We start from the raw sequence: 72089 nt of genomic DNA, 5'->3' as shown, positions 1-72089 counted from the left end.
CCTTACCCTAATCTCTGGTAATGCAAACTAGTTATATGAGTTAATCGCTCTAGGTACCCCTAACGCACCATAATCCATCAGGTGGCGACTCTTCAAATACCCAATTCCCAAAAGGAAACGAGTCATTACACCCCGTGGAATGTCGAAACTCGGACTCCTCTCCGCGAAGGGAAAAAAGGGGGCGCGGCACTCGGTTACGGGATAGCTCACAACATTTCAATGAAACATGCCTTAAAGTGCATCCAGATGAAGGCTCATGTTGCTCTTCTCTTATGGCTCAAAATCAAAATATTAGTTCTGTCAAAGGTTTTGTTGTTTTATACGATGCCCAATCGCTAAAATTTATGTGTCGGTCATCATTTTCTACTTTACTAATAGAACAATCAACAACTTTGTATGTGTAACGACCCAGCCGATCGTTTCATGAGTTACATCTCTATTTTCCCCGTTTCTGCTTTCTTCTGTGTTTTTCAGCTGTGTTTTATTGTATCATGTTGGTTGATTTGGGTTTGGAGTTTTGGAGTGGAATGAGGCACTTAGCCTCCTATTTAGAAGCTTAAGTTGGGAAAAGTCAACCGGATGTTGACTTATGTGTAGACAGTCTCGGAATGGAATTCCGAGAGTTGGAGTAGCTTCGTAGGGCCATTTGCGACCTGTGTACAAAATTTGAGAATATTCAGACGAGGTTTGATTAGTTTCGGAGTCATTTGTGGAATTTATGAGTTTGGAGTTCTTAGGCTTGAATCCGAGATTTTGATTCGATGTTGGTGTTGTTTTGAGTGATTCGTAGATTCAACTAAGTTTGAATGATGTTATGAGATATGTTAGTATATTTGGTTGAGGTCCCGAGGTCCTCGGATGTATTTCAGATAGTTATCGGAGGAGATTAGCTGCTGAAACATGTGTTGGGTTGCTAAGAGAAGTTGTTGGTGTTTCAGGGGGTTCTCTGAAGTTGAGAACGTGGACCGCTCCAAAAATTCGCGGTTAGCGATGTGTCTTTGCGGGGACGGCAGAATTCCGTGCTTAGCAGAGGAGGCTGGCACGGACAGCAGAATTTGGAGGCGCGACTGTAGGAGATGGCAGTTTTCGCGGCCATGGCGGAAAATTCGCGGACAGCGGAGTAAGTGGAGCGGGGAAGTTTCTTTTTGCACGGTCATCGGATTTGGGATCCGGGAAGTGCACTATAAATACGAGATTCAGGGTTTTGTTTTCATATTTTGACCTAGAAAGCTCGAGCTTTGGCGATTTTTTGAAGGTTTTTCAAGAAATTCATCGGGGTAAGTGATTCTAACTCGGTTTAGGCTAAAATACATGAATATATCATGGAATCCATCATTTGATTAGAGTATTGGGGTGAAAATTGGGGAAAATTTGTGGAACTTCATAAAATGAACTTTTGAGATTCGAAAGCCGATTCGAAGACGGAATTGAGTGAAACTAGTATGGTTAGTCTCGTAATCGAGTGGGTTGTCGGATTTTGTGACTTTGGTTGGATTTCGAGACGTGGGCCCGGGGTCCATCTTTTGAATTGACTTTTGACTTTTGGCCTTAAGCTTAGTAATTTCTTATGGGTTTGATTCCTTTAGCTCGTGTTGATTGTATCGAATTATTTATGGCTACATTCGGAGCGTCCGGAGGTTGATTTGAGGGGCAAGGGCATCGCGAAGTAGGATTTTGGCTCGTTTGAGGTAAGTAACGCTTCCAAACTTGGTTCTGAGGGTTCAAAACCCCGAACTATGTGCTATATGATTGTATTGAGGTGACGCACATGCCAAGTGACTAGCGTGTGGGCGTGCACCATGAGAATTGTGGCTTGGTTCATTCCATGGCACCGCGTAGTGACTCTTCCTTGCGGATACCATTATTTCTATCATGTGACTAATTAAATGTGCTGCAAATCATGCTAGTTACCCTGTTAGGGCTTTACGCCGATACTGATGAGACCCGGGTAGTTGTTTCATGCTGTCATATCACTAGATTCATTGATGTTATGTATTAAGTCTTACTCATGCATATCATATCATGTCTTAGTCTTAGTTGTTATTATTTGGCGCATCATATCATTGTTTCGGGCTAGTTTTCATGGCATTGTGAGCCCTTGAGTGATACTGGAGAGTGATGACTGAGAGAGGCCAAGAGCCTGAATGATGAGTGACAGTTATGGGTCGGGTTGCACGCCGCAACGGATTATTGATTATGCCTTTGTTGGCTTGTTATATCACTTGGGATGTAGGGTCCCCTCTGAAGTTTGCACACCCACAGTGGGCGCGGATGATATTATTGAGGGATGAATTTCCCTGGATATGGATTTGTCCGAAGTATTGATGTATGAAGATGAATTTTTTCATAGGGATGGATTTCCCTTTTTTCTCGGTACCAGGTGACTTATAGTCAGTGATGAGTATGTTCCGGGATGGATTTCCTTGGGTCGAATGGCCGTATGCGGTACCGAGTGGTTGAGTATTTATATATATGTACCTGGAGATGGATTTCTCCTCAGAGTTGGATTACCCTTGTTTCCTCGGTACTAGATGACTTGCAGTCAGCATTGTATATGTTCTAGGATGGATTTTTCTGGGTCGGATGGCTATATGCAGTACCGAGTGGTTGAGTACTTGAGAGTGGGAGCACATGGTGCATTTCACACATTCTATGCATCGGCATGTAGAGTTAGCCGAGCTTTATATTTTACATCGTTCACATTTGTAGTTATTTCACTGTTGAGCTGTATTCCTGAAAGATTAGCATGCCTACTTTACTGCACACTTATTTCTATTTTCTGTTGAGGCTACGTTCGTCACTACCTATCAGTCCAAAGGTTGGACTTGTTACTTACTGAGTTGGTGTACTCACGTTACCCCCTGCACCTTGTGTGCAAATCCACGTTACCACTGATCGAGGTTGCAGGCTTGGGAGGTTGTCGAGGTATCTACATGGTGTTTGCAGATCTTGATCCTCCTTCTCTATTCTAGTTGTGTTTCAGTTGTATTCAGTAAACATTATAGTAGACTATGTTATTTCTCTAGACGCTCACGTACTCCGTGACACCCTAGTTTTGGGCTGGTTGTTTTGTATTAGAAATAATGCCTTATGTTTTTTTTTAATAGTTTACTCAAATGATAAGTGCGTTTTTTCGCAAATGTTCTAAGTTCTAGTATTGTGGTTTGGATTACGTTGAGTTAAGATTGGCCTAGTTCCATGATAGGCGCCACTACGATGGGATGAGTTTGGGTCGTGACAGTATGACTCTGATGTATTCTTTTTATAGTACCGGTGGATCAAATGAAGAGTATCAGGTGTGTCGATGGAGGAGATGTGCAGGTGACGGAGAAACAAAAAAAAAGAAGGAAAGAAAATTAAAAGGAAGTGGGACCCACAAATAAAAATTATCTCTAAATTAAGAATATTTAGTACTCCGTTTCAGTTTACGTGAATCTATTTTCTTTTGGTCCGTTCCAAAAAGAATGACCCCTTTCTAAATTTGAAAATAATTTAGCTTAAACTTCTAATTCTACCTTTAATGAGAAGTTTTTATAACCACACAAATACTCTAGACCCCTTTTTGACTTGTTTTGGACCATATATTTCAAAAGTATTTATTTTTTTAAACTGTGTGCCTAGTTAAATAGGTTCACATAAATTGGAATGAAAAAAGTAATATAATGTTCAATAAGGAATGACACGTGTATAATTTTGAGGGTGTGGAATGCCTAAGTGAACGACCACTCAAAGCATTTTTGCTCATTTTGTTAACGGCATTTCATTTAAACAAAAACTATAACAAAGGATAAATGTAGACTATTTAATAAAGTACACGGATAAATCCAACATTTTTCTCCATTAATAACTGTGGAATAGTTTAAGAAATACTCTTTTCGTTTCAATTTATGTGAACTTATTTAATTGTGTATGAAATTTAAAAAACAAAGAAGATTTTTAAATTTGTAATGTAAAATAAGCTACATATATTTTATGTAATTATAAATTATTACATAAAAATAAATTATTTTTAAATAAAGAAAGTGATCATTCTTTTATTGCTCGGACAAAACAAATAGGTTAGGATCTTAAAAGTTTATGATTCACCCTTATTTATATGTTGCTTGGGCTAGGTCAGCCGTCAGCTCTGAAGCTCAGTTCCCTTCTTTCCCTATTCCTATCATGTGTGGTACTCCATTTTATATGCGGATGTTTCAGCATTCTTTGATAAGGGATCCGAGAGACCCAGTATACAAGAGCGTTATCGGTAAGATTGACCAAAATTCCTCTTTCCTTGTCCAGCCATTCCAACAGTTGATAACATTTAAGATTTGCGAATCTTTGTTTCTTTGTCCTCCTATCTCAAACCCACTATTTTCTCATACATCATCACTATGAACTAAGATTTTGTATGTATTGAGAAATGGTGTTTTTGATGAAGTGATGGTAAGATAGGAAGATGAGTAATCAAAGTATGGTCAAATCTTGATGTTAAATTAAACTGGTGGGATGCTTGGGCCAGGAAAGACGACTTAGGTCAAAAAAAGAATATGATAAATATGCTCGCAATTCCAATCTACTCGGTTTGTTTAATGATGATGAATGTTGTATGCTATTTATTAAAGAAGATGCTCTTCAATGAAGAAATTGTTCCACTTGGCTTAAAAAATCTGTCTCTAAATTAACAAAAAGTTAGTTTTGCTTGTAGCAGGTGTTAACAATTGCTGAGGATAAGTGGTAAAAAATTTAGAGTAACGGATTTATAGGTCCTCCAAGGATGTAATGCTCTTAAAGGGCACCCAGTGCACAAAGTATCTTGCATTCACGTAAGGTCTGGGAAGGATCGCACCTCAAGGGGTGTAATATAGACAACCTACCATAATGCATGCGTTAGTGGTTGCTTCTACGGCTCGAACTAGTGACCTACAGTCATATAGAAGCAACTTTACCGTTGTTCGAAGGCTACTCTAACGCATGCATTTTAGTTGAGAATTTACCATGCCATTCTGTATTTGGAGGATGTTTACTAAACAAAGAGAGTTTCAAAGTTTACAGAAGGATTTTAAATAATCACTTGGAGAAGGGCTAGGAGGACATAGCAGAACATTAGTTAGAGATGATGTTTTTGGATTTTAGTTCAGTTGACGTTTGAGAATTAGTTTGGTAGTATTTTGCTGCAACAGAAGCATTTTATGGCTTTCTCTTTCATGAATAATTAATGGGTGATTGTCCATCTGCCGGTGCTTTTGTCTTTGTGTATGGTTCGAGAGTGGGAGACTTATGTCTTAATTTGCCATAAAAGACGAATTCTTTAGCACTAGAATATTGAAAATATGAAATGTGCCAGAAAATAGTAGAATAGATACTGAGCATTCATATATTTGATTCAAGTTTGGGATTAAGGCAAAGTTGATTGAATGCACTGGTTTCACTTAATTGAAGCCAACTAATATTATTTGAACGTTTGTTAATGGATTGTAACAGTAGTGTTATGTAGAGAACAGAATAATCAGAGCAGTAAAAGATATGACTTTGTTTGAAGTACGGTGCTGAGTTTTTAAAATCTACGTCGGTTACTTACTACTACTGTGACCTGCATTTGTCGGAATGTCCATCTTCTCCCTCTTTGTGGAGAAATGGAGTTTTATCCGATCTCACCCTGTAGGTGGTTAATCATAGGCAGTATTTGGTATGGATGGATATTTCATATGCTCCTTCTGTGGATTTTTGAGAATGGAGTCTTACAATTCTGAGAGAACTTTAAGCTGGAACTGTTGTATTGAAGAAGTCTTGTTTGGATAACCACATCTATCAAAAGATCCTCAAGAAGCACTTTATCATATTACTCTGATCGAGCTGCAAGCTTTTTCATGTTCATAATCAAGGTCAATTTTTGGTGCAGTTTGTGATGTTTGGATATCTGTAGTTTCAACACACTTGCAGAGATATGTGCATCTGCATTTGATTTTATCTTCACTGCTAACTTAGCATTAAGATAAATTCCAGGGCTGCAATGGCGAGAAATGCTCGGGGTACAAAAGGACTAGGACTTCTATATCCATTTTTATTGTAGCTGGTCTATGCTGTTTCTTCTATTTGCTTGGGAGTATGGAAAAGAAGTGGCTTTGGGTAAGGAGATAGTGTAGCTCTATCTGTCACCAAGATTACTGAGAGCTGCAATATCCTACCAAATCTCAATTTGAGACTGGTCATGGTAGCCAAACTTCTAATATTGATGAGTCAGCAACGGAATTCAAAGAATTTAAGCCAAGTGATCCTAAATACACCGATTATACACCCTGTCAAGAACAAAGGCGTTCTATGACCTTACCTGGGTATGATCTACCATGAAAGGCATTATCCAACTCATGCAAGGAAGTTACAGTGCCTTATTCCAACGCCTATGGGAATGTTACCCCATTTCCATGGCAAAAAGCCGCGATTATGTTCCCTATGCCAATTCTCCTATGACAGTTAAGAATGCAATCAGAATTGGATTCAGTATGAAGGTGTTTTATTTTGGTTCCCTGAAGGAGGATCACAGTTTCTACAAGGGACAGATGAATATATATATCAGTTTGCTTTAGTAATCCCAACTCGAGTTGCGAGTGTATGTACTGCTTTGGATGCTGATTTTTTGGGGTATGTTCTTTTTACTGAGTAAACCTTTCTTATTGTAAAAGAGATCCCTCTTCTTTTCTTCCTATACATGAAAAGTTTCCCCTGTTATTCTTCTGGCTGTTCTGGCTAACAATGGGGTTTATTTATTTATTTATTTATTTTGGTGGGTGGGGGGTGGGGTGGGGAGATTATAGGTGTTCCTGCTGTTATTGGTGTCCTAGGAACAATCAAAATGTCATATCCATGTAAGGCCTTTCATTGTTCTCATTGTCTAATCACATGGGATGGAAACTGCTGTATGAATATTTGTGTTATTATTGAGAAAGCATAGTTGATAACAAATTAGATTTGGAAAGAGTTTCTTGGTTAAAATTCCAGAAGAGATTGTGACTCGCCTCCTTTTTTACATGTTTCCCTTATGTTTTGTAGAATCATTTACTTGTCTGGTAGCATCTCTTTGACTGTATATTTTATTCTTTCTTCATGCATATGGAATCTTCGATATATGGTGATATTATTAGAGCGCACACTACAATTATTCTGAACTCTAGTAAGCCTCCCCTTTCTGCAGAAGCTATAATAAAGGATTGACTGGAGTTCTTTTGTTGCACTTGGCATGTTATTATAAGTTATATTCAATGATGTATGCATTATGGTTGAAATGGATTTCTTTGCATATTTGATGTCACTTCTTGCTGACTTAGTTACCTTTACTATCAGTATGCCTAGTTCCAAACACCTTCAATATCATTGGCTTGTTGCATTCAAGGGTGTGACATAGTGGTTAATGAAGCAGACCGAGAATCACGATGTCTCACATTTAAATCTCAATGGAAGCACAAAATACTAGGTAATTTCTTCCTATCTACTTAAGCCTTGGTGCATGGTCAGAGTTACTTGGTATCTATGCTGGTGGAAGGTAGCAGGTACTCGGAGAAATAATTGCGGTGAGTACAAGCTGATCTGCCTGATCACCACCTCATCAAAAAAAAAAACAAAAAAAAAATTCATTAACTTCTTGTCATTTGTCTCTGTTTGACAGTTATGGCAGCCTAAATCCTAAATACTCTCGTTTATTAACAGATGGGCAATCTAGGTCAGTACTAAACTCTGTTCAAATGGTGCTCAATGGTTGTGGAACATATAATCATATGACAGCATGAATACCCCAGTCTGAAGCTAATTGCATAATGAGAACCTATGACAACCAGATGCAATATGAAGTTGCTTCTTGTCCAAAATTGAGTTCTTAATAAAATGTGGTGCAATGATTTGTAGCTGCTCACTGCTCAGCATACTTTCTCAAAATAAAATAAAATTATGTAGCTACTCAGTGCTGGGATTTCCAGAGAACTTAAAATCTTATGTCGTTTATTTAGTGCATTCCCTTACGACTATGATGTTTCCTCAGGAATTGCTAAATGGACTATTTTCTGGAGTTTCTGCTGAGGCATTTCTGGAAGACAGCAAGAAATGGAAGAAACATGCAAGTGCTTATAAAAATATCAACAAACTCATTGACACCACAGTGTTATGGACATGAACGCACGACTTAGGAGGTTTTGTTGTTGCACCACTGTCTCCAAAGTTGTGTAAAGTTATGTCAACAATAGCCAAGAAAAAATTGGGAGTTATCTGTGAATGAGGGACTGATCAGTATCTATCATGACTGATATGGTCTTCTTTCATATGTTCTATCATAGTGTTATCTAGGATGCTTGTGGTGTTAATTTCTTTCCGATGCTTCTAGATTGTTTTTTATGAATACTAGTTGTATCTTGCTTTCCTTGAGTCGGGATTTATTGGAAACAACCTCTCTACCCCCACAAGGATAGGGACAAGCAGACTAATTTATACTCAAAGTTATCAATGACTGGTAGGACTTTTAAGAATTGATTCCGGATGTTGGATTTGGGAATTAGAAGGCAGTTTGGTCCCTTTTACTTTCAGCAATTGGGATATTCCCAATGTTATGTGTTGTCTCACGAAATAAGAACTTACTCGCAGGTTGAGCTGAATTTGAGCTGGTTAAGATGGGCTGAATCATTAAGTAGGTCATTGTCCAATCATGTTCAAAGTCCACTTGGGCTAAATGGATTGGGTCAAGATGGGCTAAACAATGGTTCATAGCGCAACTCGCCCAATTTGACCCATCTTTTATACATTTTGGGAATCTAAATATATCAATATACGCTTGTGTGACTGCAAACACTCTCGCATATGTTTTGAAAATCAAATCTAAATACTTTTTGGATATAAAAGAAAAACTCAATTGCAGATTGTTTGACTCAAAAGATATTGAAACCTTTTTTATTAAATCAATTAAAGAAGATGAACATGTAAATCTTAGTCAAACATAATAAATTCCAGATCTATAAGCTAATCAGAAAATAATGCATAAGACGAAACAGTGAAGATCAATCTTATTGATGTTTTTTATTTCTCGTCCCATTAATCGGTGGAGATAACTATTTTACATCTTTCATGGAAGACTTCCTAGTTCTCTGTTTGCTTAGAAGATTACGGTGGAGAGAGAAGAGAAAGAGATCCAGCCCCCCTTCTAAGAAGGTTTCCCCCCTTTTATATAGTTATGGAATCTTTGATATGTGCTTGGTTCGATACACTTTCATACTACGTCCGCTTTCGTCGTCCCCTGAACCTTGCTTTTTGACTAGGTGGGTATTGTACGGGATTTGGAGTAAACCATGTCATCTTCCACTGTCTCGCCGCTTGGACGGGGTTTCGGTTGGATCGACAGTAGCGGTCAGATTTTGATCAATACAGTTAGTCCCTCCGTCTGCTGGGGTCGTCCCTTGTCGGGCCTGGCAGATGGACTATGATTGTTGCATATATGAGAAAAATCTGACTACCTACCCCTTGGGTATGATCCTTAGGCTCAAGTAAGGTAACGACGCCCTTTCGATATCGTTGGACCGTTGCGGCTGTTTCGGAACTGAAACGTTGTTTGGCTTGAAACGTTGTTCGTGGTTGCCGCAATCATGACACACGTTCCCAGGGAATTGAAACGTTTCGTGCCCTATCAAATTCGATTGGCGACTCTTGGGTTTCGTGCTTGGGGGATTTATGTTTCTTATAAATAGAAGGAATACATCCTTCGATTGACACACTTCTTTGCCCTTTACTTGAAAGAACTTTGCGAATATTCTTTCCTCCTGATACTTCGGATTTTCAATTTTTACCAGTTAGCCGAAAACTTTCATCTTTCCTTTTCTTTATCCCTTTGCTTTACCAAATTGGCACAAATGGCTGGTGATTCTTTTCGCGCTGACCTCCTTGTCACAATTCCGGTGCCAGAAAGCGATATTCTGGCCACTGGAGGAGCAGAAGTGGTAGAGGATGAGGAGGTCCCGTTGGTGGCCGAGATCTTGCCTCACCCTGGGAAAGCATGAACTGACTTCTACAGTCCCGCCGGGGAGGAGCCGGAACCTGCTCCCTCTGTTATAAACGAAGAGGGGATCGCAGAATTGAAGGCTAGGTGGGAAATTCCTCGCTACGTCGAAATATTACCAGTAGTAGGGGACGATATAGTCCATTTTGACCGCCTAGGGTATTGCGTGTTCTACGCCTACCCCTTTCTTGTTGGATACATGCTTCCTCTCCCTCTCTTGGTGGTAGATTTTTGTCGTTTTTACGAGGTATGCCCTGCTCAACTTTCGTCGTACCTGTATAAACTGTTCTTTATGCTGCTCAAGTTTGCGGAGCTCGCCGGTCGTGAGATCACTTTGGGGCACATGCTAAATATCTTCGCCCCTCAACTCATTCGCCGCACGATGATTCACATGCGCCATCGAGGGTCGAAGAGTCTGGTGGTGAAGATGGACGACAGGGCTAACCCTCGCTTCTACGAGAATTAGTTCTATGTGCGGACCAAGCACCTTGTGGCGGATCCTACGGGGTTCCCTGAGAAGTGGAACTTCGCACGTGAGTTTCTATACTTTTAGTCGGAGAGATGTCCGACCGCTTTCCGTTGGGTAGTACTAAACTGTTTTATGTTTTTACAGCTGCGAAACTACCCCCTGCACCTGTTGAAGGTATCCACGAGTGGGTGAGTGCCATCCTTCATCATACTGCGGGGGTCCGCACATGGTCGACCTTCTATGAGAAATATGGACGCAAGCCCCTTACAGGTGAGTGATATCGTTTTTGTTCGCTATTCTTTCCCTTTCCCTTTTTACTTAGTTTCTTATGTGATGTTCGTCGATGTCAGGGAGAGTGTGTAGAGCGAGGGCTCCTCCACTAGATTTTCGCCAGCTTGCATCGTCTGCTCGCCCTGCTGCAGTGTCTACTACTCGACCTTCATCGAGGGCTGCTTCAGTCGAGTCTACGGCTGTGGTCATACCTACGGAGGCCACCCATCAAACTGAGACCCCGACCCATGCCGCCTATCCAGCTGGTGAATCTTCCCGTGCCGAGAAAGGAGAGGGGCCGTCCAAGAGGCGACGAGTAGAGTCCGGGACAACACCTCCGGCTGTGATACATCTGGGGAAGACTCTCCCTTGACGGGATCTAGGGCGGGGGTTGATACCATTCCGCTTGTAAAGACGAAGCCAGCCGTTGTATCTGCCCCATCGACGAAGATTCCTGTCACTATAGTTGATCAGCAACCTACCGTGACGGGGGGCCAGACTTCTGAGTCAGATTTCTGAGGCCGCTGTTGTTGTTTCTGACGGGCCTTCGTCCCCAATACCTGGTCGTGCTTCCTCCTCGGTCGCTGGAAGGGGAAATGGTGTCGTGGTTGATGACTACGAATCTGAGTCCAACCTCGATCCCGATGATGTTAGGATGTTTGAAGAGAGTTTTACCCGTTTGGTAGTTCATGCGGGAGGCCCGTCTCGTATTCTTGAGATCTCATCGGATATTAATCTTCTGGGGGACACGGAGGACCTGGTGCCGTAGTTCGACATTTTATGTTCTGCTGCCGAGAACGAGGCTCTTCGAAACGTTCCTAATATTGATCTGATGCACGAAGTGGCTGCTATGGGCTTGAGAGTACGTTTCGCCTTTCTTTCCTGTTCCTTTTATTTTTCTAGATGATATGGTCTTGACCTATCTTTTCGTTTTTCAGACGTACATGGTGGAAATTGAGAGTGCTCGTACGGCCGACATTCGGGCCAAGATTTTCCTGAAGATGTTGGATAAGTATCGGTGCTATCGCAAATAAGTGCCATGAGATGCACGAGCGACTGAAGGCGAACCCTGGTGCTCGATCCCTCGGCGAGGAACTAGAGAAGAGGGACCAGCAATTGATGGAGGCTATTCGCAGAAGTAGCGTGCTCGAGGAGCAACTTCGTGCGAAGGAAGAAAAGCTTGAGTTAGGTAAAGGGGTTGTTGTAGAGTGTGAATACCTTCAGGAGAAGCTGAGGTCGATGCAGTATGAGATGGATCAGAATCTTATCAGGGTCGAGGCAATGAGCGCAGAGTGGATAGGAAAATTGGCAGAGTTGGAGAGAAAGGTTGTCGGGTTGGAGAGTATCGAGAGTGCCTGGTCGTCAGCTTCGGCAAGGGCGGCAGCTCTGGAAAACACTATCCGCGTCCTCCAATCTGAGCAGGAGTCGGAGAGGGAGACGACCACACTAAGGGAGGCATGGCTCGAGGAGCGCATTGGAGAGATCGATCGAGAGCCTTAGGGGACTGGGTTGCTGCTCTCGAGGCCGAAAAGGAACAACTGTTGGCTCAAGTCGAATCTTCCTCCGCCGCTGTTCCCCATCATTTGCACGAGCTTTGGGTTCATGCTGAAGCCCAGTGGGACATCTATAAGAGTTTGTGGGAGGCAGGAAATGTTACCGAGGCCGCATATGAAGGAGCACAGGCGAAGGCACGAGAGGCTCGTGTTAACTACTGGTATGACTCTGCAACGTCGGAAGCTGATGAGGGCGCGGTCAATGAGGGGGGATCTCCCGGAGATGGTGCCGAATGAAAGAATTGCTATCTTTGTTTTTTTTGTTGTTGTTTATTATTTTTTTCTTGGACTCTGTTGGTTTTAGTTGTAGCTAATCTGCGGCTTTTTGCGCAGTAGCTCTGTATATAGAGGAATTTTCCATTGTTATATGCCTTTTGTACTTCTTTTCTTGTTCTGTTCTTCATAATTTTGATGCAAAGTAGATTTCCGCGTGATGATTTACCGCCTCTCATGGAATTTTAATGTCACACGGGTTGAGTAGAGCCTTGATGACGGCTTTGGCTGATAGGACGCTGCTTTTCACCTTGCGCCCAGGTGCTAGCCTATCGTAATCCGAATGGTGCCAAATTCTTTTCCTAATAATGACCTTAGCCGTAGGGATGTTACTTTCGAGCTTATATCGAAGTATTATCCCATAAGTCCCAGTTTTCTTCGGCGATGGCCTTCGGCCTTAAGGGTGTTATTTCGAACTTTCGTCGAAATATTAACCCGTCGTTATTTGATCGAGGTTGAACTCTTCTTTATGGTGAAGGCTGTCACACCTCTTTTTTCACCTACACCCCCGGAGAGGGTGTGTAAAGGAGTTTTTTTCCAATTTAAAGTGACAATCGAAACAGGATCATTTTATTAAAAATTCAGAGTCGCCACTTGGGATAATTTATGGTGTCCCAAATTACCGGTTTAGAATCCCGAATCGAGGAAAAGATTGACTCTGTATTACAATCTACGAATCAGAAATCCGAGTAAGGAATTCTTTAACCCGGGAGAAGGTGTTAGGCATTCCCGAGTTCCGTGGTTCTAGCACGGTCGCTCAAATGTTATTTTTGGCTCAATTATTTGATTTTAAAACACTTTTAGACCTATGTGCGTTTTAACTTTAACCGTTTTTATTCATTTTTTAGAGAAAATTGCAACGCTATTAAAACACGTCTCAAACCATGTCACATAAATGCACCCGTGGTCTTTGACATATTTTAACATCGTTGAGATTTGGATTTAGGTCACATAAATGCGCACCCGAGTTTAGGAAGGTAATGTTATTTAATGACGCACCTAAAGCAGCTACGCATTTTTAACTTTGCGAGTGCCATGGAAATTTGCTAAATGGCACGCCTCGAATTCTAGGGATTTCAAAATAAACAATTAAGTGAGAGCCACGCATTTGAGATTTTATTTGGCGCGGCACACCTCAATTCCATTTTTAAAAGGGTTCCTACTTAATTATATTTGGAGGGCCATAAATTACTTGTGTCACTAATATGGCTCACCTCCAAAGAGTCGGGCTAATTAATTAGATTCAAAGAATTCAGAGGCCTTTTATGCCAAAGTTTGCACTTAATCACGGAATCAATAAATGGGCATCTGTTTTTATTTCAGATGTTGGGCCCTAAAGGAAAGCCCATCACGTTGTTGCAAATGCTGAGCTACTGATTTTAAAAGTGGCTTAGAAGAAACACCAAAAGAGACCCATTTTGGAAAGCATGACAAACGAAACACTAGCTCAGGATCTAGTCCTTGTGAGCGCAATCCAGTTCCAAATCACTACGCCCACTCAAATTACCCATCAACTGGTACCAAGCTGGAAGTATTGAAATTTATGTAGCAAAAGGAAATTCTGATCTTTATGCAGTCAGACACCTACGTAATTCTGATTTAACCAGTCATTCACTTAAAAATTCAAAATCAATTTTCAGGCTTATACAGACCATCTAAATTCACAAGCAAACCTGAAAAAAACTAACCATCTAGATGGTTTTTCTGATTAGATATAACAATACAAATCCCAACTGCAAAGTGGACAATGCTTCACCATGACAACTCCTAATTTCAAGTTACAAAAAAACCAATTAATATACCCAAGCGATCTATCCTTATAGCATGTTTAACCGTCCATTCATGCAACTAGAGTTCAAACAATATTACAATACCCAATATTCTGAGATTATACATTAAATCTAGCAACTAAATCACACTAAGTTATGAACCAACACTTAGCACAAACCAGAAATCAAACTTAACGAAAGGAAGCACCTAATCATACATAATGGTGATAACTAGCAATAACTACATCAGGAATTTAAGATGTCTTATTCAAATTTCAACTTGAATTTCCAAATCTTCATACATGCTAGTCAATACTCAGTTCCATGGCAAGTTTTGATAGTGTACCTGAATCATCAGCAAAAGAAAACAGAGCTGAGAGGGAATTCAAAGAAAACAACAGCAACAGACTCAGATCGAAGAATCAGCACTCAAAAACACACTCTATAACCCCAGCAGAAGTCCAAACCAGATTAAAAAACTCGAACTCAATTCATTTTACACCCAAAGCAAAGCAGAAATTGATTCAGGGAACGCAAACTTTAAGATCCAAAGCAATAGAACAGTGTATGTTTCCTTTTTTTCAAAAATGTCTCAGCCGTTTGTTTTTCTGGAATTCTCTATCAATTAGGTCCGCCTTCTCAGGAAAGAAAAGGGTGCCTTTATAGGCAAGCAAATAGGGCAACCTTTCAGATTTTATTTTACCCCTTAGGTCCCTGATTTTATGACTTGCTTGCAAAGTTAAATTTGAAATTCCCTGGAAGACCCCTACTAGAAGCTTCTAAAACAGTTACCAAAGATTCCCCCTTCCCCATTTCCTAAACTACCTCTCGAGCCCTGATTATTTACCCTCCCAGCCTAGCAGAACCCGGGTCCAAATGACCCAAGTGAATGGGTCTAAGCTAGACCCAATTCAAATCCTTCTTGGGCTGGTCTTTAAGCATCGCTTGAGATCAATCAAAGATTCAACATTCTAAACAAAACTGACCTAAAATTAACCAGGAGAAAGAAGAGACGGGAACTTTAAACCAAAGCCCAAAACCAAAACAAAAAACGAGAATGATTTACCTAATTCTAAACAAACAACAAGATAATTAAGTTGATTATCAGACAAATCATGCATGAATAACAACAATCATACTATGAAAACACAAACACAGAAACGCGATGAAGAAAGATGACTTTAAAAGACAGAAAAATACAAGGAAAGAACCAACAAAAATGTAAAGATACCTAAACGGACTGGCCAAGCCGCGGAGTTCTTCTTCAAACTCTCGATTTTGGCCGAAAAGGGTCTCAATCACGTGTTTTCACATGAAAACACCTGAACAAGGCACGTTTTGGTCTTAATCGGCACCAAATCTACCGATTCTAGAGCTCGACATTTTTTAGGTCTCATCTTCAACTTTAGATTCGACGTGCTCGGGACATGTTCAAGGGAAATTGGTCTGGGATTTGGAAAGAGGAGAGTGTGATGGTTGTTTGGTGTTATTTTGGGTGGGATTGGAGTAGGCGCCGCCGGGCTCGAGGTGGGGAAACGAGGGGCAGCGGATTAGGGTTCCTATTGGTCTCTGAGAGGAGGTGAGAATGAGACGATAAGAGAGAGGGGGGGGTCCGTATTTGGACATATAAGTATTAAAAGACTCCTTAGTTCTCGACCGTCTGATTAACTAATCTCGATGGCCCAGATCAAGCCTAACGAAACAACGTCGTTTGGCTTTAAGGTGAGGCGGACCGGGTTAGGGGACGGGTATTGGGCTGGGTTAAGGGGTGTTTAACACTTGGGCCTGGGACAAACTCAATTGTAACAGCCCAAAAATCGGTTTTTCCTTTTATTTCAATTCTTTTTCTTTTTCAATTTCAAATCCTTTATTTCCAAATTAAAAATAAAATCCTAAATTAATTTTTTTAAACTAAATTAACCTACCCAATTATATTAATCACTCATCATAGTATTTACAATAATTAATTAAATCCTAAATTTAAAGAAAACCATAAAATTCAAAATTAAAGAGTAAAAATGCAAACATGAACTACTTTTTTTTTGTGATTTTCATATTTTATAAAACAAACTAATTTACTAATTAATCCAAACAATGTAAGATTAAACCCTAAACGCAATGCGTGATATTTTGTATTTTTCATTAATTAAACAAAAATGAAAATGCACAGACAAATGCAAACAATTATCAGAAAATGCCACAAAATTCACAAAAATTGCAAATAATGAAAAGAAATTATTTTGTTTTGAATTTATGGAAGTAATTCATATAGGGCAAAAATCACGTGCTCACAGCTGCCCCTCTTTGCCCGGAAACACGAAGAGTTTTCGTGCAAAGATAAAGTGAGCGGATACGAGCGATTTTTGCCTGTTTGAATACTCCGTGGGAAGAATTTTTTGAAAGATTTGACCGCACCTTGCTTCCGAGGTTGCCTACATATCCTTGGCTAAAAAGGAATCAGGTCGGTGTAGTTCGGGAAGTTTTGGTAGCTGGGACTACCATGGAGCTGTGATTTCACTGTTGCTGTTGCTGCTACTGCTTACTGAACCCCTTATTACACCATGATAAAATAAAAAGAAGCTAGACTAGACTATGATCTATGCATTGCAAAATCCTATCTATATCTTCAAACTTGCTCATGTGGTTCTTATTTCCTTGTTGACTTGTATTCTCCCGGCAGAATCCCTTTGTTGCCTCCTTGAATTGTAATCTGAGATGTTTTTCCTTTTCTCCAGGTGGATGCCTGACTACTGAACTTGAATGTATTCCCTTCTCTCTAGGCGGGCTCCCGATTGCTGACTTGAAATGTATTCCCTGCTCTCCAGGCGGGCTCCTGATTGCTGAACTTGAAATGTATTCCCTGCTTTCCAGGCGGGCTCCTGATTACTGGACTTGAAATGTATTCCCTGCTCTCCAGGCGGGCTCCTGACTGCTAACTTTAAATGTATCCCCTGCTCTCCAGGCGGGCTCCTGACTGCTAACCTGAAATGTATTCCCTGCTCTCCAGGCGGGCTCCTGACTGCTAACTTGAAATGTATTCCCTGCTCTCCAGGCGGGCTCCTGACTGCTAAATTGAAATGTATTCCCTGCTCTCCAGGCGGGCTCCTGACTGCTAACTTGAAATGTATTCCCTGCTCTCCAGGCGGGCTCCTGACTGCTGACTTGAATGTATTCCCTACTCTTCAGGCGGGCTCCTGACTTCAACAAAATGACAAAAATAGAGGAAATTTTTCTACCCCAGTTTGGGTATCTGGGAACATATGTAAGTGTGAAACGAATCACATTACCAAATATCAATAAGAACTTGAAAACTAAAACTTGAATTGTACTCCCTTGTTCTCTAGGCGGGATCCTAACTGCTGAACTTGAATGTATTCCCTGCTCTTCAGGCGGGCTCATGACTTCTGAACTTGAAATGTATTCCTTGCTCTATAGGCGGGCTCCTGACTTCAACAAAATAGACAAAAACAAAGAAAATTTTTCTGCCCCAGTTTGGTGGCTGGGCATAGTTGTGAGTGTAAAACTAATCATATTACTAAGTATTACTAAGAATTTGAAATCTAGGTCCCATTATCCAGGGGGTCCTGACAATTCTTACCTAAGCGACAATTTTAAATCTAAGTTATATCTTCTAAAGGTGCGACTTTTGCTAAATCTTGTTATCTAAGAGGGTCTTTAAACTACTCCCCATTATCCAAGAGGGTCCTGAAACTCAAAGGTAAAATTTTATCTGAAGAGTGACAACTTTTATGGCTGGATCATACTATCCTACAACAGAATTTACGCTAAATGTTGTTATGTAATCGAAATCTTAAAGTTAAGTCCCATTATTTAGGAGGGTCCTGGAAACTCCTAATTGAATCTTATCTTGAATATGCAAAATTCTAAACCTGCTTTTATTCCTTTGGGATACATTTCTGCTAGATTACGCTATTTCTAAACTTTACGCTAGGTCCCATTTTCCAGGAGGGTCCTGAAAAATCAAAAATCAAACCTGTTTGGTGACCGCCTTTCTCCACGGGGGTTTCTCCGAAACAACCGAAATTTCCTTCCCCTATTTAATCAAAGAAAAATTTGTCAATTTAAAATGTGGTGGTTAGTTTATGGCATTCTTTGTTGAAGGTCTCTCCGCTGCATTGTTTTGTTTTGACTGGCTTCCTTGAACTGGCCCTGAACTGCTTGACTTTCTGACTGACTTTCAAAACCCTATGACCCTGAATGACCCGAGTGTTCTATACCTGAACCGTTGTTTCACACCTCTGACCCCTTTAACGGAACCTCTGCATCTCCCATGAAATTACCAAATCATTTTGCCGATGAAACTCTTGCTGGCACTTTATCCCACTTTACATCATGCTATTTTGGTGTGTTCTGGTCGCACTATGCTTTGCAATCTTGAAGCTGGTAGTGAGCTTTGAAATTCCTTCTTATTTGCTAAAACAAAACTGACATTGGGAACATCTTATAGAAATAAACCTAAATGAAATGAAATGAAATGACCTTCAGAGTTAAGGATAAGGAAATCCAAAACTGGAAGACTATCTGATGAGAAAAAGAAAAGAGACTTATCTGAGTGGAACAACTAGCGCCAATGATCATGACATGCAATTTGGATTAATCGGCCCAATCTGTCCAACCAATCAACTTTCAGTTGCCACACTTTGTTGCTCCGGAATTTCCATAACCTGATTTCTTCACCCAAATCCTGACTTTGTTCATCATGCGGTGCCTTGAAAGGTTTTCACCAGCAGACCTCTCTCATTCGTTCATCTCTCAACTCACTTTCGCCTTACGGTGCCCGTGATGGTTTTCACCAATAAGACTCTCTCATTTTGGATTTCTCTCAGCTCCCGTCGCCTTATGGTGCCCGTGAGGGTTTTCACCAATAAGACTCTCTCATTTTTATTTCTCTCAGCTCTCGTCGCCTTACGGTGCCCGCGAGGGTTTTCACCAATAAGACTCTCTCATTTTTTATTTCTTTTTCCTATTTGGACCAGAGTGTTGCCCCTGATATGAATCACCTCTACCTGCTTGACTTGGCATTTCTCGAAGACTGATCGGAAGGTCTTTCTTTGGACCGTAATGTGGCTTTTGGATGGGTTTAGAAAGAAAGGGTATAAAAAGCTCAAAACAATTCGAATGGGTTCAAAATTACAACTTTCGGAATCAGATTTTTGATAACAACCACAACTTCTGCCCCAGTTTCTTGTTTGGGGACTTTTGGATTTTTACTTTGATGGGACCGAACCGTGAGGCTGCCTACGTATCCTTAAAAGGAATCAGGTTGAACGTAGTTCATGTCATAGAAATTACTTTGTTGTTGTGATTTTCTCTTTTCCCTTTCTTTTCTTTCTCTTTTGCTTTCTTTCCTCTTTTGTTCTTTTTCTTCTTCTTTTTTCCTTTCTTCTTTCTTTCTTTTCTTTTTTTTTCATTCTTTTCCTTCTCTTTCCTTTTCTTCCTCTTTTCTTTTCTTCCTTCTCTTATCTTTCATGCTTGTGTTTCTGATATTCACTACTGATTCCGAAAGAGGGGCATGAAAGAAAATAAATAAGGCTCAAAAGGGGTGACAAGGGATAAAGTGTTTAGATAGCAGAACAAAATGTCTTCGTCATTTCAACATTCAAAACATGCCAAATACAAACAAGTACAATCAAACAAAGAAGTCATACATAGTATCTCTTGACTGCATCAGAATTGATAGCCATTTCTACACATTTGCCTTCTACATCTGTCAAATATAATGCACCATTGGAAAACACTCTAGTTACAACGAACGACACTTGCCAATTTGGGGCGAACTTTCCTTTTGCTTCAACCTGATGCGGAAGAATGTGTTTCAATACTAACTGACCCACTTCAAACTTTCGTGGACGCACCTTCTTATTGTATGCTCTTGCCATTCTCTGTTGATACAACTGGCCATGACATACTGCCGCCAGTCTCTTCTCATCGATCAAACTTAATTTCTCCAGACGGGTTTTGACCTACTCATCATCATCAATTTCAGCCTCCGCGACAATTCGAAGGGATGGAATTTCCACTTCTGCGGGTGTTACTACTTCGGTGCCATACACCAACAAATAAGGAGTCGCACCTACTGAAGTTCAGACAGTAGTGTGATAACCCAGCAACGCAAATGACAACTTTTCATGCCACTGCCTAGAACCCTCCACCATTTTTCGAAGTATCTTCTTTATATTCTTGTTGGCCGCCTCAACTGCTCCGTTTGCCTTAGGGCGGTACGGGGTAGAATTGCAATGTGTCATCCTGAACTGCTGACATACCTCTTTCATCAGATGACTGTTGAGATTAACCCCATTGTTTATAATGATCACTTTTGGTATACCAAACCGGCAAATGATATTTGAGTGTACAAAATCAACCACCGCCTTCTTGGTTACAGACTTAAATGTTTTAGCCTCTACCCACTTGGTGAAATAATCAATGGCCACCAGAATAAACTTGTGCCCGTTGGACGCTGCTGGCTCAATTGGTCCAATGAAATCTATTCCCCAAGCAACAAAGGGCCACGGTGCAGATATCGTATGTAATTTAGATGGTGGAGAATGAATCAAATCTCCATGCACTTGGCACTGATGACATTTACGCATGAAACTAATACAATCTCGCTCCATAGTGAGCCAATAATAACCTGCTCGGAGAATCTTCTTTGCCAACACGTACCCACTCATGTGCGGTCCACAGACTCCATAATGTACTTCGGTCATGATAGTTGTAGCCTGCCTAGCATCTATGCATATCAGCAATCCAAGATCTGGAGTTCTTTTGTACAACACTCCTCCACTGAAAAAAAATCCACTTGCCAACCGCCGAATTGTTCTCTTTTGATCACCTGTGGCTTGTACTGGATACACTCCCATCCTGATGTACTCATTGATGTCGTGAAACCAAGGCTCTCCATCGAGCTCTTCTTCTACCACATTACAATAAGCATGCTGATCGTGGACTTGAATATGCAAAGGGTCCACATAAGCCTTATCTGGGGGATGTAACATTGATGCCAGAGTAGCCAAAGCATCAGCGACCTCATTATGAATCCTCGGAATATGCCTGAACTCTATTGATTGGAACCGCTGACAAAGATCATGTAAACATTTTCGATACGGTATGAGTTTTAGATCCTGAGTTTCCCACTCTCCTTGAATCTGGTGCACCAGAAAGTCCGAGTCACCCAAGACCAAGACTTCCTGGACACCCATATCCACAACCATCCTCAAACCCAAAATGCACGCCTCGTACTCAGCCATGTTATTAGTACAATAGATCCGAAGCTGAGCTGTAATAGGGTAATGATGCCCAATTTCAGAAACAAGTACTGCTCATATCCCAACGCCTTTCATGTTAGCGGCCCCATCAAAAAAAAGTTTCCTCCTGGCCTTTCACTCTATTCCAACTCTTCAATGTGCATTACCTCTTCATCAGGGAAATACGTCTTCAAAGGTTCGTATTCTTCATCCACAGGATTCTCAACCAAATGGTTGGTCAATGCTTGTGCTTTCATCGCGGTCCGGGTCATGTAGACAATGTCAAATTCTGTGAGCAAGATCTGCCACTTTGCGAGCCTTCCCATGGATGTAGGCTTCTGGAAGATATACTTTCGATGGATCCAAGCGAGAGATGAGGTAAGTAGTATAAGATGACAAATAATGTTTCAGCTTCTAGGCTACCCAAGTTAGGGCGCAACACGTCCTCTCAAGATGAGTGTACTTAACCTCGTAAGATGTGAACTTCTTGTTGAGATAATAGATGGCCTGCTCCTTCCTGCCAGTGATGTCATGCTATCTCAACACACATCCAAATGAATTTCCCAAGACTGTCAAATACAGAATCAAAGGTCTCCCTGGTTCTAGCGGGACCAACACAGGTGGGTTTGACAAGTACCCCTTTATCCCATCAAATGCTTCCTGACATTCATTTGTCCACTTAACCATAACGTCTTTCTTTAACAGTTTGAAGATGGGCTCACAAGTTGTCGTGAGCTGAGTAATAAACCTGCTGATGTAATTAAATCTCCCCAATAAACTCATCACCTTAGTCTTGTTCTTTAGGGGTGGCAACTCCTGGATAGCTTTGATCTTTGACGGGTCTAATTCAATACCTCGGCGGCTGACTATGAATCCCAACAACTTTCCAGATGGGACACCAAATGCGCATTTTGCAGGGTTGAGCTTGAGATTGTACTTGCGAAGCCTTTGGAAGAACTTTCTCAGATCTCTGACATGATCAGACTGTTTCTAGACTTTATAATCACATCATCCACATAAACCTCGATCTCCCTGTGTATCATGTCGTGAAATATGGTCGTCATTGCCCTCATGTAGGTTGCCCCAGCATTTTTCAAACCAAATGGCATGAACCAATATTAGTACGTTCCCCATGGCATGATGAATGTTGTCTTTTCTATGTCCTCCTCATCCATTAAGATCTGGTGGTAACCAGCATAACAATCCACAAAAGAACCAATTTCATGTTTGGCACAATTATCAATCAATATATGGATGTTCGGTAATGGGAAGTTATCCTTGGGACTTGCCTTGTTGAGATCTTGATAATCAACACACACCCTGGTCTTACCATTCTTCTTTGGCACAGACACAACATTGGCTAACCAGGTGGGAGACCTGGTGACCCGAATGACTTTGGCCTTAAACTGTTTGGTGACCTCTTCCTTAATTTTCACACTCATATCAGTTTTAAATTTCCTCGGCTTCTGCTTGATAGGGGGGATGCCGGATCAGTGGACAATTTGTGAACCACCAAGCCAGTTCTTAGACCTAGCATGTCGTCATAGGACCATGCAAAAACATCTTTATACTCGAACAGTGTTTTAATTATCTCCTCTCTGAGTTGTGGTTCAAGATGGACACTTATTTTAGTTTCCCGGACATTATCTTGGTCCCCTAAATTGGTTGCTTCTGTATCACTTAGTTTAGACTTGATTTTTTCTTCAAAATGGCTTAATTCTTTACTAATCTCTTCAAAGGCTTCATCCTCGTCATATTCCGATTCAACATCACACTCTATTTCTTGAATTACTATTTCAGAATTAGATTGGATTTTAAGACTGGCCCGGAGATTCCGCATGCATGTCATATCATTGAAGCCAGCATAAAAGGAACTATACAAGGAAGAAAAGAAAAACAAAAATAAAACTATCAAGAAGGGAGAAAAAGGAAAAATGCATTTCATTGAAATTAGAGATAACAAGGCTTATACATCCAAACGGACGGAACATAGAATCTAAACTACAACCCTGGGATAATCCAGATAAACTGAAAGAAATTCAAATCAAACTACCAAAACTCCTTCCTGGTGGGGAGAGGAGTAGCTTCCCAATTGTTAATCTTTGCACTGGGCCCAACAAATTGCACATCCGCCTTGCTAGAACCCTCTCCATCTTCCACCGTGTTCACTTCGTCGAATATCCTCTTGAACCTTTCCATCAAATCTCCATCCATATCAACCACCAAACTGGGAACCGTCGTCACTGGGCGTTTTCTAGTACCAGGCCTGACAAATGATCTGGAAAGACGCGGGACTGGCTTCGGAAGGGCCCATGCTCTCTGTTTCATTTTTCTGGCTCTTCTCACGTCTGCGACTGTGGGCTTGAACCCCAGACCAAATAAATCCAAGTTTTTAGGAAGAGAAACCGGTTGTACGATACCTTGCAGAGATGCACCCAAGCCCTTGCCCGGTACAAAATCATTTTTCAACATTTCAACGGCTACCATGACTGATGCGGCAGCTACCCTTGGAGTTGGCATGCACTTCCCTTCTGGAATTTTATCTACCGATACCATGTCAAAACCCTGATAAACCCATGGTCCCTCATCGTCTTCAAACTCTATGAACGGAACAATGGCATCACTAGGAACACACAAATTATCTTCGCCATGCACAACAATTTCCTATCTATCCCATTCAAACTTAACCATTTGATGCAGAGTGGACGGGATCGCTTGGCAGCATGAATCCAGGGTCAACCTAACAGCAGATTGTAAGAAACAGCCACATCAAGCACCTGGAATTCTATAGTAAATTCAACTGGCCCTATTGTAAGCTCGAGCACTATGTCCCCGACTGAATCTTTCCCTCTACCGTCGAATCCCCGAACGTAGATATTGTTCTTGTGAATTCTTTCATCATCCACCTTCAACTTGTTCAGAGTGGAAAGAGGGCAAATATTTGCACTGGAACCATTGTCAACCAGTACCCGAGTAACCACGGAATCTTCACATTTCACCGTCAGATAGAGGGCTCTATTATGCTCAGTACCCTCCACGGGCAACTCATCATCAGAAAAGGTGACTCTGTTTACCTCAAATATGTTGTTAGCTATCTTTTCCAAGTGGTTTACTGAGATTTTGTCAGGAACGTGGGCTTCGTTCAAGATCTTCATCAAAGCCCGACGGTGCTCGTCTGAATGGATCAATAATGACAATAGCGAGATCTGAGCCGGTGTCTTCCTTAACTGCTCCACAATGGAACAGTCCTGCACTTTCATCTTTCTCAGAAATTCCTCTGCTTCTTCCTCGATCACAGCTTTCTTCACCAACACTGGGTTATCTTTGGAGGTCTTAGCTTTTCTTAACTCTTCTAGGGCAAAGCATCTCCCCGATCGAGTCAAACCATGGGTCTTACACACTTCTTCTTTAACCTCTTTCCCCTTGTAAGCCACTGCCACTCGTTCATAATTCCATGGGACTGCCTTGCTATTGACTATCGGTAATTGAGTTACTGGTTTGATAATGACAGGATCTGTGCGGGCGCCCTTCATAATTACCACAGGCTTGTTCGTCCCTCCTGGCACAACCACTTTTGCTCTTTCATGTTTTCTTGCAACGTCACTTGAGTACCCCTTCTTGACCTCCACAGATGGTTCATTATTTGTCCCGTTAAACTTGATCACAGACTTCTCACTTATTAACTTTTCAAACGGCTTGGCTTCACTAGCCCGAATCATCATGACGGTTTGTGAAGGCTTCTTAGGCTCCCCTCCCTTATGCACAATCTCAATCATATTTGTCTCATGATGGGCCGGCAACGAGTTCTAGTTGATATTGGGTGCCTTCGGGGCTTGGACCTTAATTCGATTAGTATCAATGAGCTCCTAAATAGCTGTTTTCAATTTCTAGCATTTCTCTGTGTCATGACCCGGGGTCCCTGAACAATACTCACAACTCACCGAGCGGTCAAGATTTCTGGGAGGGGGATTTGGCAGTTTAGCCTCGATCGGATTCAACATACCTAACTGTCTCAATCTGTGGAATAGACTAGTATATGATTCTCCTAATGGAGTGAAAGTCTTCTGTTTCTGCAACCTCTCATTCTTAAAGGCTTGATTAGGCTGAAAACCTATTCCAAGGGGATTTCTGTAGGCTTTTGGGGGTGGATAGGTATTTTGGGGAGCTGGGTATGGATTTTGTGGAGCTGGCGCATGCCATTGCGCGTGAGCAGGGGGTTGGGTATATGTTTGTGTGTGAAGGACGAAAAAATGGGGATCTGGCGGTGGGTAATAGTGTTGTGGTGGGCTATATGGAGTGTGGGGGTAAGTTTGGTGATAGGGTCGAGGCGGGTTGTAGTAAAGTGGAAGGTTCCTGGATCCGACCCAAGCTCCCAACTCAATTATCGCAACGTCCTCTTTCTTCTTCTTCCCGAGTACACCCCCAATACCGTTTTGAATGGCCTGGGTGGTCGCTTTGATTGCTGAATAACTCATGATCTTGTTGAACTTGAGTCCCTCCTCAACCATGCCTCCCATTTTTACAACTTCATTAAAGGACTTGCCCACTACTGACACCAAATGACCAAAATAAGTGGGCTCCAGAGCCTGCAAGAAATAATCAACCATCTCACTTTCTTTCATCGGAGGGTCAACTGCTTGCTCTCTCCACCAGAATCCATATTCCCTGAAACTCTCACTGGGCTTCTTCTCAATCTTTGTTAATGACAAACAGTCTGGGATAATTTTAAGATTGTACTGATAAAGGCAGGCGAAGGCTTGAGCCAAATCGTCCCATGTGTACCACCTGTTGTGATCTTGTCTGGTATACCATTCTAATGCCGATCCACTCAAACTTTGACTGAAATATGCCATTACCAATTCATCTCTTCCGCCTGCTCCTCTCATCTTGCTATAAAATCCTCTTAAGTGTGCTACTGGGTCGCCATGCCCGTCCTACAGATCATACTTAGGCATCTTGAACCCTGCTAGTAACTGAACATCTGGGAACAGACATAAATCTTTATAGGCCACACTTAATTGACCCCCCAACCCCCTCATATCTCTGAATGATTGTTCTAAGCTTTTGACCTTTCTGATCATCTCTTCATGCTCGGGATTTTTGGGTGGCTTCTCGGTCTCCGCCGGGAGATCAAAAGGAGGGGTGTAAGAATATGGTCCGGAACTTTGAAGGTGGGTTCAGGGGGATAATACTAGTTGTCGTGAGTCTGGAACAGAGGTTCACTTGAAGATCGGTGTAATGCAGCAGTGGAGGTGCCACAAAAACAGGTGTGATTGGTGGAGGAGGGTGCGGGACTTGTCTAGGTGGAGGAGCTTGTGATGTATGGGAAGTGGTGCCGTGGCATTGTTGGTAGAGGGGAAAGGCTGGAGATGAGTTCACAGTAGGAGGTTCCTGAGGTTGAGCCAATGGTGTGATATAAGCAGGGTTGGCGGGATAAACCGGTGGTGGATGACCCTTGGCCCAGGCCTGGTACATTTCAGTCATTTGCTGTTTTAACTTATACATCTCTTCCTTCATTGCATTAACATCCAATTCTTCCACCTCTTTTGACGGGTCGACAATACTTGCCTCCATTTCTTGGTTGGCCATATTTAGCCTGTCTTTTGATCGGGTGTTGTATGAGTGAGTTGCCAGAATGCCAATCAACTAACCACCTGCCTGAACTCAATATATCAACAACAACCTTGCTAGTGGTTAGGGCTTTAACAAATTTGTAACTGCACATTTTGGGGAATGAATACACCTAAGCAGTTAACCGTTTCTATTATGAATTTGATCGGTTGCTTGCGTCATCCGGGCTTTTCTATTTGCAACTTCCTCCTTTTTTTCTCTTTTTCATTCTGTTGTTTTCATCCTCCCATTTCCCTCTGGTTTTGCCATTGCTTCTTTCTCTTATCTTTCTTATTTTTTCTCTCTTTTCTTTTCTTTTCTCTCTTGTTTTTCCTCTCTCTTTTCGTTTTTCTTCTTCTTCTCTCCTTTTTTTTATTCTTTTGGTTATGGTCGAATCCTATGGAGATTGCCAACGTATCATGACCCCGTATGAATCAGACCGGGCGTAATTCAGGAAGATAAGTGTGAAATTAAATAATAAAACATTTTTGGGATTTTCAATTTTTCATAAAGGCAAATGCTTTTATTACAAAGACTCAAAACTAATACACTCTAAGAGAAACTAACAGACGCTGATGAAAAGATGAAATAAAGACTCCAAAAATAAACTATCATACTCCAACAAAAGAAAATAAAGACTCGAACACAATTGACACACTCCAGCAGAAAGAAAATACAAACTCAACACAATTGACAGACTCTAACGGAAAAGGAAATACAAACTCAAATGAGAAATCATGAATACATCAATGCTCCTGGTGCCCGCGGGATATCATTCGGTCTCGCCGTGGGCCTATATGCAAGATCCCTTTGAAGTCGGTCCAAGTCACTCATTATCTGCTTAACAAATGTCATCACTGCCGCGAAGAAGGTGGTGCGAGTCATATCCTCACAGACTTGGCACTTCATAACAATGTAATCGGCGATGTTTCTAATTCTCTCTCTTATGACACCTTTTTCTTGTAATAAACGCCCGATCTGCTGGGCCCTGGCCTCCAAAGTTTGCTTGGACGCTTGATTCTACTCCTGAAGTTGTTGCAAATCTATTTCTAATTGTGCCAATGTTGTATAACAATGCTCTCTTTCAACCTTGAAGTCTTTAGCCTGTTTGATCATTTTGTTTTCCGTGGCGATAACCCTTTTCTTTAATCCCGCGACCTCATTGTCGTACTTTTCTTTCAACTGCTTAACCAGGCGTGCTCGTTCATCCGTATTTTTAGCCAATTGCTTTCGAACTCTGGCTAGTTCACTTTTTGTTTTGTTCAAATCAAAACTATAGTCACTCACTTTCTGCCTCAGGTTATTTATGAGTTTTTCATCTTTGGCACTTTGGGCGGGGTTCTCTGCCTCTATTTTCATTTTTTGAATTTGGGCTCGAAGGGCCTCATTTTCTTTAGCTAGCTTTTTCTTTTCACTTCGTCTGCCGCTGCTTGCAAGCTATTCTCGAATTGAAGTTCTTTAACTTATTTTTCCAACCTTCCTATTGTGGCCCTGTACTCATTTTCCTTATCCAAACAAGCCCATTGTTCTTGTGACGCCTCGACGAATTCCTGAAGATGGGGTCTTTTGGTCGGCCTCCCAAACTCGATTTCTCTCTTATACCAAGCAAGGTACCCTAGTGAAACCTCACCTTTGGATCGATCACGTACACATGTATTGGCTGTTAAGTATTGACATTCGCTCCAAATTTGGCGGACTGCTGCTTCATGAAACTAACCGTTAAGTCCGATCTCGACTACTTGGGCACTAAGATCTTCATCTCTCGGAACTATCTGGCATCTTCCCAGCTGCCTCAAAATCAGAAGATGTAGGAGGAGCATTGCCTATCTGAGAGGCAATATTCAGATCAGAACTTAGAGCATGCACTTCTGATACTTCACCACTACCAGCAACATCTTGTTGGTCTGTAGAGACTTCCCCAACATGCTGACTTGAGACCTCTTGTACCTCTTCTCCGTGCAATATTTTGTCTTCTGTCATTTTTTCGGTGAAGCAGAGGTTGTAGCGATAAATCTTTTGGGGGTTTGAGTTTTACGACTGCATTAAGAACCAGAACTCGATGGGGTTGGGGAAGAAACAGTGGGTGGTTGTTGGTCTGAGTTGGGGTTTTGACCGGGTGATGGTTCGGACTCAAACTCACGCTCCAGTGCTTCATGAGACGAAGACACAATGGGAGTGACACTGGTAACATTGGAAAACTCTGGATTTTGGGAAGACATAGTGAATTTTTGGAAGTAGGGACACGAGAAAGAGAGGAGTTTTGAGATAAAAAGGAAGTTTGATGGCTTTGATGTGGATAATTGTGAGAAGTATGTCTTTTCGGATTATTTAGAGTGGGTGAGGGACCGGTTACAAATGGGTGTAACAGACAAGGTAGATGGGTCAGTTGTAATGGGTATGATGATTGGGTTTTAAGAGATGAGAGAGAGAGAGGCAGAAACATTAAATGACGTGGAACTTTTATAGCTGTTTAAAATATGCATGAGTGTAAAAGAACTACTAACCTGAATCAAGGGAACCAGGTTCCTTGACTGAGTTTTGTAAATGTGAGCCTCATCCTTTTACCAAAATACAATATTATTAGCTGCTTGTTTGCTCTATAGTTGCCATGTGTGTTTACCTGTAATGGTATATAGAAGAGTTAGAAATTGCCAAAAAATACTTTTTAGCAGTTTTACTTATTCATTCTTTCATACCCAATCATTGAGGGACCTGGTGCTCAGTTTGATTTTATCAACCGCAATGCCAGTTAATTCTTTTTAAAGTGTTCTTTACTCAATGCTTTAGTGAAGATATCAGCTATATGGTCCTCTGTTTTGTAGAACTTCATGCAGATATGACCCTTTTCAACATTATCCCTAAGAAAATGATGACGCACATCAATGTACTTTGTTCTCTTATGTTGGACTGGGTTATTTGCCATGTTTAGAGCACTTATGTTGTCACAGAGTAATAGCACACAATCGGAAAACACGCTAAAATCCTCCAGTTGTTGCTTGATCCATAACAGTTGAGCACAACAGGAGGCAGCTGCCACATATTCAGCTTCTGCAGTAGAAAGAGCCACAGAGTTTTGTTTCTTTGTACCCCATGAAATAAAGCATGACCCTTGAAAATGTTCCATGTCATATGTGCTCTTTCTATCCACTAAATAACCAGCATAATCAGCATCAACATACCCAATTAAGTCAAAATTATCTCCTGAAAGATAGTAGAGAACCAGGTCATGTGTTCCTTTGAGATACGTTAGAATCCTCTTGGAAACATTCATATGAGAATCGTTTGGACTTGATTGGAATCTAGCACATAATCCCACACTGAACACAATATCAAGTCTGATAGCTGTGAGATACAAGAGTGAACCAATGATACCTCTGTACATTGTTTCACTCACAGGAGAACTAGGTCCATCCATGTCCGAACGAGTTGATAGAAACTAAGCGTCCACCAAACTGTATAGAGAACCGAGTTCTCTATCAGTTCCCACTATAAGCAACAGACTGTAAAACCAATCAGTATAGGGAATCAGGTTCTCTAATTGTTCCCACAGTAGCTCGGCAGTAAATAAAGAACACAGAGGATTTTTCGTGGAAAAATCCCACTCAAGGGGACAAAAACCACGACCTAAACTTGTAGGCTTTAAACTTCACTAACTTGTAATCTCACTATTACAAGCCACTTTGTAATGACTTTATTACAAAGACATCAACTTAACTAACTTGTGATACTCTTACCACAGGTTACTTTGTCACTCTCTAGTTACAAAGACTTTAACTTAACTAACTTATGATACTCTTACCACAAGCCACTTTGTCACTCTCTAGTTACAAAGACTTTAACTTATGACTAACTATAGTTACAACACAAACTTAGAGGGTTTGTGATTTTGGGTTTCCTAAAACACAACTTCTAAGAAATCAAGATAGGAGTTACAAATGAAGAACAAATAACAAAGACTCAACAAACCTAAGGACTTAAGATATCTTCAATCTTGGATCCGGTCCTTGAGGTTGCAGCAGCTTTGTTCTTGAGAGAGGTTGTGGCAAGCACTTGAGAGAATATCTTCTTTTGATTTTTGCAAGTGTTCAAAAAATGTTTTGTGCCTTGCACCAGGTTTATACTACAAAATATATCACCATAGTGATGTCAATTTTTGGTTAGTACATGCCTCTTCTCAATGGGAAGTGACTATTGCACTGTCTGCTACATTGTCGCGTGTACAGTTGTAGGCAGTCACTTTCTGCAGTTACTTTCCAACTGTATAGTTGACTTATACTTCTGTTAGGGGAACACCAAGGGATCATGTCTCTAATCTGGTTCTTGTGAATCTAAAGGCACACTGCCCAGATTATCTTGAGTTGATAAACATGAATGATTGTACCAAGAATGCTTCAAGTCCTTTATCTGGTTCTCTCATAAAGTAAGTTGTTTTACCTTCCTTGATTGTATTTATACGTATGTGACACACTTACAATGATGTAAGCAAGGTAGGTAAAAAGCCTTTCATAGAAAGTTGACTGTTGCATTGTTCCTGTACAGTAGCGTGTGCAGGCAAAACTTTCTTGCTGGAGAATTGACTTCACACAGTCTCCTCGGGAACTGGTAGGGACCTGTTCCCTCAGTTGTTACTTCCACTCTAAAGAGTTGAGTTATATCTCATGCTGGATCCCAACCTGGAACTTTGTGATCTCAAGGTCTTGTAAATGTGTAACATGTTCCTTATCTGGTTCTAGATGGTAAGTTTGTTAGATCATCAAAACATAAAGTAAAGTACTTATGCCCAAGGTACTTGTAACCTATCAATTTCCCTCTTTTTGATGATGAAAAACTTAGAATTGATATTCCCTCTGAGAACCAGATCTCCACATTGTTCCCCCTATGAATTAGCCATATTCCCCATGAGAATCAAACCTAAGGAGCTGATCACAACTGGTTCCTCAAGAATGTTTGGAAAATCATCAAAACTCAAAGTACCATAACTTATCAATTTCCCCTTTTTGATGAATGACAAACCTAGAATTATTTCCCCTGAGAATCAAATTCCTTACATGTACGGATCATATCTGGTCCGTACCTAGTTCGTTGAGAAGGTTTGTCATCATCAAAATATGACATAGTGTAACTTAGAGCAATTTCCCCCTTTTTGATGATGACAAATCCAAAATTAATATTCTCATTGAGAACCCGATTCCTCACATGTTTCCCTGCAGATCAGACCTATAATCAACATATTATCAGCAATGTTCTGTCACGACCCTAAACCCGGACCCGGTCATGATGGCGCCTCTCGTAAAGACAAGGCCAGCCGACACGTTCCCACTTCATTTTAAGCAATTAAAATAAGAGGTATTAAGTCTTAAACATAATAAATCTCCCAAAAAGATAAGGTGAAACAGTACAATTTGCGGAAATAAAACCAACACGGCCCGACATCAGAGTGTCACTAGTCATAAGCATCTATCAATCTACTACAAGTCTGAAGAGTCTACACAGCTATTACAGGAATACTAAATAGAGAAAAGAAATAAGATAAGGGGGAGAAGCACGAGACTACGAACGCTGAGCAACTACCTTGTAAACTCCGAAATCTGCTGAAAGATCTCAACCCTCGCCAGTAGGACCTGAAGCGCCTGAATCTGCACATGAGGTGCAAGGAGGAAAGTGAGTACTCCAACTCAGTGAGTAACAACAGTAAATATAGACTGAGTAATAAGAAATCATGTAAGGCACATTATAGGCTATAAGGAAGCAGTAAAAGCCAGTAAAAAGTCATGAAACAGTGAAAATATGCAAAGTCACTTTAGTTTAGTTTAAGCTTCTTAAAATCCCTTTTTAAACAGTTCAGCAAATAAAAGATAGGCAACTAGAAAAGGTAAACACATAAAGAATTGCCCCCTCGGGTACAATACCGATAGAATCAGCCCCTCGGGCAACACAAGGAATAATACCAGCCCTTCGTGCTCTATCTCACATCACAATAGATACCCGCGCTCACTGGGGGTGTGCAGACTCCTGTAGGGGCCCCTTACGGCCCAAGCGCAATATCAAGCCATCTCGTGGCATCATCACTAGGTCTCTCGGCCTCATATCAACAAGCCAACTCGTGGCGTACAAATCTCAGGCCCTCGGCCTCATAATCACAATCAATGTTTCCTCAAAACATAGGCCATTGGCCTTACTCAGTGTGAATCTCACAAGCCACTCGGGCAATAGTAAAACATGGTGCTCAGCCCAAAATATCATTTAAAATATCATTTAGGTGTCAAAGCGGAGTAAACATGGCTGAGTTATCAAAACAGTAGAATATAGCATGACTGAGTTCAAGTATAAAGTCAATACAGTGAGGAAATATCAGTAAAAATCCCCTAAGGGTCCAAATAGTTGTCACGAGGCCCAAATATGGCATTCAGCCCGAAACATGATGATAACAAACAGTTTTCAATCAAATACGCGGTAAAACAATCATTCGGGATGGACTAAGTCACAATCCCCAACGTGCACGACCCCACGCTCATCATCTAGCGTGTGCGTCACCTCAATATAGCACAACGATATGCAATCCGGGGTTTTATACCTTCAGTACAACATTTACAATCATTACTCACCTCTACCCGGTCCAAATCTCTAGCTCGCGATGCCTTTGCCCCTCGAATCGGCCTCCGGATGCTCCAAATCTAATCAAAATCAGTGCAAAACCATCAAAATATGCTAAGGGAACAAATCCCACTCGAAAGAAATCAAATTACAATACAAATCCCGAAATTGGCCAAACCCGACCCTCGAGCCCACGTCTCGGATTCCGATAAAATTTACATCAATAGACTCCTTAACTCCCTGAGTTCATTCATACCAAAAGCATCAAAATCCAACCACAAACGACCCCTCAAATCCCAAATTCTAGGTCTCCAATTACAAGCTCTAGTTCTTTAATGTTAGGCTTAATTTCCATGATTAATTAGGTAGAATTCACATTAGAATCAAGTATTAAGCCCATAAATCTTACCTCCAAGTGTTTCCCCTTGAATCCCTCTTTAATCCTCTTCAAAAAGCTCCAAAATCGCTCAAAATGGTGTAAGTTAACCTCAAAATCGTGGTAAAGAAGACTATTTAAACATTCTACCCATGCCTCAATTCCTTCTTCGTGAACGCGGTCAACACCTCGCGTTCGTGAAGCACAAATTAACTTTGACCAAAAAATCCTCTACACGAACGCGACCAGCCACTCGCGAACGCTATGGCTCCTCATCTTGACCCTTCACGATCGCACTCCCTCTCTCGCGAATGCGATGAACAAAACACCCTGAAACCCAGCTGCCCAACTTCCTCTACGCGAACGTGCTCCCCTTCTCGCGAACGTGATGCATAATCTCGCAGCCCTTCGCGAACGCAGAGCCTTCCTCGCGAATGCGAAGGCTAAAATCTCAACCTCCTCAACTAACCCTTCGCGAATGCAAGGGCCTACTCCCGAACGCGAAGGCTATTTCTCTGCAATACTGAACAGCAATTTTCTGCAACTCTCAACATCAAGAAATGATCCGATTGACCACCCAAAACTCACCCAAGTCCCCAAGGACCTCAACCAAACATGACAACATATCCCATAACATCCTTCAAACTTGTTCTAATCTTCGGAACGCTCGAAAAAACATCAAAACACCAAATTCGCATCGGATTCAAGCCTAAGCATTCCAATGTCTTCTAAATTACGCTTTTGATCAAAAACCCAACCAAACTACGTCCAAATGACCTGAAATTTTGAACACATATCCCAAATGATACAAGGAACTACTGCAACTCTCGGAATTCTATTCTGACCCCTATATCAAAATCTCACATATCAACCAGAAAACGCCAAAAATCCAATTTCGCTAATTCAAGCCTAAATCTACTCCGGACCTCCAAAACACATTCCGATCATGCTCTGAAGTACCAAATCACCTCCCGAAGCTATCTGAACCATCGGAATTCACATCTGATCCCTCTAACACATAAGTCAATATCTTGTTGGCTTTTCCAACTTAAGCTTCCTCAAAAGAGACTAAGTGTCTCAAACCTTACCCAATCCTTTTCGAACCCGAGCAAACCAACCCGATCACATATAGAACCGATAGACAAAGCAATAAGAATCATAAATGGGGGGAAACAGAGTGGTAACTCATGAGACGACTGGCCGGGTCGTCACACGTTCCCCCTGCGAAGTAGAGCTATCTTTCATGCACAACACAACATATCAATTTGATTTTTTTCCTCACCCATGTTGACACCTCTATAACCTCCCCCTTTTGGCATCATCGAAAAGAATAAAAGAAGAGGCACAGCCAAAAAGAAGTTCAGTAACATTAACTCATGTCACTTGGGCAACACAGCATAAACAATAACAAGAACAACAAGTGAATGTCATTGCACAAAATAGAGTGATTGGTCATAGTAGAGTAATTATAGTAAAAGCACAGTAGTTTCAACAATACATAATATGACAATTTAAACAACTAAAGTATCAATGTCATCAAATATAGGGATCAAAAGAAGATAAGAATTCAAGGGAATTTGGAAGGAGTGAAAGACAAGGATCACTGGGCAGGAGGAAAAGTAAGAGGCTAAGGTCTTGATGAGCTTGTCCATTCGTTCATTTACTCTCATTTGATCAATGATCGTCTGGTCTCTCAGTTCCTCCACATATTTCCTCAATCTTTCATTCTCACCCTTCACCTTAGTATTCTATTCTACCGAGGGTCTACGAGGACCTGGTGCTCAACTTATCTGAGTAGGTTGAACCATCATTCAGATCACCAAGAATCTCCCCAAGCTTCTTCTCATCAAGAACAAACTCAGTCCCATGCACATATAGCATCATAGTATCACATAAAACATAGAAGTTTTTACTTCTTCTTCAGAAACATTGGGGCTTGGAGGAACAAAGAGGTGATTCTATTTTTGGAACTTAACAATGTCAAGAAGTTCCTCTATTTTTCAGCAATATCAGAGTCAACACTCTGTCTTACAGCACTTTTTGAGACTTCAAAGTCTTCTACCTCTCCAAACATAATGGCTCAACCTTTTGCTTCTGTAAGGAACCAGGTTCCTCACTTACACTACCCTTTCTATCCCTGAGCAGCCATGTCTCCCTCTTCTTCTTCTCAATCTGTTTACTCTTATCATCTGCTGCATCTTTCTCAGCCGACTTTCTTTTCTCAATTTTTTTTTAAAATTCTTTCTCACAGGTAAAGATTTCATTTCATTCTCTCTTCCACAATCACATCAGCAGGTCACACCACTTCATCATCAATAGCCTACTTTTCATCAATCCTTTTTTTACTGGATCGGAAGTTCATTTAAATATAAAACTCAAACATAAAAAGATCATCATTAAAATTGACTTCATAAGAAGGACTTGAGGGATCAGGTCCCTCATTCAGTCCTCACATTTACCAATTTATCCATCCTTCAAGGCTTCCACAAATCCAGCAACAACTTCAGCCTTATGCTCTAGAATATTAGATCTACCCTGTTCCTTTTCAGTTAAACTTCTATTAAAATCTACCAAAGAATTCTTGGGGTTTTGATTCCGATGGAGTTAGGTATTTGGAAAGTGGGAGAGTTGGGTTCACTTCTGGCATATTTGGAAAGAAGGATTATTTTGAGACAAGGTTGATTTTGGTTTTGAAGAAAAGAATCGGTTTTAGTTGGGTGTAAGATAGAGAAGTGACTTTTTGGGGCAACATGTCAGTTCAGAAAAGGTTTAACATTTTGGACTTCAAATGTTAGGAGGAGAGGCAGGAGAAAGGTAGACACTTCAACAGCTTAAAAAGGCATATAAGTATTGGAGAGACTACTAACCTGAGTCACAGGAACCAGGTTCCTTGACGGTTTTTGAAAATTTCGAGCAAAGACTCCTAGAAGTAGGGATGTTCGTTGGTCGGTACAGTACGTTATTTAGAGATTTTGGTTCGGTATTTTCGGTATTCGGTTTCTTAAAATCCTATACCAATATCGTACCTAATTAAATTCGATATGGTTCGGTTTTTCTCCTTTCGGTTCGGTAAATTCGGTTTATTCGATTTGAATACTAACTAATGCATAGAGCCATACACTCTAATATTCTTAATTAAAGTACTCAAAAATACAAAACTGAAAATATTTGTTGACAAAAATTTTGTCCAAAACTAGCAAATATCGACCAAAATAGAGAAAATTGTACATAAAAGAATATTTGATCATTAGAAATGTCTTGTTACTTGTTTAGAGTTAATTGATGAACTTTGAGAATAAAGGAAAGTAAGATTTTAGATTTTGTTATATTTATGTTATAATTGATAATATGTGTTTTGTCTAATATAATATATATTTCGGTACGGTATCGGTATTTCGGTATTTTATTTTAAAATACCAAATACCATACCTAATACTAATTCTTCAAAAAACTTAAACCAAATACCAAAATACCGTATACCAAATACCAAAATTTTCGATTTCGGTACGGTAATTCGGTATCTACCAAATTATGCCCAGCCCTACCTAGAAGTGCAATGTCACTCTTACTTATTTTTGTCCAGAAACTGCCATATGTGTATACCTGTAACAGTATAGATTTGAGTTAGATGTCGCCGAAAAATACTTTTTAGCATTGTACCTTTCCTTACTAACATAGCCAATCATCGAGGGACCAGGTCCTTAGTTGAGCTTGATCAACCCTAACTCCAAACGATTTCTTTCAAAATGTTCCCTGCTCAGCGCCTTGGTGAAGATGTCTGCTACCTGGTCCTCCGTCTTCCAGAACTTCATACAAATCAGAAACTTTTCAATACATTGTCCTTCAGAAAAATGATGCCTCACATAAATATGTTTGATCCTTTTGTGTTGAAAGAGCCACACAGTTTGTTTCTTTGTACCCCATGAGATCAAGCATGACCCCAAAAAATTTGCCGTTCCAGATGTGCTATTTCTATTCACCAGATATTCAACATAATCAGCATTAGCATATCCAAGCAATTGAATGTTATCTCCCGAGGGATAGTAGAGAACCAGGTCCTGCATCCCTTTGAGATATCTTAGGATTCTCTTGGTAGCTTTCAGATGAGATTCCTTTGGACTGGATTGAAACTCGGCACACAGACCCATACTAAAAACAATATCTGGTCTGCTACAGAAGTGACCCTATGATACCTCTATGCATGGTCTGATTTATAGGGGAACCAGGTTCATCCATTCTAGACAAGTAGCTGTGGCGATGGGAGTGTCAATGATTTTTAATGTCTCCATGTCAAATCTCTTCAGCAGCTTCTTGATGTACTTATGTTGTCTTATTATTGTCCCCTTGGGAGTTTGCTTCACTTGTAAATCTAAGAAGAAATTCAGTTCCCCCATCGTACTCATTTCTAACTCACTTCCCATGAGTTTTGCAAATTCTTCACATTGAGAGTCAACTATTGCTCCAAAGATGATGCCATCAACATAGATCTGCACAATGAGTAGGTTCCTACCTCATTTCTTCAAAAAAAAATAGTGTTGTCAATTTTCCCTCTTGTAAAGCCATTTTCTAGAAGGAATTTTGACAACCTTTCAGACCAAGCACGGGGAGCCTCACTCCTATAACAATTTTGTCAGCTGGTCGTGGAACCAGGTTCCACACACTGTTCCTCTCAAGTTGACGGAGCTCTTCTTGCATAGTTGTAATCCAGTCAGCATCTTTCAATGCTTCCTTGATATTCTTAGGCTCTATTTGAGAGAGAAAAGCTGAGAAGGCAAGTGAGTTTCTTGTCTTTGATCTGGTTTGAATTTCTCAGCAGCTGGAGTTCCATGTACAACATCCACAACTTTGTTTTCTGCTTCAGATATTGTGATTAAGGGACCAGGTTCCTTTATGTCGGTTGGAGTCTCATCTTCAGTTCTGAGGAACAAGGTCCATGTAAATCTGGAGTAATCATCCATAATGACGAAAATATGTATCTCTTTCCTCCTCTACTTGGCATCCTCATAGGTCCACATAGATCCATATGGAGGAGATCAAGTGGCCTTGAGATGCTAACTTCCTTTTTGGGCTTGAAAGAGGATCTGACTTGCTTTCTTTTTACACATGCATCACACACCATGTTATCCTTGAAGCTTGACTTGAGTAGACCATAAACTAGGTCCTTCTTGACTCATTTGTTCAGCAGCGTGAAACTTGCATGACCCAACCTTCTATGTCATAGCTCAGCATTATCATTAGCAGCACTCAGACAGCTAAGATCCCCTTGTCAGAGATTTGGGAAATACCCAGCAAGCTATACTTCAACCCCTTCACGAAGTACGCATTTTCAATAGAGTGGGGAAGAGACTTCCCGATCCTTCCAACTCCTAGAATGTATCCCTTCTTGCCATTTTCAAAGGATACACTCTCTCCTTGCAGGGCCTTGAGTGAGAGGACATCATTCATTCTTCTAATTTTATGCTTAGAGCAGCCACTATCCATGTACCATTTTAACTTTTGACTGCTACCTCTCACTTCAGCCTGCACACTAAATCAATTATTAGATTTAGGAACAAAAACTTTATTTTTCTGCCTCTTTAGTACGCCTCTTTTGAACAAAATCTTTATTTTTCTGCCAAGACTGAATTTTAACTTTACAAGAGTCCTTGTAATGACTAGTTTGACGACAGTGAGTGCACAACCTATTATCAGCCACAGTTACATATTTGTTATGGTAATTATAGGAGGTTTTAGCCTTTTGGAACCCGATTCCTTGCATGTTTCCACCATTACTCATGTACATAGACGTTATTATATCAGAGGACCGATTCCATTTAAGTGACTTATCAAGATCACTTTTAATCCTTTTTAAATCCTCCTGAAGTTGTCTATTCTTTTCAAGCTCAGCAACAAGACTTGTTTTAACTTTCTTAAGCTCACTCTCAAGCTCAAGTTTAACCTCACTAACCACTTCTTTACCTTAGTGTTGTCCATCCATTTTTTTTGTTTGTTTTTTTAACAAGATATGTTCTCTAGTTACTTCTTCCACTTGTTCCTTCAAGTCTACAATGGAAACTACCATATCATCCCTCTCTTGTTCTATATCACCAATTTCTTCTATTAAAGCATTTTTCTCATTAATGAGGCTATGATAGGCATCAATCAACACATTTGCTAAGGACATCAATTTTTTCTTAGAGTAAATTTTTAAACTTCTTTGAACATCAAGAAAACTTACCTCATCTTCCTCCTTGTCCTCGTCATCATCAGATTTAGCCATGAGTGTAAATATTGACTCATATTTATTGTCAACAACCATCATAGATGCATCTCCTTGGTCATTATCACCTTCAGATTCACTAGATAAATCTCCCCAGTCAGCCAAAGCTTGCTTCACCATGTTGTCAGAAGCATCTCTTCTTTTGAATTTCCTGTCAGGGACCGGGTTCCTCTTTGTTGCCTTATAAGTGTTGGTTTTGTAATGATCCTGCTTATGAAGAGGGCAGTCTTTAATAAAGTGTCCACGCTTTCCACACCTATGACAGCAATCATTTCTTTTGAAATTCCTGCTTGAACTTCCTTTCTTTGGGATCTCGCAATTTTTATGAACCACCTTTTGAAATCTTCGAGTGAGATACGTCATTTCAGATTTATCACTACTTGAGTCAGTGAGGGCAGCTTTGAGAACCAGGTTCCTCTCCTCATTGGTCTCTCTTCTTTCAAGATCCTTTTTTCTCTTTATCTCATATGTTTTGATATTTCCAATAAGCTCATCTATAGTCAGCTTCTGCATGTCTTTGGCTTTAGTGATAGCATTAACCTTGCTCTCCCAGGAACTTGGTAGAACACTGAGTATCTTCCGGACCAACTTGTTGGTTGAAATGATTTCACCCAGTGAATGAAGCTCATTGATTATGGAGGTGAAACGGGTATGCATCTCTTGAATGAACTCATGCTCTTCCATCTTAAGGAGTTCATACTCAATTGTAAGCATATCTATTTTGGACTGTTTTACCTGAGTAGTTCCCTCGTGAGCCGTTTGAAGAGCTTCCCAGATTTCCTTAGCAGATTCACATGCCGAGATACAATTATACTCGTTTGGTCCAATACCACACACAAGAATCTTCTTCGCCTTGAAGTTCTTCTCAATAGTTTTTTGGTCAGCTCCATTGTATTCTTTTCTTGTTTTTGGAATAGTCCTTGTTTCCTCTCCAACAGCCTTCATAGGGATAAAGGGACCATCACAAATCACATCCCAAATCTCGGAGTCCTCAGCCATTATGAAGTCATGCATTCTTGTTTCCACCAAGCATAGTATTGGCCGTTAAATCTTGGTAGTCTGTATGTTGATTGTCCTTCATCGAAGTTTGGTAGAGCATCCATGAAGATCCTTTCTAGGTGTTAACCTTTTAGAGAGAACCTGCTCTGATACCAATTGATAGAAACTAAGCGTTCACCAAACTGTATAGAGAACCAGGTTCTCTATCAGTTCTCACTGTAAGCAACAGACTGTAAAACCAACCAGTATAGAGAATCAGGTTCTCTAATTTTTCCCACAGTAGCTCGGTAGTAAATAAAGAACACAGGGGATTTTTACGTGGAAAAATCTCACTCAAGGGGACAAAACCATGACCTACACTTGTAGGCTTTCAACTCCACTAACTTGTAATCTCACTATTACAAGCCATTTTATAATGACTCTATTACAAAGACATCAACTTAACTAACTTGTGATACTCTTACCACAAGCCACTTTGTCACTCTCTAGTTACAAAGACTTTAACTTAACTAACTTGTAATACTCTTACCACAAGCCACTTTGTCACTCTCTAGTTATAAAGACTTTAACTTATGACTAACTCTAGTCACAACACAAACTTAGAGGGTTTGTGATTTTGGGTTTCCTAAAACACAACTTCTAAGAAAGAAAGATAGGAGTTACAAATGAAGAACAAATAACAAAGACTCAACAAACCTAAGGACTTAAGATATCTTCAATCTTGGATCCGGTCCTTGAGATTGCAGCAGCTTTGTTCTTGAGAGAGGTTGTGTCAAGCACTTGAGAGAATATCTTCTTTTGATTTTTGCAGGTGTTTAAAAAATGTCTTGTGCCTTGCACCAGGTTTATACTACAAAAGACATCATCATGGTGATGTCAATTCACAATGGTGATGTCAATTCTTGGTTAGTACATTCCTTTCCCAATGGGAAGTGACTGCTACACTGTCTGCTACACTGTCGTGTGTACAGTTGCAGGCAGTCACTTTCTGCAGTTGCTTTCCAGCTTTATAGTTGACTTATACTTCTGTCAAGGGAACACCAAGGGATCGGGTCCCTAATCTGGTTCTTGTGAATCTAAAGGCACACTGCCCAGATTATCTTGAGTCGATTAACTTGAATGATCGTACTAGGCATGCTTCAGGTCCTTTATCTGGTTCTCTCATGAAGTAAGTTTTTTTACCTTCCTTGATTGTATTTATACGTGTGTGACATTACTTACAATGATGAAAGCAATGTAGGTAAAAAGCCTTCCACAGAAAGTTGAGTGTTGCATTGTTCTTATACAGTAGTGTGTGCAGGCAGAACTTTCCTACTAGAGAGTTGACTTCATACAATCTCCTCAGGAACTGGTAGGGACCTATTCCCTCAGCTATTCCTTCCACTCTGAAGAGTTGAGTTATATCCCACGCTGGATCCCAAACTAGAAATTTTTGATCTCAAGGTCTTGTAAATGTGTAACAGGTTCCTTATCTGGTTCTGGATGGTAAGTTTGTTAGATCATCAAAACATAAAGTAAAGTACTTATGCCCAAGGTACTTGTAACCTATCACGAGTGGCAGTGGCAATTAGAGTATCAATGGTTTTTGAGCTTTCCATCTCAAATATCTTCAGGAGTTCTTTGATGTACTTCTGCTAACTTATCATCGCTCTCTTAAAGGTTTGCTTAACTTGAAGACCTAAAAAAGGTTCGATTTCTCCATCATGCTTATCTCAAACTCGCTTCCAATAAGCTTGGCAAACTCCTCACACAAGGAATCATTTGTTGCATCAAAGATGATGTTGTCAACATAAACTTGCACAATCAGCAGGTTCCCCCTCGTTTCTTCAAAAATAGAGTGTTGTTAATTTTTTCTCTTGTAAAGCCATTTTCCAGAAGGAACATAGACAACCTTTCATACCATGCATGAAGGGCCTGCTTTAACCCATATAATGCCTTATCAAGTTTGAATATATGTCAAGATGTTTATGACACTCAAAACCATGTGGTTGTTTGACAAAGACTTCTTCCTTTAAATACCCATTCAGAAATGCACTCTTGACATCCATTTGGAACAATTTGAATTCTATATGAGATGCAAAGTCAATGAGAATTTTGATGGCTTTTATTCGAGCAATTGGGGAAAAAGTCTCATCATAGTCAATACATTCTTCTTGATTATAGCCTTGAACCACTAACCTGGCCTTGTTCCTTGTTGTATTCCCAAACTCATCAAGCTTGTTTCTGAACACCCACCTGGTTCCTATAATAGTTCTGTTTGAGGGTTGAGGAACCAGGTGCTATACATTGTTCCTCTCAAATTGATGGAGTTCATCTTGCATAGCAGTAATATTGTCAACATCTTTCAATGCTTTCTTGATATTTTTGGGTTGGCTCAATTTGAGAAAGGAAAGCTGAGAAGGCAAATGAGCTCCTTGTCTTTGATCTGGTTTGAATCCCAGAATCAATAGGAGTGATCACATTTTGGAGAGGATGTGAACTTTTGTGCTTCCAGTTGGATACTTGAATCTCATTGTGAGAAGACCCAGGTTCCTTTTAATGGGATCCATTGTTAGCATTAATGAAAGAGTGAGTGCCACTTCTCTGCTCAGCATTAGGAGTTCCCTGCACGGCATCAGCAACTCTATTTTCTGCTTCAGTTGTTGTAATAGAGGAACTAGGTTCTTCTATATCATCTGGAAGTTCTGCTACATCTATTTCGTTAGATTCCTTGGCTTGACTCATCATATCAGCCTTCTCCAAGAACCTTTGACTGCTCTCCGTCTTGATCAATCTTATCATGTGAGTCTTTCCCACATAAGTGGTGTGATTCATCAAAGATTACATATATATATTCTTCAACACATTGAGTCTATTTGTTGTAGACCTTGTATGTTTTGCTTTGTGAGGAATATCCAAGAAAGATTCCTTCATCACTTTTGGTATCAAATTTTCCCAGCGCTTCCTTACCATTATTGAGTATAAAATATTTGCAACCAAACGTTCTCAGGTGAGTTATCTTGGGTTTCCTCCCATTTAGCAAGTCATACGGGGTCTTGTTTAAGAGGGACCTGATCATGTACCTATTTATATAGCAAGCAGTGTTACATGCCTCCGCCCAAAAACTTTTTGGTACACCACTGTCAATTAGCATCGTCCTTGCCATGTCTTCAAGAGTCCTATTTTTTCTCTCCACAACACCATTTTGTTAGGGTATTATGGGAGCTGAAAAATTATGACACATACCACTTTCAACGCAGAATTCATCGAATTTTGCATTATCGAACTATGTGCCATGATCAGATCTTATGCTTACAACATTATGGCTCATCCTCACTTGAATCTGCTTCACAAAGGCAGCAAAAACTGGAAAAGTTTCATCCTTGGTTCTGAGGAACAAGGTCCATATGAATCTGGAGTTGTCATCAACTATGACAAAAATATACTTCTTTCCTCCTCTACTGGGCACCCTCATAGGTCCACGCAAATCCATACGAAGGAGATCAAGTGGCCTTGAGGTGCTTACTTCCTTTATTGGCTTGAAGGAGGACCTGACTTGTTTTCCTCTTACACATGCATCACACACCTTGTGATCCTTCAACCTTGACTTAGGCAGCCTATGAACCAGGTCCTTCTTAACCAATTTGTTCGTCAACGAAAAGCTTGCATATATGTCCCAATCTTCTGTGCCATAGCTCAACATCATCATCAACAGCACTCAAACATTAAGATCCCCACTATTAAAAGCCTCAAAATCAGAAAAGTAGATATTTTTGAATCTTTTTTCCATCAGAACCACTTCACTAGTCACATGATTGGTGACTGTGCAAGTCTTTGATAATAATTCAACTTTGTTTTCTTTGTCGCAGATTTGAGAGACACTTAGTAGGCTGTATTTCAGGCCATTCACATAGTACACATTCTCAATTAAGTGAGTGAGTGTCTTCCCAACTCTTCCTACTCCTAGAATGTATCCCTTTTTGCCATTGCCAAAAGATACACTCCCACCTTGGAGGGCTTTGAGTGAAAAAAAATTATCAGCGCTTTTTTGATGATGACAAACATATATATAATTGAAGTTCCCCGAGAACCAGACCTCTATACAATTTTTCCAGCAGAATGACTTTATTCCACCCTGAGAACCAGAGAACCCGTTCCCCCTCTCAATTTTCTCAATGCACCTCCTATACTTATTGTCATGTCTAATATTGTTCATATAATTAGCCTGGTCATTCACACGTAAACTAATATAGTTAGCATGCGTCAAACTTCTCAATGACCTTTAAAGGTGTTAGTCAACAATGACAAACTTGAAGTTAATACAAAATTTTGATTTTTATTACTTGGCTTCATGGGCACGGACATTAAAAATTTTCAAGCGCTGAAATCACAAAAACGAATTAAGAAACTAACGTTTTATTACAAAATAAATCAAGCTGAAGAAGAATAGCCACTAGTGGAAATACGAAGGAAACTAGTGTTCTCATTGGAACGACGACCGTCATTATTTCGCTGCTGGAGCCATTACTTGATGTTGAAGCCATTATTTTCAATGCTATATAGTCTAGTACTATGGTCAACGTTTACTGTTTGTTGTGGTAGGGTATGGTCTAGTACTGTTGTTGGCATTTTGGAAATCCTTTTTTCCCAATGTGCTCTTGTTATTGTGCATCCAAACTCTGAAAACTCCTTTACCAACCCCTATTTCATTGCAAAACTCGTCGACCTTAGCTTCATCACACTTCTGCAATCTCCAACCCAACTTTTCAGAGAAAGAATACATCTTATTTTTCTGTTCCTGGCTGAATTTTGTCCTGAACCGTCTTCTTCTTCTTGGGTTCTCTGGCTTTAGTGCTGTGGGCGTAGCAGGCGTCGCCACTTGCGCATGATGGTGGCGGATGTCCATAAAATCATCATCAGGTTCTCGGCGGTGGAAGTTGCGGTGGCAACCACAGACATCGCATTTTAGCGAAGTCGGATCGGCGGCAGTGGCACTTGGCGATGGAATGAATTCACCACAACCGTCCACGGTGTGTCCACCTATGCTGGCTGCGTGGTTCTTCAAGCATTCCTTGTAAGTCACCACCGCAGACGGCGGTTGGTGGTTGTGCACTTGGTGGTGCTTCTTGGATGTCACGTTGGTGAAGGACAAAGGCTTAATTAGGGGTACTTGAGTTTTTGTGGGGATAGGGGTAGGGGTAGGGATGCTGCAGGTTGAGTCCATATTGATGCCTTATGGTTGAAAAGAAAGATATTTAGGGGTTTCTACTAAGAGTTTAAGTCGAGATAATTTCTTGAAGCAGATGATAATGTATAAAGCAAAGCGGTCAATATTGCATTATGGCTATGCTGCTGATAATGGAATCTATGAAAGTAATGCAAATAATATCCCTAGAGATAAGAATAAGACTGCGACAGAAAGACCCTTGCCAAAGTGATCAACCGCTATATTTATATGAAAATTCAGGAGGCCAGGTTTTGGGTAGTATAATAAATATATATATAGGAGAGGTTAAATTTTTTGAATGGGATATAAAAGTTATATTTACTAACAAGTGATAATCTAGCTAATTTTTTCTTAACACAATTAATTTAGAAATATGTGAATGTCAGTTAGTTACTACTATCATTTTTATTAGGTTATTAATTAATTTTTGCTATAAAATTATTTCTAATTACTTTCTACGTTATTTGAATATTGTACAAATACATTTCTACATCGTTACCAAATAAAACGCACTAAAGTCTTAATTTCTGTATAAGGCATGTGGAGATAAGAATGTGAAAACTACATCCAGACCAACTACGTTATTATGTTTTTTTTATTTTTATTTTCTATCACTTTGAGGGCTCGATTAATTTAGATTCAAATCGAGAATTAAAATTTAACTTTGGAAAATAAAGTACTCTTTATCAATAACAACTCTACTTAAAGCTCAAGCCAAGAACATATTATTACAACTTTATTATAACACTTAGTAATAAGGAAAAGGGCCTAATTAGGTGTGGGGAGAATCAATAAATAGAGGTGGAAGTGAGTTGTTCAACAAAACTGCTGTAATTAATTCAAAGCAGGACATATATGGTCAAAGTTCAAACTTATGAGCATTGATGACTATTATATGAATTGGTTAGAGCACGTGTCTTAAGCAGATCTAGGAAGAGGTAATAGTTGACCCCCACTACTAAACCAATAAATGTTGTCTCTCTATTAAGAAGATATTCATTGTGTAGGTGTAAACTCACAGGAGGAATTTAACAAGAAATATAAAAGTGGAGTCCATGTTTATGAGTTAACATTAAAGATAGACTTAATTAGTAAATTCAGTCACAGATTTATGCTTCTATCATCATTATCATTTCTGATGTTGTTATTATGATGATTTTTCATAACGCCGCAGTAACACCTAATTATCACACGTCCGTTATTATGATCTTACTTTATTTTATGTCAAACACTAGAAATTATGGTTCTTTTTTAGTTATTATTGTAAGTTGGGAACAACTCTTGAGGTCTTGTTAAATTTCCCAGTATGGAACTATTCCATGTTTTCAGGAAAATAGACGAATTTTATCAACTGAAATGCAATTGGCAACTGCAAAATCCTATTCAAGATATGCAAATATTCTATTGACGGATTTTTTTTTTCTTTAAATAATACTCCCTAGAGAACAAGGTTGCAATCAACATCTCTTAGAGAACAACGTTTCAATCAGCATCACAGGGCTCAAATTTGAACAATTGAGAATTGAGAAACCCCTAATAGGGAGCATTTTTTTCTTTAGTATGCGTTATACTGTTCTTATGCAATGTGAATTTGAATTAGTCATATATCACAATGAATACTAAATACCAAATTATTATTAAGAAAATATTATGTGTTATTCTAGGTACTTACAAAAATTAGTCTCACAGTGAACGATTATATTATTTTAGCACCTAAGTCCTAATCGGATGCACGTTATTAGCAACTAGCTACGAAGCTAAAGAAACATGAATGACATGTCTCATTAAGATTAATGATAGTAATAAAAGTGATTTGTTGGCATTCATCTCTTCTAGATCAGGCCCCTCGTTGTGCTGCAACGTATTGTCAAATGAGCTTCAAAAGAAAGCGTAGTAATAGGGCGACGTGGTTGTTATATTCACTTTTATATTATCTTTGGAAGAATTAATCAAAATAACTCAATCGCTTAAATTAAAAATAACCGGTGGAGGTATAATATATACATAATTTACGTATTATATGTGTATAATTATATATAATCAATGTATAACCTATATATATAATTAAAAAAACAATGAATATGACCGGCTATTTGTGTAAAGATCCTGATCTTTTGCCTGTCATACAATGCATTCCGTAGCCATGGCATCTTGTTTATCTCCTGACCTAGTTGTAACAATATTGTATTGTACTTTTATATGGTTACGTGTATGCTAAGGTTTTGGTGGTATGACTCAAATGAATCATTCGAGAGTTTATTGAAATAAGATCATAGCAGATATATAATTGGATCAAACAATCATCTCTAATAATTAATCAAATATGGTACTCTACTTTGATATACGAACAAAAATAGTGGTCTCAGAACAGAGCTCTTGCGCAAATGCCGCACATATTATTATCTCTTTATTATTAACCAAATGTTTTGGATTTGACTTTGGAAATACTTTTCCTTACCAAGAATCTCGATCTTCAAATATCAAATGGTTTGGGAGAATGACATAAACAAGATACTTTTGCGTCACTATTAATTTTTTAACACCATTAATCGACATACTGGTATTTTAAAGTATGCTTGACAGAATTTTTTGCTAAAATACCAAAATTTTAAAGAACACTAGGCAAAAATTTAAAGTATGTAGCAGTTGTGGTGGTCGTCAGGATTTTACCACAAAATCCTGATGGCCACCGAAATTTTTTGAGCATTATGATTGAAATTCTAGTGATGGCTAAATCCTAACAATTACCATAATTGTAGTGTGCTTTAAAATTCTGGCCAACGTGCTTTAAAATTCTAGTAATTGAGGAAAATCCTACTTAGCATGTTTTAAAAATCTAATTTGAGGTTATTTTCCTAAAATATTTCTATATATATATATATATATATATATACTTATATATGATATTATGGGATCGTGTGGCACGCCGTCCACTTATATATAATATTATGGGATCGTGTGGCACGCCGTCCATTTATATGTGATATTATGGGATCGTGTGGCACGTTGTCCGCACACACACACACACATATATATATATATCATGGGAACCGGAGTCTCTTCTGCTTATTTCCGATATTTCATTTTTATCTGTTACTCGCAGATAGCATGTCCCCTCCCAGTTTTACTTTGTATTATCTTGTTATTGTTTTCTTGCACTTGTTGTATATATATCTATACAGGTTAATTGTGGTAGGTATTGTCTAGCCTCGTCACTACTTCACTGGGGTTAGGCCAGACACTTACCAACACATGGGGCTGGATCCGTTAATTTACAGCTGACAACTAACTGTATAACTTCCTAACTAACTAACAGTAACAGTAACTAACATAACTAACTAACTGTAACAGTACAAACTTCATAATATTCCCCCTCAAGCTGCAGGGTGTAAAATGTTAATCACACCAAGCTTGCCTAAGAGGTGATTATGTTGAGCCTGACTTAGACCTTTGGTAAGTAGGTCAACCAACTGATCCTTGGTGTTCACATAGATTGTCTGCACAATTCCATCTTTAATCGTGTCTCTGATGAAGTGACAATCTATCTCGATATGCTTAGAACGTTCATGAAAAATAGGATTAGTTGCAATCTGCATAGTCGACTTGATGTCACTCATAACTGCAACAAGTGTCTTAACATCCACTCCCAGCTTCTTAAACAGGCCTAGCAACCAAGTAACCTCTGCTACAGCTGAAGCCATATTTCTATACTCAGCTTCTGCTGAACTCCTAGACACTGTTTGTTATTTTTTTGATTTCCATGAGATTAAGGATGCACCAAGTTTGATCACATAACCAGTGATAAATCTTCTTGTGTTAGGACAGGCTGTCCAGTCTGAATCACACCAACAAGTTAACTCTGTAGTAGGAGCTTCTGATCTCAACCAAATACCTTGGCCGTAAGAGCCTTTCAAATACCATACTACCCTCAGTGCAGCCTCCCCATGAGATCTCTTTGGCTGCTACATGAATTGACTTAGTGTTTGGATGGCATAACTAATGTCTGATCTGGTGGTAGTGACATACATCAGTTTGCCAATCAGTCTTTGATACAGACCAACATCGTGCAAAACTTCATCACCTTTAACTCCAGTTGCAGCATCGTACTGCACTGTGGTGAGCCTTAGGTTTGTTTCCAAAGCACTACTTCCCATATTCTGCTGTCTTCTAGTGTTTTGACCTCTTGTTTCATAGCTTCTACCCATCTTGTATCCTTCACAACCTGCCTGAATTTCTGAGGTTCTACCAGACTAGAAAAGTTTGCTAGGTAGGGATGATATACATGAGTAGTTCTTCATAAGACAAACAATCGGCTATAGGATATTTGCTACTTGACTTCCCATGTGCTATGTAGTCCTTCATCCAGATGGGCTCTCTAGACTCTATAGTTGACTTTCTGATAGGAGGTTGAGGTCCTTCTGCTTGCATGCTCTCAGATGGTGAATCAGTTATGGTGGTCATAGGATTTGTTGTTGGTGCAGCTGGTTGAGACATCACACTCTCTTCTTCTGTGGCTATTTCCTGTAAACCTGCATTCTGATCTTGTTCCTCATTAGTATGATTAACCTCTGAGGTAGGAACATCATAGTTAGGTTGTTCCAAGAAACTATGATCCTCTAAATCAGGTTCAACAGCATCTTGAGCAAAAGGGAACTCTGACTCCTTGAGGGCCATATCTCTACTGACAAAGAATTGTCTTGTAGCTAGTTCAATCAAAATATATCTCTTTTGTCTCTCATAATATCTCATGAGCACAACAGCTTTTGCTCTTTCTGCAAAGTTATCCCCTTTTTGGAATGATTGTTGCATAGCATAGATATCCCATAACTCTTAGATGTGTTAGTGATGGTGGTTTGTTATGCATTACTTAATATGGACTCTTTCTTGAAGTGTTGTTGAAGGAAGCGTGTTTATTAAGTACACATCAGCTATAACATACATGCCCCAATACTTAATAGGCAATTTTGACTGAAACCTTATGGCCCTTACCATATCCAGAATATGTCTGTGGTTTCTCTCCATAACACCATTCTATTGTAGAGTGTGCATACAACTACTCTAATGCAGAATTCCCAAATTCTGCAGTAGATCCTTGCACTGAGAGTTAAAAACTATGTGCCATTGTCTGATCTCATGATTTTAACCATCTTCCCAAATTGGTTCTTTACCATAAACGAAAAATTCTTAATGGCAACTATAGTTTCAGACTTAAGTAGTAGCAAATAGATCCAAACATATCTACTAAAATCATCAATAATAGTTAGAAAATAGTATTTCTTATCAAAAGTACGAATCTTATAAGGTCCCCAAAGATCCATATGAACAAGAGAGGAAGGAGCTTCAGCTCTGGATGTACTATTAGTAAACGTCAGCCTAGTTTGTTTGGCTAATGGACAGACTGGACAATTATTCAATGACTCACTATTTACATTCTTGCTTAGCAAGGTGATATTCTTCATGGATGGAAGAGATGGATGTCCAAGTCTTTGATGCAACAGCCTGCAATCTTCCTTTACTGTTGCAGCAGCAACTATGTCATGTTGTGCCTTATTGATGCCATTGACTCCTTTGAATATGTACAAACCCCCTTGTCTCCTTACTAATCCCCTTCACCCTGCCATTATGAAGGTCCTGAAACAACATAAAGTCAGGGTAAAAGTTCACTGAGCAGCAGAGTTTCTTGGTTAGTTTGGAGACTGAGAGGAGGTTAAACTTGAATCCTGGAATATAAAGGACATCATGTATTGCTTCATTGCCAAATATAGTAGCCCAACCAGTAAGTGCAATAGGAATCCTATCTATATTAGGTAAGTGAATCACATTACTAGAAGTCCTAGTAGTCTTATTGTTATTCATCAGTATATTATTGGAAGTTACTATGTGATGACTGGCACCAGAATCTACAATCCACTCATCTAAATAGTCCTTAGAAAAGAAGTTACTTGTTATACCTGCCATGTTGACTTGACAATCAGAAGTTGTATCCTTGTTTAACAGCTCAAGGATCTGTTTGTATTGTTCCTCCGTGAAATATGGTGCCTTCCCAGTTATTCCTCCTAGTACATCACCAGTTGATAAGGATCCTTGAGAATGAGCATCAGTGTCCCCAAGCACATTGTTGGCTGCAGTGAAATGTTGGTGAGATCCACGCCCAAAGCCAAATTGATCCCCATTGCCACGGCCATATTGACCTCCAATATTGTTATTAGACTTCCTCCTTGCCTTGAAGTCTTCAGGATACCCGACAATCTTATAGCAGTTCTCCTTAGTGTGACCTTTTAGACCACAATATTCACATTGCATAAAGGGCTTCTTGCCTTTGTAACCTTGGCTTTTGCCTACATGCATAGCCATTGGATCATTTTTTTTCATTTACTGTCACGGCCTAGATTTTCCACTCTCAAGAGCCGTGATGGCACCTACTGGTGAAAGCTAGGCAAGCTAAGTTATTCTAACTACTTAACATTTTTCAGTTTTAAACCATTATCAGTGATGAGTAGATATCATGCAAATAGCGAAAATAATTAAGCGGAAGACAAAATCTGATAAATTAATCTTAATACAAACTGCGGAAGTCTAAATACAACTCTACCCAGAATTTGGTGTCACAGCTTCACAAACAGTCTAAGAACACTACATACAAAGTCTGAAAGATGAAATATACACTGTTTCTGAAATGAGTAAAGGAAACAGGATAAAGGAAAGGTAGGAGGTGACGCCAAGGCCCGCGGACGCCTGCAGGACTACCTCGGGTCGCCTGTTGGACTGAAGGCAGCAACCTCACTGCGGTCCGAAGTCTACAACACTGGGGTCTGCACAAAAGAGTGCAGAGTGTAGTATCAGCACAACTGACCCCATGTGCTGGTAAGTGTCTAGCCTAACCTCGACGAAGTAGTGATGAGGGTAGGACCAAACTACAAAATAAACCTGTGCAGTTATATCATAAACAACGAAAATAGAAGCAGATAATTGCAATTAAAATTGGGCAGGGGAAACATGTTTTAGGGGAATAACAGATAACAACAGAATATCAAGAGAATATAAAGAAACCAAAATCCAATTACTAACACGGATAGGGAAAATAAATGCAGAGTTCACTTTCATTTCACATCTCGTTGCAGGTGTGCAACCCGATCCCATTTCATGTATCTCGTTGCAGGCGTGCAACCCGATCCTATTTCATATATCTCGTTGCAGGCGTGCAACCCGATCCCATTTCACATATCTCGTTGTAGGCATGCAACCCGCTCTCATTTCACATATCTCGTTGCAAGAGTACAACCCGCTCTCATTTCATATATCTCGTTGCATGCGTGCAACCCGCTCCCATTTCACATATCTCATTGTAGGCGTGCAACCCGCTCCTGTTTCACATATCTTGTTGCAGGCGTACAACCCGCTCCCATTACTTTTATCAACACCAATCACAAAAAGGGTCCCGGCAAGGGAATAATAATATCAAAACAAACATCCCGGCAAGGGAATAATAATGATAATAATATCCCGACAAGGGAACGGTAATGATAATAACATGTGAAGCGCAATAAACCACAATAGAGTCATAATAATTACAATACAAGACTCACGGGCATGCTTGACACCAACGTATAGATACTCGTCACCATGCCTATACGTCGTACTCCACAATTAACACATAGCAAATAAGACACGACTCTTAATCCCTCAAGCCAAGGTTAGACCAAACACTTACCTCGATGCCACGAACACAATTCAAGCCGCTACTATCGCTTTACCTCGTGATTCCACCACCAATTCGCTTATATCTAGCCACAAGTTACTTAATTACATCAATAAATGCTAAATGAATCAACTCCAATGCATGAAAATGAGTTTTTCAAAATTATATCCAAAAAGCCAAAAATCGCCCCTGGGCCCACATGGTCAAAACCCGAGGTTCGAACCAAAACCCGATTACCCATTCCCCCACGAACCCAAATATATAATTTATTTTGAAATCGGACCTCAAATCGAGGTCCAAATCGCCTTTTTTTTTAAAACCTAGGTTCTACCTAAAACACCCAATTTCCTCTATGAAAAGCATTGATTTTGAGTTGAAATCATGTGAAAAGATGTTAGTGATTGAAGAAAACGAGTTAAAATTGACTTACAATCGATTTGGAAGAAGCGTTATCTTTGAAAAATTGCCTAAGAGTGTTTTGGTTTTGAAAGAGTGAAAAATGGGAAATTTTCGGCTAAGTATAAAAATTGCAGGTTGCAGATATGGGAATTGCGATCAGGGTTCGCAATTGCGAACCCCGACCTCTGCTATGTTCGCATTTGCGAACAAAATGTCACATTTGCGACCAAGTAGATTTTCTGGTCTTCTTCGCATTTGCGATAGACCTCTCGCTAATGCGAAATCGCATTTGCGATACAAGAGTCGCATTTGCGACTAAGGCAGTAGCTGGGGGGAATCGCATTTGCAATGGGGACCTCGCATTTGCGAGATAGTGCTGGCCTGGGCTAATTCGCATTTGCAACATAGCCTTCCCAAATGCGAGATCGCATTGCGAAGCCTGCAGGCCTGCAGTACATCAGTTCAAAATCTGCAACATCCTAAGTCAAAATTCCACTCTGTGGCCTATCCAAAACTCACCCGAGCCCTCGGGGCTCCAAACTAACCATGCACACCAACCTAAAAGCATCATACGGACTTGCTCGTATATTCAAATTGCTAAAATAACATCAACAACTGTGAATTTAGCATCAAAATCATGAAATTTCTTAAGAACTTCAAACTTGCCAAATTTCTCAAATAAGGTCCGATTCACATCATTTCAAATCCGTTTCTTACCAATTTTCACAGACTCGACTCAAATCATATATAAGACCTGTATCGGGCTCCGAAACCAAAATACGGGCCCGATACCAATTGTTTCAAACACATTTCTCTTTCAAAAACTCATAATTAATTCAGCAAAATAATTTCTTTTAAAAATTCATTTCTCGGGCTTGGGACCTCGGAATTCGATTTCGAGCATACGTCCAAGTCCCATATTTTCCTACGAACCCTCCGGGACCGTCAAATCACGGGTCCGGGTTCGTTTACCCAAAATATTGACCGAAGTCAAATTAATTTATTTTACAATCAAAATTCATCATTTTTCACAAATTTTCACATAATGTCTATCCGGCTACGCGGCCGGACTACGCACGCAAATTAAGGTGATGCTGAAAGAGGTTTCTAAGACTTCGGAATGCATAATTCATTTCTAAAACAAGTGATGACCTTTTGAATCATCACATTTACTGAACCTAGCCTAGGGGATTGTTGAGATTCATTTTCTATCACCATGGCATAAGCATGGTTCAGGGAGGGCTCATTAGTCTTCAAGAGGATTTGTCATTTAGCTTGATCATAGGAATCATTCAAACCGTTGAGAAATTGCAGAAGTCTTTGCTGTTGAAGATGCTCCTTGTATTCTATCGAGTGTGAGGTTGGTACCAATACATCATATTCATTCAATAGACTCTTCAGCTTAGTAAAATAACTTGAGACTGAATCAGTTCTTTGTAACAAAATGGCAATGGCTCTGTGCAATTGAAAAATTCGCATTCGATTGACCTTATCAAACCTTTTCCTCAGATCTTTCCAAACGAGGTGTGCATTCGAAGCATATGCAATTCAACTTAAAAGTTCAGTGGAAACTGTATTCATGAGCCATGATAAGACAATGGCATTACAAGTTTCCCACTGTTCATTCAATTCAGTTGTGAATGACTCCTTTGTACAGGTTCCAGTCACAAACCCTAACTTCCTCTTTCCTAGAAGGGAAACTTTTATCCTCCTGCTCCATAAACCGTAATTTTCTGATCATGTAAGCTTCACAGGAATCAAAACAACACAAGGAGTATCTGATGGCCCAAGGTACAGAGGATGAGTATACGGAATTGCATTTTCCACCATTGATGTGCCGAAAAACAAAATCGAGCTAATTAAGAAGAAGAAACAGATCACCTAAATAGAGATAGCCAACCTCAGAGATTGACGAGCATCGGTGGCTCTGATACCATGCTGAAATCTACATGATCTGCCATTGAAGAATGAGCAGTAAACTCGATGCTCTCTCTATGAATTACTAGATGGAGATTATCTGGAAATGATAACTGCTGCTTCAATTCATTTACAGTACAAGATATATATATATATATATATATATATATATATATATATATACAAGCTAACTCCGCTAATGCTTAACTAACTAAATAACAGGATCCGTTAATTTACAGCTGACAACTAACTGTATAACTTCCTAACTAACTAACAGTAACTAACTAACAATAACAGTAACAGTACTAACTGCATAATATATGTCATGTGTATAATATAAATGTTTAACTTATACATCTTATACACAAATCATATATACATATGTATATATTTATACATTAATTATACAGCACATGCCAATTGTATAATATAAAATTTTGAATTATACATCTCATATACAAATGATATATAAAGAATATGCATTGTATTTACAGAAACATATACATCAAATATAAAATTTAATATTACATACTATTAAAATTCACCATAACAATGATGTGAGAGTTTAGAAAAAAATCGAGGAGTGTAAGGACTTTGGGTAAATCGTGAGGCATGAGAAAGAATTGAAGAAATGGTAGAGTAATCATTTTGAGAAAATTTGAGTTCCTATTATTTAGGGTAACCGTTTTGAAATTAACCGGTAATGATATCCAACTATTACCTAAAATAAATGCTAAAAATCAGGAAAAATATATTTGACACAGCTGACTATAAAAAATTAGTTTCTCGGCATGTGCATTGTACGTGTATATCGAATTATGTCGTGTATGATTTTATAAAATAGTATCAATATTATGAGAAAAGCTTTTAATAAATAATTATAAATGAAAGAAAAAGGTATAAATTTTGTGAATGATTAATATTGGATCGTCGTATGGTAAATTTCAAGTCAATGTCAAGATGATTGGATATTATTTGAACCTAAAACGATGAACGGTCAAATTTTAATTAGATATAGGTTTTTTTGTTACTTAGTTTAATTTTGTAACGTACAAACATATAACAAAATGTATTGCATAGAATATATTTTCTTATAGACGATAATCCTGGTATATATTTTTTTTCATATGTTTCGGTTGTTCCTTCGTGACCATAACTTGTTGTCAATATTTATATCCCTCTTAAAGGTGCAATGTAAAATTAGTCATATAAGAAACATAGATGTATTCCAACATTGGAGACCGATTCTACTTCGGTTTTCATTTTGATTGAACCTGAAATAGTTAGATGGACAAATAAAAATAAAATATATAATGAACAATGTAAAGTTATGCTGTGTTCTTACTATTACAACTTAACATTCTTGTTTAAAAATAGACAAACAATTTTAAAAATATTTTAAAAACTTAAATTTCTTACGCTAGCAATAGCTATTATTATTTTAGTTACTATATTGAAAGAATTCTAATATGTAAAAAGTATAAATATTAGCAATTATGCAACCGAGTAATCCAAGCAACCTGTTAGAAGAGTGCAAAATATTTTTACATTAGATGCAATACCAAATCTGTTAGGAAGCGAATAATAATTTCAAATAAAAGTTTGTTCGAAATAAAACTTTGAAAAAGAATAATACACCTTAAACAAACAACATAAATAATATGTGAATGTGGTGCAGTGGCTAAAAAGACAGAAATATAAGCTCACCCCTAACGTCTTCATAAAAATTTGTATGAAACAAAACTAATTAGATTAGCAATTTAATATTTTACATAAAAAAATTCTAAGGCTAATCAACGAAATTATAAATTTGAAATACCTTATTTAGTAATTAGTTCAAGATATCTTATTTTGAGATTATTTTTTAGGGGATCTATTCTTTCTTTTATTGTAATGTTAGAAGTATTAATTTATTATCTCCATCAAATTACATAAAATAATAATAATTCTCTTTTCAAGTTAACAACTTTATTATTTGTTAAGTGTTAGTATTTTAGTTTCAGATAATTTGATGATGAAAAAGTTACAATGTGAATCACAATATTAAGAATAAGACATTTAATCATGCAATAGAAGTACTTATTGTCATGCCACTACAACAAATGTGATATTTAGCTACAAAACTTTTAGCCGCGATACAAAATTCGTCACTAATTATTTACTTTTCGTGACGAAAATTATGTTTCGTGTTTAGATACATAATCCGCATACTTTTAGAGACGAAACATAAAATTTCGTAGCAAAAGTTTTGTCCACTAAAGTTTCCCACCAAAAAATAACTTGGCGCCATTATTTAATAACATTAGCCACGAATTTTATACAATTGGTGACATATTATTTTGTCACTAATGATGTATCCAATTTGTGACAAATCATAATTTGTCTTAAAATTGGTAAAACTTTGGACACTAAAAAAATTTGTCACAAAAAATGCGTTATTATAATAGTGACAAAATAAAATTTGTAGTTAAACATGGTAAACTTTAGCTACAAAAGTTTCAAATTTATTATGATATTAGTTTTTGTCACTAATAGTGCAAACAATTAGTGACAATTATTTAATTGTCTCTGATTAATCTACAATTTAGTCACAATAAAATTTTTGTCACGAAAAATATGATTTTTAAATGGCTACGACTTGAATTTTATAGTTGAATAGTACAATTATTGGCGACAAAAAAGATTCATAGTAAAAAACTAAAAGATATAGTTTTGTTCATATATGATACAAAAAGTTACTTTAGGACTAATTAACCTTATGACTGAAGCACCCATCTTGAAAAATTATCAAGTTCGAAAAACTTGAATCCCATTTTATAAAGTTCTATTATGAAGTCTATATGGCCTACAAATGAAAGAAATCAAATTAAAACCATACTCATTTTGATTCAATTGCCATATCTAACTTTAGAAAATATAAAACCAAAAAATCATATTAAAATTTAATAGAACCCAAGGAACACTTGCTGCTACAAAATTTCATATTGTTTAGATAGGAACAGTCTATATATGGACTTATATCTATAACATAATTCGAGCATATGGAGTCCAACATAATACCTCAACTGTCAGATATGTGGGATGAGAATTGTTAAAATGGGAGAAACTTATCATTTTTATAAAAAACAGAGAACCTCGCCCAAATGGAAAAATTACGATAGAAATAAAGCTTGGAAATGAAGGATGCGCTCGCGGAAACAATGAGATCATCAACATAAACTATAAGATAGACTTGAATGCCTGTCAATCGGTATTCTATATGATGTGATGTTGCTAGTTTCAGGTCCATTTTGATTGATTTCTCATTTTTCGGATCTGATTGTAACAATGGAGAAGTAGGAAGACTTTGGCGATTCATAATAGAAGAGAGTATCTATAACATAATTCGAGCATATGGAGTCCAACATAATACCTCAACTGTCAGATATGTGGGATGAGAATTGTTAAAATGGGAGAAAGTTATCATTTTTATAAAAAAACAGAGAACCTGCTTAATATGTAATACTTGACTCTTTGAAACTAACCTTGCCTCATATGTGTAAATATTTTCACAACTAGACACCAAACTTATTCATAAATAAGAAGTTTTAATCTGTTTGTATATGTTATACAGTCATCTAGGTATTATTTCCTCCAGTTGCCCATGTAAGAAAGTCGCGCTTCTATTAAAGTCAACAAAGATCTGAATCACTGCTCTTTTTCCTTCTTTGTGTAGGGTGTGAAGGAACATGAAGGAGTAGAGTTAAATAGGATTGAGTTCTACAAAAGCACCCATTACTCGAGTGAAAAGGGATGGTCATCTCCAGAGGCTGAGACTAATGTAAGTAAAATATTTTAGTAACATGTCACACGTATTCATTCTATCTTATAATTAATTTAACTTATGTAATATTTTTATGTAGAACAAAATGAGAGATTTGAGAGCTCGGTCTGTTTGTAAAGAGAATCCGATGACTATTGATGAAATTGTTGATAATGTACTTGGTACAAGGTCGGGTAATATTAAAGGCCTTGGCTATAGTCCAAAGCCTAATACAACTACAGCAACAAAAAGGAGGACAGCAGAATTAGAGGACTCTCTTAGGAGGGCAAAAGAGGAAGCTGCTACTACCCAACATAGTTTACAAGAACGTTTGAATGTAACTGAAACTGAGGTAACAAGTTAGAAAATACAGATACAGACATTAACTTCGGAATTGGGTACTCTAAGGGCACGCCAGGAGGAGATATTAAATCAAATGCAGCATCATTTTATTGGCTCATCACCATCAAGGTTAGAAGTACTACATCTTTAAATGACAAATTCAATTATAATTCTTTTAGCATCTAAGTTCGAATATTTTTTTTTATGATACTGCGAAAATTGAGCTCCACCAGATTATCAACTTTGGGTACACTAAATTTCACACTATTTATTTTTTTTGTATCACAATTCAATTATTTGTTTCACCAATTAAACTTTGTGTCTAACAAGAAGTTGTAGTTTATACCAATTGTATTTTATTTATATCATGATACCATAAAGTATTAACTTAAATCTTAATTTTTTCTCTATCTTTTACACAGATATATGAAGGTAATTATTGGATCAAGACTACTTGCAAGTGAAGTGTCATTGCATTCCTCCACTTCTCAGTCCTAGTTTAGGAGTAATATTTAGTATATCTCAATTCTCAGTTAGACTTTTATGTTGGACATATTTACTTTAATTATGTTTCTTTTAATTTAAGGAGCTTTTATTTCAATATAGTTTTAATATTAGTTTTATGATCAATGGTGAATATTTTTGTTACCGTTAATTGTTTTTGTTTTTCTGTTATTACCTTGATTGTTTTATTATGTTATTTCAAATTCGTATAACGTCAATCTAAAACAAATAGGAATATAAATGTCATCAAACATTTGTTATTAGTGACAAAAAAGTTCACTTTTGTATAGTTTTTAGGAATATAACATTTTCGTCACGAAACAAATTAAGTTCGTCATAAATTCACTATATTTAGTGACAAAAAAAATTTATGTCCCAAAATGATCTTTTTATTGACTACAACTTTGTATTTTTTGACAATTGTAATTGTCACTAATTATGATAACTTATAGTGACAACTTTGTTTTGTCGATAAAAATATTTTTTTTAGTGACGATATGATAGTTTTAACTACAAAATTATAATTGTCACTAATTATATATTTAGGGACGAAATACGTTTTTTGTAGATAAAAGGTAGTCTTTAGAGACAAAATTACGGTTTTTCAACTACGAAACACACACAGCTTTAGAGACATTTGACGTCGTCACTAATTAAACTAAATTTTTAGAGACGACTTTTTTCGTCGACATTAATGCACTTTTTAGTGACGAAATCATACTATTAAGTACGATTCTTTTGTACTTTTTATGACAAATAATCCGTCATAAATATACGTATTTGGGGACGAAAAAGAATTTCGTATTTAATACTTCATTATTTGGCGACGAAACACAAAGTTGCCTTTATATGTTATTAGTGACGGTGTTTTAGAGACGAAAGATTGACAAAAAAAAATTCGTCACAAAAAACCTTTGGTGACGAAAAGTGAATCATAGATGACAAAATAATTCATCATTGATTATCAAATTTGTTGTAGTGTGCCTTTTAATTTGTTCTAATTGATTTTTGTATTTCTAAATAACACAAATTAAGAACTATAGTAACAAAACTTCAATTACATATTCTTGTATAATCATTAATATTTTCTTTGCCAAAGATATGCAACGATTTATTTTCCGACAACGAAGTAATATTTTCTTTTATATTTTTTGATTGTCAAGTATTATAATTATCATAATAAAAATGAATCTAAAATAAAAGAAAAAACAAAATTTAAAGTAGCATAATCGTTAATTGAATTAAACAAAGAAATGCATGGATTGAAAAGTTGTATTATAACTCACTTTGTACTATAATGAAAGTTTGCCTGATAAAGGAAGAGAAGAATAGCCGCCAGCAAAAATCTAACAATCAAGTACACAAGAGAAAAAAATTGTGAGAAATGAAAATAAACGTTTGAAGTATGTAAAAAAATAACATAGTGTTAAAAATAAGAGCAAGGCTTGTTAATTAATTTATTTTTGTATCAGCGGAAAGACGTTGAAGTATATCTTAAAAGTTGTTTGTAAGGCATTGAAAAATTAGAGAAGTTTTATTGTGTGTCTCACACAATTTACATTAGTTGTGTGAGGCTCCTTTTTGTCTCACAATGTTGTGGATCCCAATCTTACACTTTTGGGTCCACAAAAATCTGGATCCATAAAATTATGAAATAAAAAGATACCTCATACAACAAGTGCAGTTGCATGAGATACAAAATAAAATTTTCTGAAAACTTAATAACCTTTTATAGAAATGCTCTTTAACGTTGCTAGTTTTCAAAAAAGAACAAAAAACTATTCAGGATAGTATAACTAATATGCTTGGGATAGAGGAGTTGTAAATATGATTTGGGAAGCCAAAAATCGTAGAAGTGCTGATAACTTATCCTATATATAGATTACATACCAATAATACAAATCGTTGAAAAAATGGGAGACCTTTAGAAGGAGTCCGAAACTTTTTTTGATGCTTTTTTGGACAAAAAGCACGTTTTTAATGCTAAAAAAAAAGTTACATAACTAGGTAAAATGCAGTATAGTACTACGTATTATTTTTTTAAAAAAATTAACTAATTCGCAGTACTATACTGCGTTTTACTTATTAACTTGGGCCCAGCTCTATTTTATTAAAGCAATTCGCAGTACTATACTGCGTTTAACTAAAACGCAGTATAGTACTGCGAATTGCTTTAATAAAATAAAGTCCCTTCTTCCTTGGACAAGTGAAACGCAGTACTTTACTGCGTTTTACTAATTTCGAGCACTGTTGGTCCCCCCCTCCCCCCCCGTGTCAAAGTTTAAAAAAACAATTGGGCCCCACACGTCACCTAAAGAGCAAGGAGTGTAGGTCCCACACACAAGACAATTTTTGGATTCCTTCTTTCGGGTGTAAAAGTTCGATTTCAATCAAATTCAAAAAACTTAAATCGAGGTATTTCGATTTTGTTTATGTCGAAACTCGTATAGTACATGCATATTTGTATTGTTTAATGTGTTTCCATGTTAATTTGTGTTATGTTTGTGTTTAAATTTGTATCTTATTTATACCCGGATTGATTTATTAGATTTGGTACAAAATATTGTTAAAATTTGATAAATTATTTGTATTGTTAATGTTATGTTTTTATTTGGTTAAATAAAAAATTAATATTATTTATTTTGTTTGTTGTTCATATTTGTATTTTATGTTAGTTGTTTTTATATGTAATAGTGACATTTTAGTGTAGTAAAATAAATAGTCTTTTAGCGTAGTAAAATATAGAGCCTTTTAGTGTAATAAAATATAGAGTCTTTTAGTGTAGTAAAATATAGAGCCTTTTAGCGTAGTAAAATATAGAGCCTTTTAGAGTAGTAAAATGTAGAACCTTTTAGCGTAGAGTCTATGTAGTTTAAGTATGTAGTAACTGCAAACTCTATCCAATTACACTTTACCAAATTAATTATTTAATTTATAACAATAAACTTACAAAAGTAACAAATTAATATATGTTGTAAAATTAACTCCAATATCGAGCCTGGAACCCATACATAATTATTCAGTCCAATTCAAGAATTTTTAATTTAATTCCTTAAACTAACAAAATTCTAAAAATGTTGAAATTGACACGCATAATAATTAAGGATAACTCGGTGCTACCGGGCCTCAAAAATCAAGCCTGGAACCCATACATAATTATTCAGTCCAATTTTAAACATAATTAATTATTTAATTTATTAAGCTAACAAAATTCTAAAAATATTGAAATTGACACGCATAATAATTAAGGATAACTTGGTGCTACCGGACCTCAAATATCGAGCCTGGAACATATACATAATTATTCAGTTCAATATTAAACATAATTAATTATTTAATTTATTAAGCTAACAAAATTCTAAAAATGTTGAAATTGACACACATAATAATTAAGGATAACTTGGTGCTACCCGGCCTCAAATATCGAGCCTGGAACCCATACATAATTATTCAGTCCAATTCAATAATTTTTAATTTAATTCCTTAAACTAACAAAATTCTAAAAAATTTAAAATTGACACGCATAATTAAAGATAACTCGGTGCTACCGGGCCTCAAAAATCAAGCATGGAACCCATACATAATTATTCAGTCCAATTTTAAACATAATTAATTATTTAATTTATTAAGCTAACAAAATTCTAAAAATGTTGAAATTGACACGCATAATAATTAAGAATAACTTGGTATCCGGGCCTCAAATATCGAGCCTGGAACCCAGACATAATTATTCAGTCCAATATTAAACATAATTAATTATTTAATTCCTTAAACTAACATACACAATTAATTTTGTTTAAATTATAGTAGACGACATGGACTTTCCTCCGCCTGCGCATCCTGGACCTGCCGAGGATCAGCTACTAGTGTTGCAGGGCGACCATAGGTCCTCCTTTGTATGTGAGGGACAGCTATCGATGCTTGCTCTCCGCCCCAGGAGACCTGACGATTTGTGGGAGTTCATCGTGGAGCATCCTTTCCATGCCCGCGTAGTCGCGCGCCTACAGGCTAAGGGCTTCTATACGATCTTTAAGCTTGGACGGATGCAGCTTGATTGGTCTCTCATCACGGCCTTGGTAGAGCGGTGGCGACCGGAGACACACACTTTTAACTTGCCCACTAGAGAGGCCACCATAACGCTGGAGGATGTTCAGGTTTTGTATGGGCTGCGCGTAGATGGACGGGCCGTGGCACTGCCCCAGTACATTAGATCCATGACGCGTGCATAGTTTTTGGATATGATGGGGCAGTTTACTGGTTATAGACCTCAAGGTGATGCTATGGGCAGTCGCGTTGCTTTGTCAGCCATCAGAGATCATATGGTTGTTTTGCACCTAGACATTACCGGTGAGACGGAGGATCTTCATATTGAGAGGTACACGCGGTTGGTGCTGCTCTTGTTTTTCGAGTGTGTCTTGTTCCCGAACACTTCGGGGAGTCTCGTGAGTATGCGCTTTCTCCATCATCTTCAGCAGCTGGATGATTTACCCCAATACAGCTGGGGTGTTGTTGTTCTCGCATACCTGTATAGGAGCATGTGCCGGACGAGCATGGGCCCAGCGGTGGACATATGTGGTTTTATGCCCCTCCTACAGGTGACAGCATTTTCGAATACTCTGTTCATTACTCCGAATTCTATATGGTCGAAATGACTCATAAATTTTACATCAACCTTTTATCTTAGGTTTGGGCCTGGCAGGGGATCATGCCGTTGCAGCCACCTCTACCACCACTTGCGCCCGGTGAGGCTTATCCATTTCTCCCTCTAGCTTCTAGGTGGATTCTCCGGCATGGGAACTACCGAGGGACCGATGCTCATCATAATCTCCCCCTTGTCAGGGATGTGCTAGATATGCTGGTGGACGGACAGGTAAATATGTACCTACACTTGTTTTAAATTGAGTTGTGTTGCACATACTCACTTTTATGTTATTATTTGGTAGTTAATCTGGACGCCATACAGCGACGAGTTGCTAGCTCAGCTGCCCGCTTATTGCTCAGTCGATCAACCTCTTTGGAGCACCTCCGTCCCAATGATCTTCTTCGATATGGTTGAGTATCATGCCATAGAGCGTGTGCTTCACAAGTTTCACCATCCCCAGCCTATACCGGGGGAGCCTAGATGGGTGGCTACACACTATCAGCGGGATGACCGTGTCAGGCTGGATGATATATATATGGGATGGCTAGAGCAGCAGGTCCATATTTGGGAGGAGCGAGCTGACCATATTCCGCCAGCACCTACATTTACCCAGGATGCCACTATTCATCTGTATGCATCATGGAACCGCCGTGACACCCGACTGATTATCGGGAACCCCATTCATGTACTTGGCGAGCGCTACAGACCATACGCCGGGAGGCACGAGGCACTGGTATGTTTTTGGCTTATTAATATCGTATAATTGTGATATAGCGTTATTTAATTAATATTTTAAATGTTTCACAGGCTATTGGGCATCATCACCTCTACCAGTTGGGACAGGAGATGCAGCAGCATACCGACATCCCTACAGTCGTTGACTATGGCCGGCGGGTGGCACAGTTGGCTCGTCGGACCCTGTTTCAGGCGAGAGATGCCGCGAGGTTGGACCACGAGGCTCAGTATGCGGCGCTAGAGGACTACCATCGGGGTAGGGGTGTCCCACGAGGCAGGGGTAGGGCACGAGGGAGGGGTGCCCCACGAGGTAGGGGTGCCCCACGGGATCGCGGGGGACGGTGAGGAGGTGGTCCCCAGCAAGGGGGCGTTGAGGAACCTGTCGACCCACCTGTTGAGGGACATTATGAGGACTTTGGAGTTGAGGCGCTTGGAGATGATCAGCCAGGTTATATACCTCGGGTAGATGAGCCTTCCAGCAGCATGCCTTCGTACAGCCTTTAGCTATCTCTGCCAGCATCGTAGGTCACCCCGTCAGGAGCATTGTCGATCACGTGTACATTCAATGGGGATGTAGACCAGTAATTTGCATGCCCATCTACCGCAGCTGAGGATCGGCCTACCTGGGACGTGGATGGAAGGCGCAGGTTGAGTTAGGCCTCATCCCCAGCGGTTGATGTGGATCTACCACAGGCGCAGGCATGTTTGTATTACTTTAAAATTTCAATTTATTTTCTTTTCCTTAATGAGCTGACATTAATTAATTTTTAACTTTCTTATGTAGGTTTTGTCCCAACCCATCTTTGAGGCCACTACATGCTTTGATGAGGACACCACAGATGCATATACTCAGGTGGCCGATGAGACCACGGTGAGAAAATGTTTTTTGACTCAACACGTACAATACAAATATACTTTTTCACATGCTAAGATTACTACTTGTTTTGTAGGTTGCTGACGGCCCGACGGCATATTCTTCCGATCTTGCCAGTTGTGGTGTCGATGCTGCTGCACATCCTCACATAAAGAGGCGGCTTGATGAAGATGATCCAGATAGTGTACCCAGGCGGCAGGGGATGCGACTTAGGCCGGCAGCAGCACTGAAGCACACAGGCTGTGGGACTCACTGATTTACTTATGTTTTTACTTTGTGTAAATAGTGCATTATGTAAATAATGGTAACAATTATCTTTTAACAACATTTTTATTCATGTATGTGTTTGAACAGCAATTTTACTTAAACAGTACACAAGAAACACAAACATTGCAAACGTAACACAAAAACAAATAGTAGAACTAAAACCATCACTGCACAAAGGATAACTAAAACCATAAAACACAGTACTATACCACGCTTTATATATTAAATTTTTCTGCAATAAAGCAGCTTTTTTCACATGGTTTTTATCTTTTTCAGAACAAGACAACTTCATAAAACGCAGTACTATACCTCGCTTGATATATTAAATTTTTCTGCAATAAAACAGCTTTTTTCACATGGTTTTCATCTTTTTCAGAACGACAAGACAACTCTATAAAACGAAGTATTATACCACGCTTTATGTACTTTGTCTCGCCTATAAATAACGGCCTCATTATAGTTATTTTGTGTGCTAAAAATTAGTAAAAGCAAATATTTCATTAAAAGTAAGGTTTTTTTTTACTAAAAGCAAATATTTCATTAAATGGCTCAACCTCTTCGTCCACCAAAGTGCAACTGTGGAAAAGAATGTTCGATACAAAATTGTTGGGACGGTGGTGAAGTTGGACGCCGCTACTGGTACTGTATGAACCAGTTATACAAGGTTCCCGGCGAACCTATTTGTGATTTTGAGGAATGAGTTGATGAACCATGTTATCAGGAATGCTACAGAGAACAACTGCAGTTTCTTCATAATATGTATTTATGCCAACGGGAAACATAAAGAGAAAGCGATAGAATTATTGTAGAAATGAGGGCGAAACTAAAGGAGGTGGGAGAAGAAAAATGGAAAGCACAATGGAATTAGGAAGCACAAAAGGAACGTAAAAAAATATAAATGGGAACTTGCGGAGGAGAAGGCGAAACTGAAAGAGGTAGAAGAAGAAAAAGAACAAATGGAAGAACAATTTAAGTGGTTGGAGCGGAGAATAAATGGCAACCGGGACTAAACATTGGCATGTATGTGTTTAGTGTATTTTTCATATTTCATGTATTTTTATTATGTTGGCCTGTTATGTTTGTGTTTGTGTTGTAGTAATGTTTTATTTTAATTGAAGTGGCATGTATGGCATGTATTGAAGTGGCATGTATTGGCATGTATGTGTACTAAATTTTATTTTAATTGAAGTGGAAGTTAAGTTTAAGTGTTTGTGTTGTTATACGAAACTATCAAACCACGCTTTACATATTACATTTTCCTACAATTAAACAACTTTTTCTTCACTCATTTCAGATTGTGGAACATAATTTTATTTGATATATATTGCAACATACACAAGTACAAACACGTATTACAAAAAACAATACCAAAACAAAAGACTAGGGGTATCCTTGATAGTTGGGTACATTCGACGAACTTGCACCAGGAGCCGGATTACCACCGCCACACACACCACCTGAAGGACATTTACGACGGTCGTGTCCTATTTGCGAGCATATGCCACATTTACGCGCATAAACGGTGTCACCAACATCCATTTGGTTCTGTATACGCGTTCTCTTTTGCACTTGCAGCTTGCGCAAATAGTCCTTGTTACATACCATCTTAAAAGGTTTCGGCGGCCAATAATGCTCAGCACCTAATGGCTGCAACTTCCCACTATACGTGTCTATGTATGCAGCAACACTGTATTGCCTATCAATATAGTTTGTTGCCTCATATCCAACTTGTTGAAAGCACTTCAACGCATGTGCGCACGGCATGTGGTAGATGGTCCATTTCTCACATGAACATAACCTTCTATTTTCATTCACCGTTTGTAGATTATTCCTACGGTGTCCGCGGATAGCGGTTTTAACTTCAAAAACACCTCGTTCATGATCGTACTGAAGAAATGAATGCCACTATGCTCGCCTCATGGACCTTTCAAATCTTCTCATGGGTATTGGCATAAATTGAACGCCCCAGTCCATCAATGTTGATGCAGCTGCATGCCTTTCAACAAACCTCTCTGCACTCTGTTTGAATGTCATGCGGACCATGGCAGTGACAGGCAGTCCACGGGCAGACTTCAACAAGCCGTTAAATGACTCTGACACGTTTGTAGTGAGGGCTCCCCATCGTCTGCCGCCATCAGCATGCAATGTCCACATGTGAAGCTCATGCCCCATCAACCAAGTATAGGCTCGTGGTTCTAACTGTCGGATCGCTTCTATTCGCCTCGTGAATTTGCACTGCTGGTGCTCAGTTGCAGCCATCCACATTAAGTCATGTAAGGCCTTGTCAGGATATTTCTTCAGGAAATTGGCCTTCAGGTGACGCACACAGTAACGGTGGTATGCATATGGTTCCTGCCATTCAGGCAAGTGACGTATAGAACTTAAAATACCACCATGCCGATCAGATATTAGACAAATACCTGAACGCTGTTTGACAACGTGCTGCTTCAAGTGGTTCAAAAAAAGCGTTCACGTCTCTTTGCTTTCGTTGGCACATATGGCAAAAGCTAGTGGAAATATTTGCCCGCTAGCATCTACTGCAACTGCAATCAAAAGCTTAATATCATACTTTCCATAGACATGAGTACCGTCTATGGAAATAACAGGACGACAATGCACAAAACCATCAATTGCTGGTTTAAATGACCTGAACACATAGTTGAAAATATATTCCGGTCTGTCTGGACTCCCCTCACGCCTCTATTCAACAGCAGTCCCGGGGTTAAAGTGGTGCAGTGCGGCCATGTACCTGGGCAGATTTGAAAAAGACTTATCCTAGTCGCCATAAATAAGTTCAAAGGCACGTTTGCGACCGAGATATGCCTTTCTTTTGGTTATAGTACAACCATACTCCTGGTGGACGACTGTAACACACTCTTTAATCTTGAACCTAATAGACACTTCCAAATATGGAATCAAGACAAGAGAAATCAAGTCCACATCCAAGTTGAAGTGATTCTCATTGTATATGTCCATTTCACATCTGTGCTCGCTAATAAATTTACCCACATTCCACAAACCCGATTTCTTCTTGGTGGCACGCAACATCCAGTGACAACCCATAAAGTCTCTACGGCATACAGCCTTGTATTTCTCCGTAATTGACTCACTTACCGTCATCTCACGGCACTCTCTTATACTGTAGATTTTTACAGCCCTAATTAGGCGAGCTTTTATCGGGGAAATACATGCCCTTTGTCAGAACAAATGGTCTAGACTCATCCCACATCGCTGACCGAAATTCATCATCATCCTTTGTGAGGGCATCCACGTTCGAGCATGCTTGGCAAATTATCAAGGTAGGAAATATTCCGTTCATGAAATGGCACGTGGGACTCGTACACTCTTGGTCTAGCGGGAGGTGGAGGAACATGCTCCCTCGTCAGCTCAGGTTCAACATTCACTTCCTCCTCATCATCACCCTCATCATGGAAGGGTGTGTCATCCCTAGACTTATCCGCATTGTTGTTATAATCACTATCATCTTCCTGACTCTGCGTATCTGCCAAATTACGAGTAAATACGTCGTCTATGGGCAATTGTGTGAGGTCAGGAGCTTCAAGAAGCTCGTTTTCATTGCACAAAAAGAACAAAATGATAAGTTACCCAACTAGATAAATACTTTAGATATAGCTATATCACTTTACTTACAAGTCGTATTGTCTTGACGTTTCATGATGGATATTTTCTTGTTCGTGATGACTCCCGGATGGACCACCGTGGTCCAATACTCCAGAACTACGCATATTCCAACTAGGGGTGGGGTCATAACTTGTAAAATTCATATCCGGACGGTACCCCCTATGAAAAATATGAGTGTTAATACAAATCCAATTAAAACATAAAATAAACATCGCTAAAGCGTAGTAAAATTGAAGTTTACCAGTCGTCTTGTTGATTATATAAAGTCAAAAAATTATTTTGTGGCTGCTCATTCGTCGGTGGTGACAAGTTTAAATCAAGGCAAGCTCTTTCATCAGCAATCTGTCCGACAAAACCTGCTCCAGAATAACCACCCGATGACTGGGGGTTATCCCTACTATACACGCCCTCATTATTGGGAACGTCTTCCACCTTGACGTACATTTTCAATAATTTTATTACAATAAATTCCCTGTATTCATCCGGAATCCGCAAAAAATCTCTAAGAGTTTCATCATCCTCGATGTTAAACTCAGAATAATAAGCAAACCCATGCGGAGTCGCTGAATACGAAAATCTATCCGAACGCCTCCTATCACTCATTTTTTACGTAA

At 39.0% G+C, this 72089-nt stretch overlaps 4 protein-coding genes and 1 long non-coding RNA gene across 6 annotated transcripts; 1 reads left to right on the top strand and 4 right to left on the bottom strand.

Moving 5' to 3' along the window:
- Window positions 1-4114: 4114 nt before the first annotated feature.
- Window positions 4115-8470, top strand: LOC107765105 (uncharacterized). 2 transcript variants are annotated; one of them, XR_001643366.2, is made up of 5 exons: window positions 4115-4246; window positions 5882-6621; window positions 7321-7547; window positions 7643-7696; window positions 8012-8470. It is a non-coding gene; the product is annotated as an uncharacterized LOC107765105 (long non-coding RNA). The 2 variants fall into 2 exon arrangements; XR_001643365.2 differs by having other exon boundaries at window positions 4115-6621.
- Window positions 8471-29967: 21497 nt separating this feature from the next.
- Window positions 29968-30633, bottom strand: LOC142170376 (secreted RxLR effector protein 161-like). The gene has a single exon (XM_075232273.1). The coding sequence runs from the start codon at window positions 30631-30633 to the stop codon at window positions 29968-29970; it is 666 nt and encodes a 221-aa protein (XP_075088374.1).
- Window positions 30634-37889: 7256 nt separating this feature from the next.
- On the bottom strand, window positions 37890-38336 carry LOC142170375 (secreted RxLR effector protein 161-like). The gene has a single exon (XM_075232272.1). The coding sequence runs from the start codon at window positions 38334-38336 to the stop codon at window positions 37890-37892; it is 447 nt and encodes a 148-aa protein (XP_075088373.1).
- A 1096-nt stretch (window positions 38337-39432) lies between these two features.
- LOC142170374 (uncharacterized) lies at window positions 39433-41461 on the bottom strand. The gene is made up of 2 exons (XM_075232271.1): window positions 40208-41461; window positions 39433-39708 (listed from the first exon to the last, which is right to left on the bottom strand). Exons 1-2 carry the CDS (start codon window positions 41459-41461, stop codon window positions 39433-39435), a joined length of 1530 nt encoding a protein of 509 aa, XP_075088372.1.
- A 4364-nt stretch (window positions 41462-45825) lies between these two features.
- LOC107765107 (zinc-finger homeodomain protein 9-like) lies at window positions 45826-46904 on the bottom strand. The gene has a single exon (XM_016583714.2). It carries the CDS (start codon window positions 46647-46649, stop codon window positions 46002-46004), a length of 648 nt encoding a protein of 215 aa, XP_016439200.1. The 5' UTR covers window positions 46650-46904; the 3' UTR covers window positions 45826-46001.
- Window positions 46905-72089: the final 25185 nt, after the last annotated feature.

The sequence above is a fragment of the Nicotiana tabacum genome, chromosome 16 (assembly GCF_000715075.1).
Source record: "Nicotiana tabacum cultivar K326 chromosome 16, ASM71507v2, whole genome shotgun sequence".
Taxonomy (NCBI): Eukaryota; Viridiplantae; Streptophyta; class Magnoliopsida; order Solanales; family Solanaceae; genus Nicotiana; species Nicotiana tabacum.
Note: the sequence above shows the minus strand (reverse complement) of the source record. Positions and strands in the feature narration are given on the sequence as shown.

Coding starts and splice junctions, on each gene's coding strand:
- LOC142170376 (XM_075232273.1), bottom strand. CDS start 30,633: ATGGATGGACCTAGTTCTCCTGTGAGTGAAACAATGTACAGAGGTATC.
- LOC142170375 (XM_075232272.1), bottom strand. CDS start 38,336: ATGGGTCTGTGTGCCGAGTTTCAATCCAGTCCAAAGGAATCTCATCTG.
- LOC142170374 (XM_075232271.1), bottom strand. CDS start 41,461: ATGCATGACTTCATAATGGCTGAGGACTCCGAGATTTGGGATGTGATT. Junction 39,709..40,207: donor TGAAGGAACAAGTGGAAGAA/GTAACTAGAGAA, acceptor TTTAGTGTGCAG/GCTGAAGTGAGAGGTAGCAG.
- LOC107765107 (XM_016583714.2), bottom strand. CDS start 46,649: ATGGACTCAACCTGCAGCATCCCTACCCCTACCCCTATCCCCACAAAA.